At 41.4% G+C, this 72089-nt stretch overlaps 1 long non-coding RNA gene across 1 annotated transcript; it reads right to left on the bottom strand.

Moving 5' to 3' along the window:
- Nucleotides 1–40198: 40198 nt before the first annotated feature.
- On the bottom strand, nt 40199–55969 carry LOC104232825 (uncharacterized). The gene is made up of 3 exons (XR_712450.2): nt 55835–55969; nt 55664–55729; nt 40199–40254 (listed from the first exon to the last, which is right to left on the bottom strand). It is a non-coding gene; the product is annotated as an uncharacterized lncRNA (long non-coding RNA).
- Nucleotides 55970–72089: the final 16120 nt, after the last annotated feature.

Here is a 72089-nt window from a genome sequence, read left to right on the forward strand (position 1 = left end):
GGCAAAGTTTCACTTGGGCCTAACACATTTACCTTTGACCTTATGGTTAAAAATAAATTGGTGTGTATAGGATGGTGATAGTTGTGACCTTGACACTCTTGTGTTGATTAAACAATCATCAAGTGGTTTCTCGGAACCATTTGTGTTGCTCAAATCTTAGCTAAGGTTGTTATGGGCCCCCGACTCTATTTCTTTAGCAATCCTATAGCTTGTGTGGTGAAGTATTCATTTGCAAGTCCAAGTATCGTGCCAATGAGTCTACAACTTGCCCTGAATATTTGTCTAGGCGAAATCCTAAGTGAAGCTCGACTTGAGAAGTGATTATACGCTCTTCTTGATCCTAATTGAAACTTGAAAACATCCATAGCCCACCAATGATGATATACCTAGTCAACCCCGTTGAGCCATAGCCCTTATTCTTTTAAAAATCGTAATACAAGCCTTTATCCGTTCTAAAATGGTCCTCTCTTGGCACCCGATCTTTCCTTAGCACAAGGCAAAAGCATAAGTTTGGGGGGAGAGACGAGGAATGCAAAAGTGATAAAAGGTACAAAATAAAGAAAAGGAAAGGCAAAAAGGAAAATAAAGAAAAGCCAAAAAGTCAAAAAGAAAAGTGAACAATGCACAAAAAATGGAGGGATTCAATAAAAGCAAAAGATGAAAGGAATGGAAAGATTAGAAAGGAGAAAAAGGATTGAAATGAACAAGAAAGAGTGACAATGTGTCTCTCTAGCCCTAAGGAAGAAGTAAATGACTCAAAGAGTCAAGAAAATGTGTGCCAAAATGAAGAAAATGGAGTGCTTAAGGAAATATGAAACTTTCTCAGACAAATATATCCTACCCTGAACCAAAAGCCTTCATTACATGCCCGCAAAAGCCGTATATAATCTTGAGTTGAGTGAGCTTACATTAGTGGTGACTCACATAAGGGGCAAGCTTATGGTACTTAGAGCCGAACTTGTGACCTTCCTTTGAGAGAGGTGAGTGTGTTTTCCAAAATCCTCGTTCTAAGTGCTACAATCTAAAAGTGAGGTTTGCTTATGGAGAGTTGAGGAGTATGAGTTTCCTTGATGAGTTGAGTCAACTCTTGATGCTTTTGTATCGCACCATAGCAATGGTGCTAAAAAGGTTATGTATTGTTAATAATGCATTTGAGTTGAGGGTAATTGTTAGTCCCAATTAATTCTTGATGAGGTACTTTAGGACAACTGAAACTTTCCTTTCTTTTATCTTGAGGAGGTGGGAATTACTTTGTTTGCATGAGGACAAGCAAAAGCTTAAGTTTGGGGGAGTTGATAACTAGGGATTCTAGTCTATTTTATGCTCCTTTTTGCTTAAGTTTTGGATTAAAAGTGTGTACAAGTAATCCCAAAAGCTAACTTATTGTGCTTGTTTCAAGTGTTTGGTCAAAAAAGAGACAAGAAAGTCAAAACCTGCTCAAAAAGGAGTGAAACCTGCACAAGGCAAAGCTGAGTCAAATGAGCGCTGATAGCAAAAAATCAACTGCGGACGTGGAGGGTCCCCTGCTAAGGCAGTCTTGATCTCACGGTCTGCGGTGGTAAAGATCAGAGAGCTGTAATTATGGGCTTAACAAGTCACTGTTGCCCACGGTGAAACTGCGTGGCAGCGGTAGCTTTAGCGCGGTCGCGATGCATTTACCTCCCTCAGCGGAAGTCAGATTCAGAGAACCAAGTATGGAGCTAAAAGTTGAAGACCACGGTCCGAGCATGATTTTGTGCAGTTGCGGTAGTCTCAGCGCTGCAACAGTCTATTTTTCGCTGTCAGCGGTACCTCCGTAGGGGCATTTTTGTACGAAAAATTTAGCTATGTATAACTACTTGTTTTCCAGATTTTTGGGTCATTTATTGCTTAGCTGAGCACGTGAACCGCCTCTTTTTACCTTTTTGAGTAATTTTAGAGCTTGTTTAACAATTAATGTTAGATTTTTATCTTGTAATTACTTTTTATGGCTTCTATTTTATCTCAATCTATGATTTCTTCAATTTTTATGAGTAGCTAAACTCATTAGATAGGGTTGTGGCTCAACCCTAGTGTGGGTATTTAATGGGTCTTTAATTTTAGGGCTTAAATGTTTATGGGTGAATGATATTTGGCGTGATTCATGCTTTAAATGTTGAATTGGTGGTTGCAAACACTTATTATGCCTTTTTCACTTAGGCTCTTCTTGAGAAAGAGATATTAAGTCTAGGAAATTCAGTCCAACAAGGTATTGGGGTGCATTCAAGAGATTGATAGCTCCAATTAAAGGATTAAACCTAGAGATAGTAATATCCGACTTGAGCTAATTTTGCTTGCATTGTTTGAATACCCAATTGGGCTTGAGAAAGCTAATTAGCGCAACGTCACTCAAACTACCGAGAGGTATAGAGTGAGTAGTTATGTGCAATGGCCATATCATGATCCCAACTATAACAACTTTGCTCTAAGTTTTAGATCTCGTTAGATACCCACCTAGGGGCAAGTCACTTCCCTAGTGCCTTTAGACCAATTAAGAAAACCTTGCAAAAACATCGTACTTAGCTTATTTTCCTACACCATTAGTCTTAAAGTAGAATATTGAACAAACAAAGAATGGTTGGAAGAGTAATCAAGAACACTGCACATTGCTAGATTAGATAGGAATCCAACTCCAAACATATCTTAGCTCCCTGTGGATTCGATCCCGACCTTTTTGGGTAAAGGATGCATCGACTGCTCTTGCCACTCTATAGTGGTGTAGGGTTGGAACCAATCAACGGGTCCGGTGGCTTTAGCCCACACGAAAGGCGGGGGCTATAGCACATGAAACTATGGAAATCGGACGTAATTCCTGTTTTATGATTCTAGAATGCTAAAAGATAAGGAACGGTCATGGCGCAACAGTGACTAATTTTCCTTATGTCATTTTTGATGGCCCCAAAAATTTTTAGGCATTCCGTGTCGGGGCGCCTGGGCCCTCGTGAAAGGCATATGCTATAGCATAAAAATTTTTAAGAATCGAGTGTACTTCCAATTTATGGTCCTAAAATGCTAAAAATGAGGAACGGTCATGGATGGGCGGTGACTAATGTTCCTTCCACAGTTTTTGATAGTCTACAAAATGCCAAAATAAGAGGAACAATCATGGCGGGGCGGTGACTAATAATACTTAGGTTATTTTTTATGGTCCGGAAAAATATTAGGTGGGTTGGGTCCAGTGACCCGGACCCACGCGGATGGCACGTGTTATAGCACACGAAAATTTGAGAATCGGGCATAATTCAAGTTGTGGCCCTATAACGCCAAAAAAGAGCAACAATGATGGCGGAGCGGTGACTAATGTTCCAAAGGTCATTTTTGATGGTCCGAAAAAATTTTAGGCATTCCAGGTCCAAGCGCCTGGGCCTACGCGGAAGGCATGCCTTAAAGCACGCAAAAATAAGGGAATTGGACCGAATTCTTGTTTATGGCCCTAAAACGCCAAAAAATGAGAAACGCTCATGGAGAGTAGTGACTATTGTTCCTTAAGGTGTTTTTTTCATCTGGAAAAATTTAAAGTGGTCCATGTCTAGGATTCCGGGCCCACGCGGACGGCGTGGGTTATAGCACAAGAAAACCTCGGAATCGAGCGTAACTCTAGTTTTATGGCCCTAAAACGCCCAAACATGAAGAACTGTCATGGTGGGGTAGTGACTAATGTTCTCTAGGTCATTTGTGATGGTCCGGAAAAATATTAGGTGGTCCGGGTGCCCACGCCAACGCGAAAGGCTTGTGTTATAACGAAAATATGAGAATTAGGCCAAATTATCATTTTATGGCCATAAAATGCTAAAAAACAAGGAACAGTCATAGAGGACGGTGACTAATGTCCCTTAGATTATTTTTGATGGTCCAGAAAAATTTTAGGCGGTCCGGATTTGGGATAATGGGCCCACGTGGAAGGCATGGGTTATAACACACGAAAATATAGGAATCGGGTGGAATTCACATTTGCAAGGCCATAAAATGCCAAAAAACGAGGAACGACCATGACGAGATAGTGATCATTGTTCTTTTGTTAGTTTTTGATGGCCCGAAAAAATATTTGGTGGTCTGCGTTCGATGGCTTGGACCCACGCGGATGGCATTGGTTATAACATACTAATATCCAAAAATCGGGCGTAATTCTAGTTTTATGGCCCCAAAACACCAAAAAACGAGGAATAGTAATGGCGAGGCAGTGACTAATTTTCCTTAAGTCATTTTTTATGGTCCAAAAAAATAGGCGATCAAGGTCGGGCGCCCGGGCCGATGCGAAAGGCATGTGCTATAGCACACAAAATAAGGCAATTTGTTCGAATTCTCGTTTATAGAGTTAAGACGCCAAAAAATGAGGAACATTCATGGCAGAGTGGTGACTATTGTTTTTTAGGTTGATTTTTATGGTCCAAAAAAAATTTAGGTAGTCCGGATCTGGGCACATGGGCCCATGTGGAAGGCATGAGCTATATCACACAAAAATATGAGAATCAGGTGGAATTCTCATTTGCAAGGCCATAAAATGCCAAAAAAAAGAGGAACGGTCATGGCGAAGCAGTAACAATTGTTCCTTAGTTCATTTTTTATGGTCCGGAAAATTTTTATACAATCCGAGTCTGGTGGTTCGGGCCCAGGTAGGAGACGTGGGATGTACACAAAAATTAGGGAATCGGGCAGAATTCTAGTTTTATGGCTCTAAAATGCCAAATAATGAGGAACGGTCATGGCAAGGCGGTGACTATTATTCCTTAGAATGTTTTTGATAATTCGGAATAGGCGAACCGGGTTCGGTGGCCCGAGTCCATGTATAAGGCGTGGGCTATAGTACACGAAAATCTGGGAATATGGCAGAATTCTTGTTTAATGGCCCTAAAATGCCAAAAATGTAAGGAACAGCGATGGAGAGGTGGTGACTATTGTTCCTTAGGTTGTTTTATACTGTTTGGAAAACTTTTAGGCGATCCGAGTCTAGTATCCGATCTCATGCAGAAGGTGTGGGTTATAGCACACGTAAATTAGGGAATTAGATGGAATTCTAGTTTTATGTCCCTAAAACGCCAAATAACGATGAATTGTCATGGTGAAGCAGTAACTATTGTTCCTTAGGTTGTATTTGATGGTCCGCCAAAATTTTAGGCGATCTGGATCTGATGGCTTGGGCCCTTACAGCAGGCATGGACGATATCACATGAAAATCTGGGAATCGGGCAAATTTAAGTTTTATGACCCTAAAACGCTAGAAAATGAGGAACGTCAAAACGAGGCAATGGCTATTGTTCCTTAAGTTGTTTTTTATGGTCTGGATAAATTTTATACGATCGAGTTCTGTTGGCCTGGGCCCATGCAAGAGGTGTGGATATAGCACACGAAAATTTGGGAATTGATCGAAATTCCTTTTTTAGGGCCCTAAAATGCCAAAAAACAAGGAACGGTCATGGGGAGGCAGTGACTATTGTTCCTAGGTCGTTTTTTATGGTTCTAAAAAATTTTAGATGATTTGGGTGTGGTGGATCGGGCCAATGTAGGAGGAGTGGGAAATAGAACATGAAAGTGTGGGAATCGAGTGGGATTCCAGTATTATGGTCCTAAAATGCAAAAAATGAGAAACGGTCATGGCTAGGAAGTGACTATTATTCCTTAGGAATATTTTGATAGTCAGGTAAAATGTTAGGCAATTCGAGTCCGATGGCCTACGCCCATGTAGGAGGCATGGGCAATTACATGAAAATCTAAGAATCGAACGGAAGTCCAGTTTTATGGCCCTAAAACGCCATATAATGAGGAACGACAATGGCGAGGTGGTGAATATTGTTCCTTAAGTCATTTCTAATAGTCTGCCAAATTTTAGGCGCTCAGGGACCTGTGGCCCGGTCTGATGCCAGAGGCGTGGGATAAGTAGAGGAAATTCTAAAATCGGGCGGAATTCCAATTTTATGGCCCTAAAATGCCAGAAACGAGGAATGATCATGACGAGATAGTAACTATTGTTCCTTAGGTTATTTCTTATGGATCGGAAAAATTTTAGGTAATCGGGGTTCGGTGGCCCGGACCCATACAAAAGATGTGGGATATAGCACACGAAAATATGGAAATCGGGCGGAATTCAAATTTTATGAACTTAAAACACCGGAAAATGAGGAACGGTCAAGAAGAGGCGATGACTATTCTTCCTCATGTCATGTTTTATGATTTGGAAAAACTTTAGGTGATCAGGGTCCGTTGGCCATGGCCCATGAAAGAGACATGGCTTTAGCACATGAAAATCTGAGAATCCGGCAGAATTCCTGTTTTATAGCCTTAAAACACCAAAAAATAAGGAACGGCCATGGAGAGGCAGTGACTATTATTACTATGTCATTTCTTATTGTGTAGAATTTTTTGGATGATCGGGTTCGATGGACTAGGACAATGTAGGAGGGGTGGGCTATAGAAAATGAAAATTTGAGAATCAGGCGAAATTCTAGTTTTACGGTCCTAAAATGCAAAAATAATAAGGAACGGTCATGGTTAGGCATTAACTATTATTCCTTAGATTGTTTTTCATAGTCCGGCAAAATTTTAGGTGATCCTGGTCTGGTGGCCTGGACCTATGCATGAGGCATGGGCAATAGCACACGAAGACATGGGAATCGGGCGGGATTACCATTTTATGACCGTAAAATTCAAAAAAATGAGCAACGGTCATGGCGAGGCGGTAAATATTGTTCCTTCGATCATTTTTTATGGTCTGGAAAAATTTTAGGCACTCAGGGACCTGTGGCCCAAGGCCATGCAGTAGACGTGAGCTATAGCAAACGAAAATAAGGGAATAGGACCGAATTCTAGTTTGTGACCCTAAAATGCTAAAAAATGAGAAACATTCCTGGCGGGGCGATGACTATTGTTCCTTAGGTCTTTTTTATTGGTCCAAAAAAATTTAAAGCGGACCAGGTCTTGGAGCCCAGGCCCACGCGGACGGCATGGGCTATAACATAAGAAAATCTCGAAATCTGTTTGAATTATAGTTTAGTGGACCTAAAACGCCAAGAAACGAAGAACGAACATGGCAGAGCGGTGATATTATTCCTTAGGTCATTTTTTATTGTTCAGGAAAAGTTTAGGCAGTCCGGGACCAGTGGCCCGGACCCACGTGGATGGCATGGGTAGAACAGGAAAATTTAGGAATCGATCGTAATTCAAGGTTTATGGCCCTAAAATTCCCAAAAATGAGGAACAGTCATGGCGGGACAGTGACTAATATTACTTAGGTCATTTCTGATGGTCCAGAAATATTTTAGGCGGTTCAGGTCTGGGTGCTCGGGCCCACGTAAAACGTTTATTCTATAGAACACGAAAATATGGAAATTGGGCCAAATTCTCTTTTTATGATCATAAAACGCCAAAAGGTGAGGGACAGACATGGCGGGACAGTGACTACTATACCCTAGGTCATTTTTTATGGTCCAGAAAAATTTTAGGCAGTGCAGATCTGGGTGCATGGGTCCACGCAGAAGGAATGGGTTATATCACACGAAAATATGGGAATCGGGTGGAGTTCTCATTAGCAAGGCCAAAAAATTCCAAAAAACAAGGAATGGTCATAGCGATACAGTAGCTATTGTTCCTTAGTTACATTTTTATGGCCCGAAAAAATATTAGGCGCTCTGGGTCCGATGACCTGGACCCACGCGGATAGCGTAGATTGTAGCATTCTAAAGTTCGTTAATCGCCCAAAAAACGAGGAATAATCATGCAGGATAGTGACTAATATTCTTTAGGTCATTTTTGATGGTCTAGAAAAATTTTAGGCAGCCCAGGTCCGGGTGCCCGGGCCCACGTCAAAGGTTTATGCTATACCATAAAAAATATGGGAATTGGGCAAAATTATCATTTTATGGCCATAAAGTGCCAAAAAATGAGGAACAGTCATGGAGCGATGATGACTAATGTTCCTTAGATCATTTTTTATGGTCCAGAACAATTTTAGGCAGTCCGGATCTAGGTGCATGGGCCCACGCGGAAGGCATGAGCTTTATCACACGAAAATATGGGAATGAGGTGGAATTCTCATTTGCAAGGCCATAAAATGCCAAAAAACGAGGAACGGTCATGGCGAGATAGTGACTATTGTTCCTTAGTTAGTTTTTGATAGCCCGAAAAAATATTACGTTCTCTAGGTCCGATGACCCGGACCCACGTGGATAGCGTAGGTTATAGCATACAAAAATCTGGGAATCGGGCATAATTCTAGTTTTATGGCCCTAAAACGCCAAAAAGCCAGGAACGATCAAGGCGGGGTAGTGACTAATGTACCTTAGGTTGTTTTTGATAGTCCGATTAAAAACTAGGCGGTTCAGGTCTGATGGCCCGGACCCATAGCATATGAAAATTTGGGAATCGGGCATAATTCTAGTTTATGGCCCTAAAATGCCAAAATATGAGGAACGGTCATGGCGGGGCGGTGACTAATATTCTTTATGTCGATTTTGATGGTCCAAAAAATTTTTAGGCGATCCAGGTTGGGCGGCCGGGCCCACACGAAAACACGAAATAAGGGTATTTGACTGAATTCTCATTTTTGGATATAAAACGCCAAAACATGAGGAACATTCATGGCGAAGCAGTGACTATTATTTCTTAGGTCGATTTTTATGGTCTGAAAAAATATTAGGTGGTCTGGGTGTGGTAGACTGAGCCCATTGGGAAAGCGTTGGCTAAAATACGCAAAAATCTTAGAATCGGGCAGAATTCCAGTTTTATGGCCCAAAAATGCCAAAAAATGAGGAACGGTCATGGCGAGGTGGTAACAATTATCCCTTAGTTCGTTTTTTGTGGTCCAAAAATTTTTAGGCCCTAAAACGCTAGAAAATGAGAAACGTCAAGGCGAGGTGGTGGCTATTATTCCTTAAGTCATTTTTTATGGTCCGGCAAAATTTTAGACAATCGGGCTCCATTGGCCTAGGCCCATTCAAGAGGCGTGGAGATAGCACACGAAACATTGGGAATCGATTGAAATTCCTGTTTTATGGCACTAAAATTTCCAAAATACAAGGAACGGTCATGAAGAGGAGGTGACTATTGTTCCTAGGCCGTCTTTTATGGTGCTGAAAACTTTTATATGATCGGGGTATGGTGGACCGAGCCAATACAAGAGGAGTGCGCTATAGAACACGAAAGTCTTGGAATCGGGTAAGATTCCAGTATTATGGTCCTAAAACGCCAAAAAATGAGAAACAGTCATTGCTAGGCAGTGAGTATAATTCCTTAGGTTATTTTGATGGTCAAGCAAAATTTTAGGTGATTCGGGTCCGGTGGCCTATGCCCATGGAGGAGGCATGGGCTACACACGAAAATCTAGGAATCGAGCAGAAGTCCAGTTTTATGGCCCTAAAACACCAAATAATGACGAACGGTCATGGCGAGGTGGTGAATATTGTTCCTTAAGTCATTTTTGATGGTCCAGCAAATTTTAGGCGCTCAAAGACTTGTGGCTCGTTCCCATGTAGGAGGCGTGAGCTATTGCATAGGAAAATCTGAGAATTGAGTGGATTCAATTTTATGGCCCTAAAATGCCAGAAATGAGGAACGATCATGGTGAGGTAGTAACTATTGTTCCTCAGGTTATTTCTTATGGTCCGAAAAAATTTTAGGCAATCGGGGTACGGTGGTGAGGACCCATGCAGGAGACGTGGGCTATAGCACACGAAAATCTGAGAATCGGGTGGCAAATTTTATGGACTTAAAATGCTATAAAATGAGGAACGGTCAAGGTGTTGCGGTGACTATTGTTCCTTATGTCATGTTTTATGGTTCGTCAAAATTTTAGGCGATTAGAGTCCACTGGCCTTGGCCCATGCAAGAGGCGTGGTTTTAGCACACGAAAATCAAGGAATCAGGTAGAATTCATGTTTCATAGCCTTAAAACACCAAAAAACAAGGAACGATCATGGAGAGGCGGTGACTATTATTCCTCGGTCATTTTTGATGGTGTGAAATAATTTTATATGATCATGGTCCGATGGACCGGGCCCATGCAAGAGGCGTGGGCTATTGCACAGAAAAATCTGGAAATCGGGCGGGATTCTAGTTTTATGGACCTTAATTATCAGAAATGAGGAACGATCATGATGAGGCAGTAACTATTGTTCCATAGGTCGTTTTTCATAGTCTAGCAAAATTTTAGGTGATCCGGGTCCGGTGGCCTAGGCCTATGCATGAGCGTGGGCTATAGCACACGAAAATTTGGCAATCAGACGCAATTCAAGTTTTATGGACCTAAAATGCCAGAAAATAAGGAATGTTCAAGGAGAGGCGGTGATTAATGTTCCTTAGATCGTGTTTTATGGATCGTAAAAATTTTGGGCAATTGGGATCCTTTGGTCTGGGCCCGTGCAAGAGGCGAGGCTATAACACACAAAAATCTGGGAATCGGGCTAAATTCAAGTTTTATGGTCCCAAAATGCCAAAAGAATGAGAAATGGTCAAGGAAAGGCGATGATAATTGTTTATTAGATCATTTTTATGATCTTACAAATATTAGGAGATCGGGGTCCGATGGCCCGGGTCCATGCAAGAGGTGTGGGCTATAGCAAACGAAAATTTGGGAATCAGGCGGAATTCTAATTTTCTGGCCCTAAAATGCCAAAAATGAGAACAGACATGGCAAGGCGTTGGCTATTATTTCTTAGGTCATTTTTTATGGTCTCGTAAAATTTTAGTCGATCCAGGTCCGGTGGCCCGGACCCATGCAGAAGGCATGGGCAGTAGCACACAAAAATCTAGGAATCAGTCGAAATTCCAATTTTATGGCCCTAAAATGCCAAAAAATGAGGAACGGTCATAGAGAGGCAGTGACTATTACTTCTTAGGTCGTTTGTTATGATCTTGCAAAATTTTACACGATCCAGGTCCGATGACCCGGGCCCATGGACGAAGCGCGTGCTATAAGACACGAAAAATTAAGAATCGGACAAAATTCCTAATTTATGGCCCTAAAATGCCAAAAAAAATGCTCATGTCGAGCCAGTGACTAATTTTCCTTGGGTTATTTTTGATGGTCCGACAAAATTATTTGCGATCGGGGTCCAGTGGCTCAACCCATGCAGGAAGCGTGGGCTATAGCACACAAAAATATGAAAATTAGGCGAAATTCCAGTTGTATGGCCATAAAATGCCAAAATACTAGGAATGGTCATTGCGAGGGGGAAACGATTAATCCTTAGGTCGATTTTTATGGTCTGGCAAATTTTAGGTGATCCGGGTTCATTGGCCCGTGCCCATGCAGAAGGCATGGGCAATAACACATGAAAATCAGGGAATCTAGCAGAATTCTAGTTTTGTGGCATATAACGCCAAAAAAAAGGAACGGTCATGGCGAGGTGGTTATGAACTTTTCTTAGGTCGTTTTTGTATGTCCGACAAAATTTTAGGCTATCCGGGACTGGTGGCCTTGGCCCATGCAGGAGGCGTGTGTTATAGCACACGAAAAATTAGGAATCGGGTAGAATTCCAGTTTTATAGCTCTAAAATGCCAAAAAAATAAAAAAAACACTCATGTTGAGGTAGTGATTATTGTTCCTTAGGTAATGTTTGATGGTCCGCCAAAATTTTAGACGATCGAGGTCGGGTGGTCCGGGCCCATGCAAGAGGCGTGGGCTATATATAGGACACAAAAATCTGGAAATCGGGCGGAATTCTAATTTTATGGCCCTAAAACTCCAAAAAATGAGGAACGGTCATGGCGAGGTAGTGACTATTGTTTCTTAGGTCATTTTTTATGGTCCGGCATAATTTTAGAGAATCCGGGTCTGGTGGCCTGGTCACATGCATGAAGCGTGGGCTATAGCCCATGCATGGTGAGGCAGTAACTATTTTTCTTTAGGTCGTTTTTGATGGTCAGGAAAAATTTTAGACAAACCATGCATGAGATATGGGCTATTGCACACGAAAATCTTAGAATCTGGCAGAATTCCAGTTTTATGGCCCTAAAACGCCAAAAAATGAGGAACGGTAATGGAGAGACGATGACTATTAATTATTAGGTCATTTTTTATGGTCTGGAAAATGTTTAGATGATTCGGGTCTTGTGGCCCGGGCCCATGCCATAGGCATGGGTTATAGCACATGAAACACTAGGAATCAAGCGATATTCCAGTTTTATGATCCTAAAACACCAAAAAACTAGGAACGATCATAGCGAGGAATGGAAAATAATTCCTTAGGTCATTTTTCATGTTCCGGCAAAATTTGAGGCAATCCAGGTTCAATGGCCCGGGCACATGCAGAAGGCGTAGGCAATAGCACATGAAAATCTGGGAATCGGGCGAAATTCCTATTTTATCGCCCTAAAATGCCGAAATATGAGGAACGATCTTAGCCAAGTGCTGACTATTGTTTTTTAATAGCTTTTGATGTTCTGGAAAAATTTATGCGATCTGATTCCGGTGTCCAAGGCCCATGAAGGAGGTGTGGGCTATAGCATACGAAAAAACTAGGAGCCGGGTAGAATTCTAGTTTTATAGCCCTAAAATGCCCTGAAATGAGGAACAGACATGTCCAGGTGGTGATTATTGTTCCTTAGGCTATTTTTTATGGTCTGGCAAAAAATTTAGGCGATCCAGGTCCGGTGAAACGGACCCATGTAGGAGGCACGTAGCACATGAAAATCTAGGAATTTGGCTAAATTCTAGTTTTATGGCCCTAAGATCCAAAAATGAGGAACAATCACAGCAATGTGGTGACTATTGTTTTTAGGTCATTTTTATGGTCCAGCAAAATTTAGGCGATCTGGGTCTGGTGACTCGGGCCCACGTATGAAGCATGGGCTATAGCACATGAAAATTTTAGAATCAGGCAAAATTCTAGTTTTATGGCCTTTAAATGCCAAAAATGAGGATTGGTCATGTCGAGAGTCACTATTGTTCCTTTGTTCGTTTTTAGTGGTCCGAAAAATTTTTAGATGATCCAGGTCCGGTGGCCCGGGCCTATATAAGAGGCGTGGGCTATAGTATACGAAAATCTAGGAATCTGGCGGAATTCTACTTTTTTGGCCCTAAAATGCCAAAAAATGAGGAACTGTCATCGCGACACTACGATATTGTTCCTTAGATCGTTTGTTATGGTTCGACAAAATATTAGGCGATCGGGGTCCGGTGACCTAGGCCTATGCAAGAGGTGTGGGCAATAAGAATTGAAAATTCGAGAATCGGGTGGAATTCAAGTTTTATGGCCCTAAAACGCAAAAAAATGAGCAACGGTCAAGTAGAGGCGGTGACTATTATTTTTTAGGGCAAAATTTAAACAATTCGAGTCTGGTGGCCCGCGGCCATGCAGGAGATGTGGACTATAGCACATGAAACGGTAGGAATCGGGCGGAATTCCAATTTTATGGTTCTAAAACGCCAAAAAATAAGGAGCGGTCATGGCAAGGCGGTGACTATTATTTCATAGATCATTTTTTATGGGATGAAATTTTTTTAGGCGATCGGGGTCCAGTGCCCAGGCCCATGCAAGAGGCTTGGTCTATAGCAAACAAAAATTTGGGAATCGAGCGGAATTCTAGTTTAATAGCCCTAAAACGCCAAAAATGAGTAACGGACATGACAAAATGGTGACTATTGTTCCATAGGTCATTTTTTATGGTCCGGAAAAATTTTAGGCGATCTATGTCTGCTGGCCTGGGTCCATGTATGAAACAAGGGCAATAGCACATGAAAATTTGGGAATCGAGCAAAAGTCCAGTTTCATGACCCTAAATCCCGAAAAATTGAGGAATGGTCATGGCGAGGCGTTGACTATTTTTTCTTAGTTCGTTTTTTATGGTTTGAAAAATTTTAGACGATTCGGGTCCGATGGCCCGATCCTATGCATGAGGCATGGGCTATAGCTTATGAAAATCTTGGAATCGGGCGGATTTCCTATTTTATGGCCCCAAAACGCCAAATAACGAGGAACGGTCATGGCGAGGTGGTGACTATTATTTATTAGGTGGTTTTTGATGGTACAACAAAATTTTAGGCGATCCGAGTCTGGTGGCCCGGGATCATAGAGGAGGCATGGGCTATATAGCACACGAAAATTTGCTAATCGGGCAGAATTCCGGTTCTTATGGCCTAATATACGAGAAAAATATGGAAGGATCATGGAGCAGTGGTGATTATTGTTCCTTAGGTCATTTTTGATGGTCCGACAAAATTTAAAACGATCCAAGTCTGGTGGCCCAAGCCCATGTATGAGGCGTGGGTTATAGCACACGAAATCTTGAAATCGGACGGAATTCCAGTTTTAGGGCCCTAAAATGCTGAATAATGAGGAACGATCATGGAGAGGTAGTGACAATTGCTCCCCTGGTCATTTTTCGATGGACCTCCAGAATTTTAGGCGATCCATGTACGGTTGCCTTGGCCCATGCAGGAGGCGTGGGCTATAGCACATTAGGAATCGGGCGGAACTCTAGTCTTTTTGCCATAAAATGCCAAAAAACAAGGAATCGTCATGGTCTAGTGGCTCGGGCCCATGCATGAGGTGTGGGTTATAGCACACAAAAATTGGGATTCGGGGAAAATTCCAGTTTTATGTCCATAAAATGCCAAAAACGAGGAACGATCATGAATAGGCGATCATTATTTTTCCTTAGGATGTTTTTTATGGTTCGGCAAAATTTTAGACGATCGGGCCCATACAGGAGGTGTAGGCTATAGCACAAGAAAATCTGAGAAATAGACGAAATTCCAATTCTATGACCGTATAAAGCCGAAAACGAGGAACGGTCATCATGAGGCGATGACTATTGTTCTTTAGATCGTTTTTATGGTCTGGAAAATCTTAGGCAATATGGGTCCGGTGACCCGGGCCCATGGAAGAGGCGTGGGCAGTAGCACACGAAAATCTTAGAATCCAACAAAATTCTAGTTTTATGACTCTAAAATGCTAAAAATTTAGAAACGGTCATGGAGAGGTAGTGACAATTATTTCTTAGGTCATATTTTATGGTTCAATAAAGTTTTAGGTGATCCGGGTCTGATGGCCTAGGCCAATGCAGGAGGTGTGGGCTATAACACACAAAAATTTGGGAATCGAGCGGAATACCAATTTTATTGATCTAAAATGCCAAAAAATGAGGAACGATCATGGCGTAATGGTGAATATTATTTCCTAAGTCTTTATTTATGAACCAGAAAAATTTTAAGTGATCCGGGTCCGGTGGCTTGGGTCCATACATGATGTGTGGGCTATAGCATCCGAAAATTTGGAAATCGGGCGAAATTCCAGTTTATGGCCCTAAAACGCCCAAAAGTGAGGTACAGTCATGGCGAGGTGGTGACTATTGTTCCTCAGTTTATTTTTTATTGTCCGGTAAAATTATAGGCAGTCGGTATCCGGCGGCTCGATCCATGCAGGAGGCATAGGTTATAGCCTACGAAAATCTGGGAATCAGGCAAAATTCTAGTTGTATGGCCATAAACGCCAAAAAACAAGGAATAGTTATAGCGAGGTGAGGACTATTGTTCCCAAGGTTGTTTTTGATGGTCTGGCAAAATTTTAGGTGATTCGGGTCTGGTGGCCCGGTGTTATGCATGAAGTGTGGGCTATAGCACATGAAAATCTGGGAATCTGGCGGAATTCCAGTTTCATTCCTGTAAAATGTCATAAAAAAAGGAACGGTCATGGAGACGCGGTGATTATTTTTTCTTAGGTCATTCTTTGAAGGTACAGAAATATTTTGGGTGATCCGGGTCCGGTGGCCCGGTCCCATGCATGAAGTGTGGGCTATAGCACACAAAAATCTGGGAATTAGACGGAATTCTAGTTCTATTGCCCTAAAATGCCGAAAAATGAGGAACGGTCATGTCGAGGTTGTGACTATTGCTCCTTGGGTTATTTTTTATGGTCTGGCAAAATTTTATGTGCTACAAGTTCGGTGGCCCGCGTCCATGCAGGAGGCATGGGTAATAGCACACGAAAATCTGAAAATCTGGCGGAATTCCAGTTTTATGGCCCAAAAAGGCAAAAAATGAGGAATAGTGATGCAGAGGTGGTGACTATTATTTCTTGGGTTGTTTTCAATGGTCTAGAAAAATTTTAGGCGATTCGGGTGCAGTGGCCTGGGCCCAAGCATAAAGCGTGGGCTATAGCTAAGAAAATTTGGGAATCGCACAAAATTATAGTTTTATGGCCATAAAATGCCAAAGAATAAGGAACGGCCATTGCGAGGTGGTGACTATTGTTCCTCAAATCGTTTTTGATGGTCCTAAAAACGTTTAGAAGATCTAGGTTTGGTGGCTTAGTCCCATTGAGGAGGTGTAGCCTATAGCACATGAAAACCTAGGAATCCGATGGAATTCTAATTTCTGCCCTAAAACGCCGAAAAACAAGGAACGGTCATGGCGAGGCGGTGTCTATTGTTTCTTACATCGTTTTTATGGTCATAAAAAAATTTGGCGATCAAGTCCCAATGACTCGGTCCCATACAGGAGGTGTGGGCTATAGCAAATGAAATTCTGAAAATCAAGCAGAGTTCTAGTTTTATGAAACTAAAATGCCAAATAATAAGGAACGGTCATGGAGAGGTGGCGACTATTGTTCCTTAGGTCATTTTTTATGGTTCGGAATATTTAAGGCAATCAAGTCCGGTGGCCCAGGCCATGCAGGAAGCATCGGGCACACAAAAATCTGGGAAACGGGTAGAATTCCAGTTTTATGGCCCTAAAATGCCAAAAATGAGGAACGGTCATGGCGAGGTAATGACTATTGTTCCTAAGGTCGTTTTTTAAGGTCCAAAAAAATTTTAGGCATTCGGGGTTCGGTGGTCAGGGCCCATGCATAAGGGTGGGTTATAGTACAAGAAAATTTGGGAATTCAGCAAAACTCTATTTTTATGGCCCTAAAATGCTAAAAAGGAGGAACGGTCATGGCGAGGCAGTGACTATTATTCATTGGTCAATTTTTATGGTCCAACAAAATTTTAGCCGATCCGAGTTCGGTGGCCCGGGCCCATGTAGGAGGCGTGGGCTATAGCATACGAAAATCTGAAAATGGGGCGGAGTTCCTATTTTATGGACATAAAATGCCAAAAAAAAACTAAGAAAGGTCATGGCGAGACAATGACTATGCAAGAGGCGTGGGCTATAAATAGCACACAAAAATATGGGGATCGGGCGGAATTCTAGTTTTATTGCCCTAAAATACCAAAAAAAGAGAATCAGACATGGTGAGGCGGTGACTATTGTTTCTTAGGTCATTTTTTATGGTCCGGAAAATTTTAGGCGATCTGGGTCTGGTGGCCTGGGCCCATCAGGAGGCGTGGGCTATAGCACATGAAAATCCGAATAATCGAGCAGAATTCCCTTTTTATGGACCTAAATGCCCAAAAAATAGGAACAGTCATGGAGAGGCGGTGACTATTGTTCCTTTGGTAATTTTTATGGTTCGAAAAAATTTTAGGCTATGCGAGTCCCGTGCAGAAGGCGTGGGTTATAGCACTCAAAAATCTAGAAATCTGGCGAATTTCCAGTTTATGGCCCTAAAATGCCAAAAAATGAGAAACAGTCATGGCAAGGTGGTGACTATTGTTCGTTCGGTCGTATTGATGGACCGACAAAATTTTGGGCGATCTAGGTCTGGTGGCTCGGCCCCATGGAAAAGGTGTGTGCTATGGCACACGAAAATCTCATAATCGAGTGGAATTCCAATTTTAAGGCCATAAAACGCCAAAATATAAAGAACGGTCATGGCGATGATATGACTATTGTTCTTTAGGTTGTTTTTTATGGTCTAGAAAAATTTAGGTGATCCTGCTCTGGTGTCTCGAGCCCATGCAATAGGCATGGGCTATAGCATGCGAAAATCTGGAATCGGGCAGAATTCCAGTTTTATGGTCCTAAAGAGCCAAAAAAAGAGTAACGGTCATGGCGAAGTGGTGACTATTGTTCCTTAGGTCATTTTTGAAGGTCTGGCAAAATTTTAGGCGATCAGGGTCTGGTGGATTGGGCCCATGTAAGAGGCATGAGCTATAGCACACAAAAAACTAGGAATCGGGCGGAATTCCAGTTTTATGGCCATAAAATGCCAAAAATGATGAATGGCCATGTCGAGGCAGTGACTATTGTTCCTTAAAATGCCAAAAAATGAGGAACGGTCAAGGCGAGGTCGTGACTATTGTTCTTTAGTTCATTTTTATGGTCCAGCAAAATTTTAGGCGTTCCAGGTCCGGTGGCCCGGGCCCATGCAAGAGGCGTATAATTGGGGATCGGGCGGTATTCCAGTTTTATGTCCCTAAAAGTAAAAAAGAAAAGGAAGGGTCATGGAGAGGTGATGGATATTGTTCCTTAGGTCATGTTTGATGGTCCAGCAAATTTTAGATGATTGGGATCCAGTGGCCCAGGCCCATGCATGAGGCATGGGCTATAACAAATAAAAACATGGGGATTGGGCAAAATTCCAGTTTTATGGCCTTAGAACGACAAAAATGAGTAACAGATATGGTGAGGTGGTGACTATTATTCCTTAGGTCATTTTTTATGGTCCGGCAAAATTTTAGGCGATCTGGCTCCGGTGCCCCGGGTCAATGCATAAAGTGTGTGCTATAGCACACAAAAATTTGGGAATCGGGCGGAATTCCATTTTTATTGCTCTAAAATGCCAAAAAATGCGGAACACCATGGCATTGAAGTGACTATTGTTCTATTTTGATGGTCTGTCAAAATTTTCGACGATTCAGGTCAAGTTTCTTGGGCCCATGCAAGACTCATGGGCTATATAGCGTAACAAATCTAGGAATCGGGCGAATTTTTAATGTTATGGCTCTAAAATCCCCAAAAAACAAGAAACGATCATGAAAAGGCGGTGACTATTGCTCCTTAAATCTTTTTTGATGATCAGACAAAGTTTTAGGTGATAGGGGTCCGGTGGCCCAGGCCCATACAAGAGGTATGAATTATATAACATACGCAAATCTAGGAATTGGGCGAAATTCCAGTTTTTTTGCCATAAAATGCCAAAAACGAGGAATCGTCATGGCGAGACTGTGACTATTGTCCCTTAGGCGTTTGAAATTTTCCGACAAAATTGTAGGCGATCCATCTAGTGGCCTAGGACCATGCAAGAGGCGTAGGAAATATCACACGAATATCTAGGAATCAGGTGGAATTCCATTTTTATGCCCCTAAATGCCAAATAACGAGCAACGATCATGGAGACGTGGTAACTATTGTTCCTTAGGTCATTTTGATAGTCTGCCAAAATTTTAGCCGATCTGGTAGTAGTGGCCCGGCCCATGCAGGAGGCATGGGTTATAGCACAAAAACATCCAGAAATTAGGTAGAATTCCAGTTTAATGGTCCTAAAATACAAATGAGAAATAGCCATGGCGAGGCGATGACTATTGTTCCTTAAGTCATTATTGATGGTCTGATAAAATTTTAGGCGATCAAGGTCCATTGGCCCGGACCCATGCAGGAGGCGTGACTATAACACACGAAAATCTAGGAAACGAGTGGAATTCAAATTATATTGCCATAAAATGCCAAAAAATGAGGAACGGTCATGGCGAGGCAGAGACTATTGTTCTAAAGGTCATTTTTGTTTGTCCGGAAAAATTTTAGGTGATCAACGTCTAGTGTCTCCGTCCCATGTAGGAGGCGTGGGCTATAACACGATAATCCAAGAATTAAGCGGAATTCCAGTTTTATGGGCTAAAACGCCAAAAACATGGAACGGTCATGGAGAGGCGATGACGATTGTTCCTTAGATCATTTTTTATGGTCCAGCAAAATTTTAGGCAATCCGAGTCTAGTGGCCTGGGCCATGCAGGAGGCGTAGGCTAAAGCATACGAAAATCTGGAAATCGGGTAGAATTCCAATTTTATGGCCCTAAAATGCCAAACAATGAGTAACAGTCATGGCAAGGTGGTGACTATTATTCCTTAGGTCGTTATTGATGGTCCGACAAAATTTTAGGTGATCAGGGTCCGATGTCCTGGGCCCATTCAATAGGTGTGGGCTATAGCACGAGATAATTTGGGAATCGGCGGAATTCCAGTTTTATATCTTTAAAAAAACAAAAAACGAGGAACGGTCGTGGCAAGATGATGACTTTTGTTCCTTAGGTCTTTTTTGATGGTCCAACAAAATTTTACACGATCGAGGTCTGATGGCCCCGGCCCATGCAGGAGGCGTGGGATATAGCACACAAAAATATGGAAATCGTGCGAAATTCCAATGTTATGGCTTTAAAATACCAAAAAATGAGGAACGGTCATGACGAGGCGGTGACTATTGTTCCTTAGGTCATTATTGATGGTCCAGCAAAATTTTAGGCAATCAGGGTCCGGTGGCCCGGGCCTATGCAGGAGGCGTGGGCTAAGCACACGAAAATATGGGAAATGAGCAGAATTCCTGTTTTATTGCCCTAAAACGCCAAAAAATGAGAAACATCCATGGCGAGGCGATAACTATTGTTCCTTAGGTCATTTTTGATGGTCCAAAAAATTTTTAGGCGGTTGGGGATTGATGGTTTGGCCGCATGCAGGAGGATTGGGTTATCGCACATGAAAATCTGAGAATGAAGCAGAATTCTAGTTTTATGGCCCTAAAACGTTAAAACAATGAGGGGCGTTCTTGGCAAGATGATGAATATTATTCCTTAGGTCGTTTTTAATGGTCCAACAAATATTTTTGCAATTCGGGTCTGATGGTCAGGGCCCATGTAGGAGGCGTGGGCTATAGCACACGAAAATATGCGAATCGAACGCAATTCTAGTTTTATGGCGCTAAAATGCCAAAAAACATGAAACAGTCATGGAGAGGTGGTGACTATTATGCCTTAGGTCATTTTATATGGTACAAAAAAATTTAGGCGATCGAGGTCCAGTGGACCGGGCCCATGCAGGAGGCGTGGGTTATAGCACACGAAAATTTGGGATCAGGCGTAATTCAAATTTTATGGCCCAAAAATACCAAAACATCATGAACGGTCATGGAGAGGCGATAACTATTCTTCCTTAGGTCATTTTTAATAGTCCGATAAAATTTTAGGAAATCGGGATCTGGTGGCCCGGCCCATGCGGGAGGCGTGGCTTATAGCACAATAAAATTTGAGATCAGGCAAAATTCAAATTTTAGTCCCCCTGAAACACTAAAAAGGAAGAACGGTCATGGAGAGGTGGTGACTATTGTTCCTTAGGTTGTTTTATGATGGTCTGGAAAAATTTAGGCGATCGAGGTGCGGTAGGCCGGGCCCATGCATGAGGCGTGGTCATAGCTTACGAAAATTCAAAAATCGGGCAGAATTCCAGCTTTATGGCCCTTAAACGCCCAAAAATGAGGAACGGGAATGGAGAGGCGGTGACTATTATTCCTTAGGTTATTTTTTATGGTCACGAAAAATAAATTACGATCAAGATCCGATGGCACGGGCCTATACAGGAGGCGTGGGCAATATATATCACACTAAAATCTAGGAATCGGGCAAAATTCCATTTTTATGTCCCTAAAATGCTGAAAAACGAGGAAAGATCGTGGCGAGGCGGTGAATATTGTTCCTTATGTAGTTATTGATGGTCGGACAAAATTTTAGACAATCAGGATCCGATGGTCTAGGCCCATGTAGGAGACGTGGGCTATAGCACATGAAAATTTAGAAAACGGGCGTAATTCCAGTTTTATAGCCCTAAAACGCCAAAAAATAAGGAACGGTCATGACGAGGTGGTGACTATTATTCCTTAGCTCATATTTGATGGTACGATAAATAATAGGCGCTCGGGTTCGGTGGCTAGGCCCAATGCAGGAGGCGTGGGCTATAACATATGAAAAACAAAAAATCGGACAAAATTCTAGTTTTATGGCCCAAAAGCACCAAAATACTAGGAACGGTCATTGCAAGGCAGTGAAAATTATTTCATAGGTTATTTCTTATGGTCCAAAAAACTTTTATATGATCAGGGTCCGGTGGCTTGGGTCCATGCAGGAGACGTAAGCCATAGCACACGAAAGTTTTGGAATCGGGCACAATTCTAGTTTTATGGTCATAAAATGCAAAAAATGAGGAACAGTCATGGATAGGCGGTGAATATTGTTTCTTAGGTCATTTTTATGGTTCGACAAAATGTTAGGTGATCCAGGATCGGTGGCTCGGGCCCATGCAGGAGGCGTTGGCTATAGCATACGAAAATTTGAAAATCAAGCAAAATTCCAATTTTATGGCCCTAAAACGCCAAAAACAAGGAACATCCATGGAGAGGCGGTGAATATTGTTCCTTAGGTCATTTTTATGGTCCGAAAAAATTTAACACAATTAGGGTCCGGTGACCCAGGCCCATGCAGGAGGCGTGGGCTATATATAGCATACAAAAATCTGGAAATCGGGCGGAATTCCAGTTTTATGGCTCTAAAATGCCAAAAAACGAGGAATGGTCAAGGCGAGGCGGTAACTATTGTTCTTTAGGTCGTTCTTGATGATCCGACAAAATTTTAGGTGATCCAAGTCTGGTGGCCCGGGCCCATGTAGGAGGCATGGGCTATAGCATACGAAAAACTGAGAAACGGGCGGAATTCAAGTTTTATGGCCCTAAAATGCTAAAGAATGAGGAACTGTCATGACGAGGCGGTGAATATTGTTCCTTAGGTTATTTTTTATGGTCCCACAAATTTTAGGCAACTGGGGTTCGATGGATCGGCTCCATGCAGGAGGCGTGTGCTATAGCACACAAAAATCTGAGAATCAGGCAGAATTCTAGTTTTGTGGCCCTAAAATATCAAAAACGAGGAAGGTCATGGAGAGGCAGTGACTATTGTTCCTTATGTCATTTTTAATTGTCCAGGAAACTTTCAGGTGATTCAGGTCTGATGGCTCGGGCCCATCAGGAGTCGTTGGCTATAGCGCACAAAAATATGAGAACCTAACACAATTCCAGATTTATGGCCCTAAAATGCTAAACAACTTGGAACGGTCATGGCAAAGCAGTGACTATTGTTCCATAGGTCGTTTTTGATAGTCCAAAAAAATTTTAATCGATCTAAATCTAGTGGCCCGAATCTATGTAGGAGGTGTGGGCTATAGCACACGAAAATCTGGGAATCGAACGGAAATCTAGTTATTTGGCCCTAAAAGGCGATGGAGAGTCAGTGACTATTGTTCCTTAGGTCATTTTTATGGTCCGGAAAAATATAAGGCAATCGGGTTCCGGTGGCACGGGCCTATTCAAGAGGTGTGGGCTATAACAAACGAAAATATGTGAACCGGGCGGAGTTCTAGTTTTATGGCCCAAAACCGCCAAACAATGAGTAACAGACATGGTAATGCAGTGACTATTGTTCCTTAGGTTATTTTTTATGGTCCAAAAAAATTCTAGGCACCCGTGGTCAGGTGGCCCGAGCCCACGTAGGAGGCATAGGTTATAACACATGAAAATCTGGAAATCGGGCAGAATTCTAGTGTTAAGGCCCTAAATTTTAAAAAATGAGGAGATGTCATGGCGAGGCGGTGACTGTTGTTCTTTAGTTTGTTTTTTATGGTTTGGAAATATTTTGGATGATCTAGGTCCGGTGGCCCAGGCTCATGCTGGAGGCATGGGCAATAGCACACAAAAATTTAGGAATCGGGGGTAATTCTAGTTTTATGGACCAAAAATGCCAAAAGAATGAGTAACGGTCATGGCGAGTCGATGAATATTGTTCCCTAGGTAGTTTTTGATGGTCCGGAAAAATTGTAAACGATCCGAGCCCGGTGACTCGGGCCCAGGAAGGAGGCGTAGGTTGTAGCACATGAAAACTTAGGAATCAGGCGAAATTCTAGTTTTATGGCCCTAAAACGGCAAATAATGAGGAACATTCATGGCGAGGCAGTGATTATTATTTCTTGGGTCATTTTTGATATGATGGAAAATTTTTAGGTGATCGGGGTCCGGTGGTCCGAGTCCATACATGAGGCGTGGGCTATAGAATACAAAAATCAAGGAATCGGTTGGAATTTTTGTTTTATTGCCCGAAAACGCAAAAAACATGGAATGGTCATGGCTAGGCGGTGACTATAATTTCTTAGTTCATTTTTTATGGTCCGAAAAAATATAGGCGACCGGAGACAGATGGTCGGGCCCATGCAGGAGGTGTGGGCTATAGCACACGAAAATGTGCGAAGCAAACGGAATTCAAGTTTTATGGCCCTAAAATGCCAAAAAATGAGGAACGCTCATGGCGAAGAGGTAAATACTGTTCCTTAGGCATTTTTGATGGTCTGAAAAAATTTTAGGCTATCGGGGTCTGATGGCCCAGGCCCATGCCGGAAGCTTGGGCCATAGCACATAAGTATTTGTGTATCAGGCGAAATTCAGTTTTATGAACCTAAAACGCCAAAAAATGAATAACGGACATGGAGAGTTCGTAATTATTGTTCCTTAGGTCATTTTTTATGGTCCGACAAAATTTCGGAGATCCAGTTCCGGTGGCCCGGGACCATGCAGGAGGTGTGGGCTATAGCACACGACAATCTAGCAATCAGAGGGAAATCCAGTTTTATGGCCCTAAAAGGCGATGGAGAGTCTGTGACTATTGTTCCTTAGGTAATTTTTTATCGTCCGGAAAAATGTTAGGTGATCGGGTTCCAGTGACTCAGGCCTATGCTGGAGGCGTGGGCTATATAACAAATGAAAATATGTGAATTGGGCGGAATTCTAGTTTTATGGCCCTAAACTGCCAAAACATGTAACGGACATGGAAATGCAGTGAATATTGTTTCTTAGGTCGTTTTGATGGTTTGAAAATTTTTTAAGCGATCGTGGTTCGGTGGACCAGGCCCACATAGAAGGCGTGGGTAATAACACACGAAAATCTAGGAATTGGATGGAATTCTAGTGTTATGGCCCTAAAATTCCAAAAGAAGAGGAGATGTCATGGGGAAATGGTGACTATTGTTCGTTAGTTCATCTTTTATGGTCCGGCAATATTTTGGATGATCCAGGTCCGGTGGCCTAGGCCCATGCAAAAGGACGGGGAATTCTACTTTTATGGCTCTAAAATGCCAAAATATGAGTAACGGTCATGGTGAGTTGATGACTATTGTTCCCTAGGTAATTTTTTAGGGTTTGTCAAAATTGTAGGCAATCTGGGCCAGGTGTCTCGGGCCCATGCAGAAGGCATGGGTTGTAGCACATGAAAACTTAGGAATCGGGCAAAATTCTAGTTTTATGGCCCTAAAACGCAAATACTGAGTAGCAGTCATGGTGAGGTGGTGACTATTATTCCTTAGTTCATTTTTGATGGTCAGGAAAAATTTTAGGCGATCGGGGTCCGATGGCCTGGGTCCATACAGGAGGTGTGGGCTATGGAACACGAAAATCAAGGAATCGGTTGGAATTTCTATTTTATGGCCTGAAAATGGAAAAACTAGGAATGGTCTTTGCAAGGTGGTGACTATTGTTTCTTAGGTCATTTTTATAGTCCGTAAAAATTTAGGCAAGCGGGGACCGGTGGCCCAGGCCCATGCAGGAGGCGTGGGCTAAAGCACACGACAATGTGGGAAACGGCGGAATTAAGCTTTTATGGCCATAAAACGCTAAAAAATGAGAAACAGTCATGGAAAAGAGGTGATTATTGTTCCTTAGGCATTTTTGATGGTTCAGAAAAATTTTATCCTATTCGGGTTTGATGGCCCAGGACCATGTCGGAAGCAGGGGCCATAGCACACGAGTATCTAGGAGTCAAGCGGAATTTAAATTGTTTGACCCTAAAATGCTAAAAATGAGTGATGGTCATGGCGAGTTGATAACTATTGTTCCTTAGGTCATTTTTTATGGTTCGATAAAATTTTAGGCCGCCAGGTCTGATGGCACGGGCCCATGCAGGAGGCATGGGCTATAGCACACGAAAATCTGGGAATCGAACGGAAATCCAGTTTTGTGGCCCTAAAAGGCGATGGAGAGCCGGTGACTATTGTTCTCTAGGTCATTTTATATGGTCCATCAAAATTTTAGGCGATCGGGTACCGGCGGCCCGGGCCTATACAAGAGGCGTGGGCTATAACAAACGAAAATATGTTAATCGGGCGGAATTCCAGTTTTATGGCCTAAACCGCCAAAAAATGTGTAACAGACATGGCAATGTGAGGACTATTATTCCTTAGGTCGTATTTTATGGTCCAAAAAAATTTTAGGCGATCATGATCCGGTGGCCTAGGCCCATGTAGGACGCATGGGTTATAACACATGAAAATCTTGGAATCGGGCGGAATTCTAGTATTATGCCCTAAAATTCCAAAAATGAAAAGATGTCATGACGAGGCAGTGACTATTGTTCCTTAGTTTGTTTTTTATGGTCCGAAAATATTTTGGATGATCCGAGTCCAGTAGTATATGGGAATCGGGTGGAATTTCAGTCTTATGACCCTAAAACGCCAAAAAAAGAGTAAAGGTCATGGCAAAGTCATAATTATTGTTCCTTAGGTCATTTGTTATGGTCCGATAAAATTTTAGGCGATCCAGGTCCAGTGGCCCTGGTCCATTCAGGAGGCGTGGGCTATATAGCACACGAAAATCTCGGAATGGGACGGAAATCCAGTTTTATGGCCCTAAAAGACGATGGAGAGTCGGTGACTATCGTTCCTTAGATCATTTTTTTATGGTCCGACAAAATGTTAGGCGAGGTGGTTGGAATTTCTATTTTATGGCTGGAAAACATAAAGCCAGGAATGGTCTTGGCAAGGCGGTGACTATTGTTTTTATGTCATTTTTTATGGTCCGTTAAAATTTAGGCGACCTGTGACCCGTGGCCTGGGCCCTTGCAAGAGGCGTGGGCTATAGCATACGAAAATCTAGGAATCGGTCAAAATTCCAATTTTATCACCCTAAAATGCCAAAAACGAGGAACGGTCATGTCGAGACAGTGACAATTATTTCTTAGGTCGTTGTTTATGTTCGGAGCAAATTTAGGAGATCGGGGTCCGCTATCCCGGGCCAATGCAGGAGGCATGGGCTATAGCCTATAAATATCTGTGAATCGGTTGGAATTCTAGTTTTATAGTCATAAAAAGCCAAAAAACGAGGAACGGTCATGGAGAGGTAGTGACTATTGTTCCTTAGGTCATATTTGACGGTGCGGTAAACTTTTAGGCGATTCCGATCTGGTGGCTCGGGCCTATGCAGGAGGCGATGGCTATAGCGAACTAAAATCTGGAAATTGGGGAGATTTTCAGTTTTAATGCCCTAAAAAGCCATAAAACGAGTAACGGACAAGGACAGGTGATGACTATTGTTCCTTAGGTCATTTTTTATGGTCCAAAAATTTTTTAGGCGACCTGGTTCCTGTGGCCCGAGCCCATGCATGAAGCGTGTACTATAGCATACGAAAATTTGGGAATCGAGCGGAATTCCAGTTTTATGTCCCTAAAACAACAAAAAATGAGAAACGGTCATGTTGAAGCGGTGACTATTGTTCCTTACTTCGGTTTTCTGGTCCTTCAAAATTTAAGACTATCCAGGTCCGGTGGCCTGGGCCCATGCAAGAGGCATGGGCTATATAGCTCACAAAAATTTTGAATCGGACAAAATTCTAGTTTTATGCCCTTAAAACACCAAATAACGAGGAACAGTCATGAAGAGGTAGTGACAATTGTTCCATATGTCATTTTTATGGTCCGACAAATTTAAGGGGATCCAGGTTCGATGTCCCAGGCCCATGCAGGAGGTATGGGTTGTAGCACACAAAAATTTGAGAATTAGGTGGAATTCCTTTTTTATGGCCCTAAATGCCCAAAAAAGAGGAACGGTCATGCAAAGGCGGTGACTATTGTTCCTTAGGTCATTATTTTATGGTTCGACAAAATTTTAGGTGATCCGTGTCTGGTTTCCCAGGCCCATGCACGAGGCATGAGTTATAGCAAACAAAAACCTAGAAATCAGGCGGCATGTCAGTTTTATGGCCCTAGAATGCCAAAAAATGAGAAACGGTCATGGAGAGGTCTATTGTTCCTTAGGCCATTATTGATGGTTCAAAAAAAGTTTAGACGATTGGAGTCTGGTGGCTCGACCCCATACAGGAGGCATGGGCGTACACGAAAATCTCAGAATCGGGCGAAATTTCAATTTTATGGCCCTAAAACGTCCAAAAAAAGAGGAAAGATCATGGAGAGATGGTGACTATTGTTCCTTAGGTCATTTTTTATGGTTTAGAAAAATCTAGGCTATCCGGTTCCGGTGGCTCGGGCCCATGCAGGAGGCGTGGGCTATAGAACACAAAAATCTAGGAATCGGGCGGAATTCCAGTTTTATGGCCCTAAAAACCAAAAAAGAGTAACGGTCATGAGGAGGTGGTGACAATTGTTCCTTAGGTCATTTTTGAAGGTCCAGTAAAATTTTAGGCGATAAGGGTCTGGTGTCTCGGGCCTATGCAGGAGGAATGGGCTATTATAGCACACAAAAAAATGGGAATCAGGTGGAATTTCAGTTTTATGGCTCTAACATGCCAAAAAATGAGGAACGGTTTTGTCAAAGCAGTGGCTATTCCTTAGGTTGTTTTTGATGGCCCGGCAATGTTTAGGCGATCGGGGCCGAGTGGCTCGGCCCCATGTAGGAGTCGTGGACACACAAAAATATGAGAATCGAGCGGAATTATAGCATTATGGCCTTAAAATGCCAGAAAATGAGGAATGGTCATTGAGAGGCAGTGACTATTGTTCCTTAGTTAGTTTGTGAAGGTCCAGAAAAATTTTAGGCTATCCAGGTCTGGTGGCCCGGGCCCATGCAGGAGGCGTGGGCTATAGCACACGAAAATCTTGGAATCAGGAGAAATTCCAGTTTTATGTCCCTAAAAGAAAAAAAAAGAAGGAACGGTCATGGAGAGGTGATTATTGTTCCTTAGGTCATGTTTGATGGTCCAGAAAAATTTTAGGCTACCGGGATCTAGTGGCCCAGGCCCATGCATGAGGCGTGGGCAGAATTTCAATTTTATGGCCCTAAAATGCAATAAATGAGTAACGGACATGGGGAGGTGGTGACTATTGTTCCTTAGATCATTTTTGATGGTCCGGAAAAATTTTAGGTGATCTGGCTCTGATGGACGGTGCCCATGCATAAAGCGTGTGCTATAGCACACGAAAATTTTGGAATCAGACGGAATTATAGTTTTCTGGCCCTAAAATGACAAAAATTGAGAAACGATCATCACGATGCGGTGACTATTGTTCCATAGCTCGATTTTGATGGTCCTCAAAATTTTAGAGGATCCAGGTCTAGTTGCCCGGGCCCATGAAGGAGGCGTGGGCTATATAGCTTTAAAAAATATAGGAATCATGCGAAATTCTAGTTTTATGGCTCTAAAACGTCCAAAAACGAGGAATGGTCATGGTGAGGCGATGACTACTACTCCTTAGGTCCTTTTTGATGATCCGACAAAATTTTAGGCGATCGGGGTCCGGTGGCCTAGGCCCATGTAAGAGGCATGGGCTAGCATATGAAAATCTTTGAACCGGGCAAAATTCTAGGTTTTTGGCCCTAAAATGCCAAAAAAATGAGTAATCATCATGGCGAGACTGTGACTATTGTTAGTTAGGTCATTTGAATTGGTCTTACAAAATTTTAGGCGATCGGTCCGGTGGCCCAGGCCCGTGCAAGAGGCGTGAGAAATAGCACACGAAAATCTGGGAATCAGACAGAATTCCCGTCTAATGCCAAATATCGAGCAACAGTCATGGAGATGCGGTGACTATTGTTCCTTAGGTCATTTCTTATGGCCCACCTAAATTTTAGCCGATATGGGTGCAGTGGTCGGTCCCTTGTAGAAGGAGTGGGTTATAGCACACAAACATTTGGAAATCGGGCGGAGTTTCCGTTTAGTAGCCCTCAAAAGCCAAAAATCGAGGAACGATCATGGAGAGGTGGTGACTATTGTTACTTAGGTCATTTTTTATGGTCTGGTCAAATTTTAGGCGATTGGAATCTAGTGGCTCGGTCTTATGCAGAAGGCGTGGGCTATAGTTGGAATCGGGCGGAATTTCAATTTTTGGCCCTAAAAAGCCATAAAATGAGTAACGGACATGGCGGCCCGGACCCATGCATGAAGCATGTGCTATATAGCATAGGAAAATTTGGGAATTGGGCTGAATGTCAGTTTTATTGCCCTAAAACGCCAAAAACCAAGGAACGGTCATGGCGAGGCAGTGACTGTCATTCCTTAGTTCAATTTTGATAGTCCATCAAAATTTAAGACTATCTATGTTTGGTAGCCCGGGCTCATGCAGAAAGCATGGGCTATACAGCATACGAAAATCTTGGAATCGGGCCAAATTATAGTTTTATGGCCCTAAAACACCAAATAACAAGGAGTGGTTATTGAGAGGCACTGAATATTGTTCCTTAGGTCATTTTTTATGGTCCGACAAAATTTAAAGGGGATGCGGGTTCGGTGTCTCGGGCCCATGCAGGAGGCAGGGCTATAGCACACAAAAATCTGAGAATCAGGCGAAATTTTTTTTATGGCCCTAAAAAAGAGGAAGGGTCATGGAGAGGTGGTGACTATTGTTCCTTAGGTCATTTTTAATGGTTCGACAAAATTTTAGGCAACCCAGGTCCGGTGGCCCTGGAGCATGCAGGAGGCATGGGTTATAGCACACAAAAATTTAGAAATCGGGCGGAATTCTAATTTTATGGCCCTAAAATTTCAAAATACGAGAAACGGTCATGGATAATTGGTGACTATTTTTCCTTAGATATTTATTGATGGTCCGGCAAAATTTTAGATGATCGGGGTCCGGTGGCTCGGCCCCATGTAGGAGCGTGGGCTATAAGTCATGCCTATTGCATGCGCCAAGGCCACCGGATCCTGATCGCCTAAAAATTTTCTGGACCAGAAAAATGACTTAAGGAACAATAGTCACCGTCTCGCCATCACCGTTTCTTATTTTTTTTAGTATTGTAGGGCTATAAAACAAGAATTCCGCCTAACTCCCAGATTTTCGTGTGTTATAGCTCACGCCTCCTGCATGGGCCCCAGCCACCATATCCTAATCACCTAAAATTTTGCTAGACCATAAAAAATGACCTAAGGAACAATAATCACCATCTCTCCAAGACTGTTTATCATTTTTTGGTATTTTAGGATCATAAAATTAGAACTCCGCCCGATTCCCAAATTTTCGTGTGATATTGCCCACGCCTCCTGCATGGGCCCTGGCCACCGGACCCCGATCGCCTAAAATTTTGCCGTACCATAAAAATGATGTAAGGAACAATAGTTATCGCATCGCCATGACCGTTTCATATTTTTGACATTTTAGGGCCATAAATCTGGAAATGCGTTCGATTCCCATATTTATCATTTTCTATAGCTCACGCCTCCTACATGGGCCCGAGCCATCAGACCCCGATCACCTAAAATTTTGCTGGACCATCAAAAACAACCTAATGAACAATAGTCATCACATCGCCATGATCGTTCCTCATTTTTTAATGTTTTAAGACCATAAAACTAGAATTCCACCCGATTCTCAGATTTTCGTGTGCTATAGCCCATGACTCCTGCATGGGGCCAATCCACCGGTCCTCGATTGCCTAAATTTTTCCGGATCATAAAAAATGACCTAAGGAACAATAGTCACCGCCTCGCAATGACTGTTTTTTATTTTATTTTTGTGCGGTTTAGGTCCATAAAACCGAAATTCCACCTGTTTCCCATATTTTCATAGGCTAGCCCACGCCTCCTGCATGGGCCAGGGCCACCAGACCCTTATTGCCTAAAATTTTGTCATACCATCAATAACAACCTAAGAAACAATCATCATCGCCTCTTCATGACCCTTCACTTTTTTGGCATTTTAGGACTATAAAACTGGAATTCCGCGCTATTCCCATATTTTGGTGTATTATAGCCCACGCCTCCTGCATGGGCCTAGGACATCGGACCCCAATCGTGTTAAATTTTCTATACCATAAAATGCGACCTAAGGAACAATAGTCACCATCTCGCCAAGACCGCTCCTCGTTTTTTGGTTTTTAAGTCTATAAAACTAGAAGTCTGCCGATTCCAAGATTATCGTGTGCCATAGCCCACGCCACCTGCATGGGCCGGGCCACCGGACCCTGATAATATCACCACCTCGCCATGACTGTTACTCGTTTTTTTGGCATTTTAGGGCGATAAAATTAGAATTCTGCCCGATTCCAGATTTTGGTATGCCATAGCCCTCACCTCATGTATGGGCCCGATCCACCAGACCTGGATCACCTCAAATTTTGCTAGACCATCAAAAACTAACTAAGGAACAATAGTAACCACCTCTCCATGACCATTCCTCATTTTCTAGTGTCTTAAGGCCATAATACTGGAATTCCGCCCGATTCTCAGATTTTGTGTGTTATAGCCAACGGCTCCTACATGGGGCCAAGCCATTGGACCCCGATCGCCTAAAGTTTTTTGGACTATCAAAAACAACATTAGGAACAATAGTCACCGCCTCGACATAACCTTTCCTCATGTTTTGACATTTTATGGCCAAAAATCTGGAATTCCGCCTGATTTCCAATTTTTCGTATGATATAGCCCACGCCTATTGCATGAGCTCGAGCCACTAGACCCTCATCGCCTAAAATTTTACCAGACCTTCAAAAATGACCTAAGGAACAATAGTCCTCAATTCAAGAACCGTTAATCTTTTTTTGGCACTTTAAGGCCATAAAACTTGAATTCCGCCTTATTCCCAAATTTTCGCGTGCTATAGCTCATGCCTCCTGCGTGGGCCCGAACCACTGGTGCTGGATCGCCTAAATTTTTCTGGACCATCATAAATGACCTAAGGAAAAATAGTCACCCCTTCGCCATGACTGTTCCTCATATTTTGACATTTTAGAGCTATAAAATTAGAATTTTGAATCGGGCAAAATTCTAGTTTTATTATCCTAAAATTCCAAAAAGGAGAAACGGTCATGGAGAGGTGGTGACTATTGTTCCTTAGGTCGTTTAGGATGGTCCGGTAAAATTTTCGGCAATCGGAGTCCGGTGGTCCTGGCCCATGCATGAGGTGTGGGTTGTAGCTCATGAAAATTCGAGAATCGGACGAAATTCCAGTTTATTGCCCTCAAATGCCAAAAAATGAGTAACGGTCATGGAAAGGTGGTAACTATTTTTCCTTAGGTCATTTTTAATGGTCCAGCAAAATGTTAGGTGATCTGAGTCCGATGTCCCGAGCCCATACAGGAGGCGTGGACTATAGCATACGAAAATCTAAAAATCGGACGAAATTTTAGATTTATGGCCCTAAAACGCCAAAATTTAAGGAAATTTTATGGAAAAACGATGATTATTGTTCATTAGATCATTTTTATGGGCCCACAAAATATATGGAGATTGGAGGTCGGTCACTCGAATTCATGCAGATGGCGTGGGCGCACACAAAAATCTAAGAATCGTCCTAAACTCTTTTTTATAGCCCTAAAATAGCAAATTACAAGGAACGGACACGGCAAAGCAATGACAATTGTTCATTAGTTCGTTTTTTATTTCCCCACAAAAATTAAGGAGATTCAGGTTGGTCGCCCGAATTCATGCAGATGGTATGGACTAAAGCACACGAAAATCTGGGAATCATCGTGACTTCCTTTTTTATGGCCCTAAAACTCCATGAAACAAGGAACAATCATGGCGAAGCGATGACTATTGTTCATTAGGTCATTTTTATGGGTCCGCAAACTTTTAGAAGATTCGGGGCCGGTTGCCCGAATTCATGCATATAGCGTGGACTGTAGCACACGAAAATCTAGGAATCGTCCTGAATTCCTGTATTATGGTCCTAAAATTCCAAAAAATGAGGAAAGGTCATGGAAAAGTGATGGCGATTGTTCATTAGATGGTTATTTATGGGCCCCTAAGATTTTAGGAGATTCGGGTCCAGTCGCCTGAATTCATGTATATATGACGTGGACTATAGCACAAGAAAAGCTAAAAATAGTCCTAAGTTCCTGTTTTATGGCCCTAAAATGCTAAAAGGGAGGAATGGTTATGGCAAAGCGATGACTATTTTTCATTAGGTCATTTTTTGGACCCGTAAATTTACAGGAGATTCGGAGTCGATCTCCCGAATTTATGTAGATGGTGTGGACTATAACACACAAAATCTGAGAATCATCCTAAATTCCTATTTTATTGTCCTAAAACGCCAAAAAATGAGGAACGGTCATAGCAAAGTGATGATTATTGTTTATTCGGTAGTTTTTTGTGGGCCCCAAAAATTTTAGGAGAATAGGGGTTGTTTATTAGGTAGTTTTTTCTAAGATCCTATTTTATGGCCCTAAAACGCTAAAAACGAGGAACGGTCTTGGCAAAGTGATGACTATAGCACACATAAATCTTGGAATTGTCCTGAATTTCTATTCTATGACCCTAAACACCAAAAAACATAGAACAATTATGGCGAAGCGATGACTATTGTTCATTAGGTTATTTTTTATGGGGACACAAAAATCTTTAGAGATTCGAGGTCGGTCGCCCGAATTCATATAGATGACGTGGACTATAGTACACAGAAATCTGGGAATCTTTCTAAATTCCTATTTTATGATCCTAAAATGGCAAAAAAAAATAGAAACGGTCATGGCGAAGCGATGACTATAGTTCATCTGGTTGTTTTTTATAGGCCCACATAATTTTAGGAGATCCGAGGCTAATCGCCTGAATTCATGCAGATGGCGTGGACTACAGCACATGAAAATTTGGAAATTATCCTGAATTCCGAGTTCATTGCCTTAAAACGCTAAAAGCGAGGAACAGTCATGGCGACATGATGGCTATTGTTCATTAGGTCATTTTTTATGGGCTCGCAAAATTTGAGGAGCTTCAGGGCTGGTCGCCCGAATTCATGCAGATGACACGGATTATAGCACAATAAAATCGGGGAATCGTCCTAATTTCTAGTTTTATAGCCCTAAAGCATGATGGTGTGGATTATAGCACAAAAAAATCAGGAAATCATCCTAATTTCTAGTTTTATAGCCCTAAAACACAAAAAATAAAGAATGATCATGGCAAAGTGATGATTATTGTTGTTTAGGTTATTTATTATGGGCCCACAAAATTTTGGGAAATTAGGGGACGGTCGCCCGAATTCGGAGCCGCATAAACCTAAAATTCATGAAAACTAATGAATATTGATTACTAGGCCGTTTCTTCTTGGATCTATGAAAGAATCTGTTAAAAAAATTACAAAATCAGTATGTACTAATATACACGAAAAAGTAAATATAGTCATAAATTCATGTTGCATGATCCCAAAATATCATAAAATTAACTGGAAAGTTATAGCGAAACAATATGTATAAGCCACTAGGCCATTTCCTATGGACCTGCGAAATATCAGGCTAATCGGAGTTGCCAAATTTTCTTTTACAAAATCAACACATACTAATAAACACAATTGAATATAATCACAAATTCGTGTTGCATCACCACGAAACCCTATAAAATGAACCTGAAAGTCATGGTGAAGCAATGAGCATTGTTCACTAGGTTGTTTCCTATGGACGTACGAAATTTCAATCTAATCGGAGTCCGTAAAAAAAATACAAAATTAGCATGTACCACGTTTCCTATGGACCTACGAAATTTCAGTCTAATTGGGATCCGCAAAAAATTAATTAGCATGTACTAATACATGCGAAAAAGTTGATATAACCATAAATTCGTGTTGCATGACCACGAAACGCCATAAAATGTACCCAAAAGTCATGGCGGATGTGAGTATTGGTTACAAGGCCGTTTCCTATGGACATACTATATTTCGGGTCAATTGAAGTCCGTCGAAAAAAATTTACAAAATCAGCATGTACTAATACAACGAAAGTGAATGTAATCACAAATCCGTGTTGGTCACTACGCCGCTTCTTATGGACCTACGAAATTTCAGGCCAATCAGAGTCTATCAAAAAAATTCTACAAAATCAGCATGTAATGCACACGAAAAAATTGATATAATCACAAATTCGTGTTGCATGACCATGAAACACCATAGAATAAATATGAAAGTCATGGCAAAGCAATGAATAATGGTCACTACACGATTTTGTATGGACCTATAAAATTTCATGCTAATCAGAGTCTGTCAAAAAAATTATAAAATCAGTATGTAATAATACACACAAAAAAGTAGATATAATAACAAACTTGTATTGCATAGCTCCAAAAACACCAAAAAAATAGACCCCAAGTCATGGCGAAGCGATGAGTACTGGTCATTAAGCCTTTCTAATAGACCTAAGAAATTTCAAGTAAATCGGAGTCCGTCAAAAAAAATTACAAAATCAACATATACTAATACACATGAAAAAGCGGATATATCACAAATTCGTATTGCATGACCACGAAATCTCATAAAATGAATATGAAAGTCATTGCGAAGTAATGAGTATAAGTCATTAGGCCGTTTCCGTGGCATTTGCATATATACCTATTTTTGGAGCCACCATTGAATTTATACGCGCATTGCACAAAACTTTACAGTGTACCCGCTCAGAAGTAGTTCAATCTCTTCAATGCAACTTTAGAAATCAAATCGAAAGTTCTCATATCTTACAATTGCAACTTCAGAAATTATAATCTTAAGTAGTTTAATTTTTCTATACAACTTCATATTCAAAATCTGAAATCTTAATTAGTTCAATTTTCAATACAACTTCATATTCAAAATCTGAAATTCTGAAACATAAACTTGTTTTTCGAATTTCAACAATCCAACACACTAATTAATATCAATCATCAAATTATTAAAATAATAACAAATTTAACAAACTCATTTTGCAAGAAGAAGACGAGGAGAAAAATGTATGTATTTGAAGTTACTAAAAAAATGGGTATCAGTTGAAATAGCAATAGCCGTTACTTCTGTCTGCGACTTCAGGGTTGGAACATTAGAGCGGAAACGGGCATAGAATCTGTGAGTGTTTGAATTGAATCCTTTGGGACTTGAAATTGGATCTTAGTCTTCAGGAATTAAGACTGGTTTGTAGCTTTCCTACCTTATCTTACCTTATCTGAAGTTGAATGGGATTCCTAAGTCGAATGACTGATCTCCGGACTCTTTACGGCTCTCAATCTCAATACTAGCTGGGGTTCAAATAGCCTTGACTCCGAAGGAGAAGATTCACTAGTCTGTTTTTCCGGTGCAGAATATAGGGCATTTGAATAGAATCCCTACCTTTGATTACCCAGATGGGATTGCAACTACGTCATATAAATAAGAATCCTCGAAAACAGAGGAATCCACGGCTCTTCTCAACTCTCTCACTAAGGGCTTTTATTCCAATAAGCCTACTTATACGTTTTATCTGAGCCTAGCTTCCAAAGCCAACTCATTCTCAGGGACGAGATAATAAGAAAGGATGGGAAAGAATAAAGAGTGCTTGCAAGTCGGAGAGCAGAGAATACTTAGATGCGTTCAATCAATCGCTTGTCGAATCACCAGTCATCGAGGACGGGCTAACTCTCATATCGCTAGTTCATCCCGATAGAACGGAAGTGAGTAACCTGGAAAGCAAAACAGTCAAGCAAGTGAAATGATCCGTAAGGGGGGTTAGCCTTTTCTTTATGATCATAAACTCCTCTGATCTACTCCATGGCAAAGCTTATGTTCGCTCTAAGATACTTTTAGCCCCTCTCTATAAAAAAAGTTATTTCCTCTTTTCATATATTTATTATAATAAAAAAATAGTAAAGGCATGCTTCAGCCTCGGTCGATCGCTATTGTTCCCATGACCATCAACTGGATCTTTCGCTATATCAATTTGGCCTTCAACTTGCTTTAATGGACAGTTATCATCCTTAAGGCCATATTTGCCTTTGCCACAATTAAAAGAGATCATATGAAGGCTCTCATACTCAATTTCCACACAGTGCGATTTAAACTTAGATAAAATAAAAGAGGCTTAGTAAGATCAACTTCTGCACACAATAAAATAGAACGATCGCCCTCAGCATCAAAGGTGGTATAATCAATCTTAAGCATCTTTCCAATTTCTTTCCCTTTAGCCGCCGAACATGATATCTGTTTTTTTCTTTTTGGTGGCCCTTAAAGTTTTATTTTTCTCCTTTATTCGGTCATCAAAGACATACTCTGCAAGCATCTTTCCCTTGTCATGTCAGCATGAAAAAAAAGTATTATCAAATTGGGGACCCTTCATCCCCCCCACCCCCGGTATCGAATTCTTTTAGTATCCAGCATGCTCCCTTTGTTCAGTCGGAAGACTTTTCTTTTGAGAAAGACTTTTTAGTCCCGTCCAACAAGAGAGGTAAAGCGTTTCTATTCAAATGAGACGCACTCCCATTGTCTCGCTAAGGTCAGCAGCAGGACATAGAGCAGGGATTGAGCAGTCTTGGGAGGCGGACTTATATTTTCCGGTTACAAATTGACGACATTTTCACTACTCAAACTTGAAAATGTCTTTTATACCTTCGGGGAAGCATACCGAAAGACCCAACTTTCGCTTAAAATCCCAGTTTGGATGAGCAAAGTTAGGCTCGATTTCGATTCATACTGAAAAATAGGTGAATAGTTGATAGCAGATGGGGTCAAGCTAAAGGTAGAGCTTGAATTGGATTTTCCAGTTGGAAATCCATTAGAAAAGTTGTACCTTGACAAGTCCCACGATGCTTCTGGCAGCCATCATCGCAGGGACGAAGAGATTCCCAAGACCATAACTATAGGCTCATTCTGCACCAGCCCATTAGCAAAACAAAAGGCAAGGAACTTCTTTGACTAGCATAGTATCGGGAACATGCCTAGAAGAGGATTTCAGAATTCTAGAGGCGCGCAAATAAAGCCATGCTTACTTCCTCTTCACTTCATGCTTATACACCAGCTGGACTATCTATCCTTCCTTGCTTTTGATTAGATTCTGACATCAGGAGATGAAAGCAGTCAAGCAGGCAAAACTTTTATTTTTAGATGGATACAAATTCAATCGGTGACACAAAACTAGGTCCAACATGAAAATTTTACGTCGTTTCCCATGGACCTACGAAATTTTAGGCCTGGAGTCCGTCAAAAATATTCGATAAAAATAATATGTACTAATACACAAAAGAATGGATATAATCATAAATTCGTGTTGCATGACTGTTAGGGAACTATCTTAGTACTTCAAATAGCATCATAAACGTTTTTCTTCTGATGGAACCTTTTGGATTTAAACAAAGGTGGAGGCGATTGAAAATCTTGGTAGGGACGCATTCATCTCCGTTGATTCTCTATTCAACTTGTGCTGCAATTTACATGCCCTTTGGCCACTCAGCTAGCTGATATGACCCTTATATGTAGTAGTTATATTCACAGTGCTTTCTAGTTCCCAATTAAAGATGTGAAATAAACCGATTGCACTAAATTTTTACCGGTTCAAAGCAAATTGAAACGATAAACATGTCAAATCATAACCAACACAATATTTTCTCAGGTCAAAAGAGTGGGTGAATTCGGAATTTTGGACTAAACATAGTGCTCGTTATATCAACATCTCTTCTTTCAATTAAAAATGATTATCCACAATACCAACTCTATGGATCATTTGGTTCAAGGGATTAGTTGTGTCATCTCGATATAAATTTTGGGGTAAAATTTATTCCGTATTTGGTTAAAAGTATTAGTTAAAATCGATATTATTTGTTATATTGAATCTTGATACAACTTGTCTCATATAAAAGGTGGAATAAGCAATTCAAGTTATAGTTTGATTTTAATCCCAAGATTATAATCTGGAATATCCCGGTTTTGAAGAAAACGATACCTAAAAGGTTGACTCCAATCATTCTATTTTTTGGAGTCTAAGTTCATAGGAGCCTGTGGACTCCAAGCAAGTTGAAAGGGCCCATTCTGGAAATCCATGTGTACTTGCGTCCAATCTTATATAGCTGGCCAGGTCTATCCAATTGGCCCCAATCTGGATTAACAGCAGTAAATTCTGATTGAGCTCGGCATTTACGGCAAATCAACATATCTTCATAATTGATGGACGCCCATCACTTAATGCTGTTTTACTCAGATCTAACAAAGCAGATCATTTTGTAGTCAGATCTATGACGCCGTCTTTAAACTGGATGGTGAATTACTACTGAACCACCAAAAAATCACAACACTACCTAAAAGCTCTCAGCACAAAATTGAAAAGCGACATGTCAAATCTGATGACCCCAAGCATCAGGTGACAAGTGAAACAGTTTAATCGTCGTGTCTTATTTTATCAGCAGACATCAAATCCAACATATGCTCTCTTTCAATGATGTGCCTTAGCTTCAGCCTTCTTTTGAGACTTGGCCTTTGCCTAGCAAAAAGATCAAGAGAAAACAAGTGTCACAATTACTGTGATCAAATTTGGCAAATCAGCTAGAGTTAAATAGATTGCAAACATATCTGTCGAAATAAAAAAATAGTATAACAGTTGATACAAGGATAAGAACAGAAACTCTCTATACAAGAGTCGATGTATTTCGTTTATTTGTTGACACGGACAAAATCATGGAAAGCCTCTGAACTTATTTCAATATTGAACCTGGACATATAAGAGAGTTCCTATGGAAAAGCTATTCTTGCGAGCTACTACTTTTGTGAATTTCTAGTGGCATTAACAACAAATTATCCGGTTGAGATTTGGGAACAACAAACCCCAAATACAGCACCACATCCAATATGAAGAGGGAGAGTGGAGCTAACCAAACCCAAATAGATCCATTACAATGAAGAATGTGACAAGCATACATCGTAAGAAAATCAGAGAGAAAATTAAGATTAGTTCTTGAAGCAACTAATACGCAGGGTCTATGAGCCATATGCTTGGAGAGTTAGAACTTAGCTAGTGATAGGGGTGTGCATTCGAATCGGTTTATCGATATATCGAATCAATTATTTGTTATCGGTTTATCGATATCGGTTTATCGATTTATTGATTTTGATTTTGATTCCGAAATTTTCCTTATCGAGTTATCGATTTCGATTTTGTCCTCTTCGATTATCGGTTTATCGATAAACCGATAAGATATACTAAAAAAAAAATAATAATAATAATAATAAAAAAATTTACCCTTATTCTATAATACCCTTTCCTTTACCCTAAGTCCCTAACCCTATTATTTCATCTACCACATTTAAGGAATGATCATATTTAGAGCTCAAGGGAATGAAGTTCAAATTAATGGAAAATAGAATTAGCCGTGAAGATGTATTTTTATTTTTTTATACCGTTGGAGTGTTGGTGGCATACATTTGATCCCTTATTTAGTTTCGTTGCATGTACTTGTTGACATAATTTTTATGTTATAAACGGTATTCGTCTTATTTTAGCTTCTTTTTGTCCATATTAGTTAGGCGTGTTTATAGCGATATACTTTCCGTGGAATCCCGCAAATTTTCTTATTGGTGTAATCGATAACCGAATCGATAAGCCCCAAAAATCGATAAATCGAAATCGAAAAAATCGAAACCTTATTGAAACGATAAGGATAAGCATATGTACAAATCGATAATCGATAAGTAATTATCGATAAGGGTCAAAATCGAATCAATAAATCGAATGCACATCCCTAGCTAGTGATGAATCCTTATCAAATGTGGAGATTCTAGCCTAAAACACATAATTTAGGCCCATAAATGGACTCTCCTAGCTTTGGAGAGGAAAAGAGGTGGTATTAAGGAGCACAGGTGGCATTTGAAACAATCCTGGTGTCTATATTCATTTCATACCCGGGCAACTTCATTCAATTTCTTTAAGTTTCAGTTGCCGACAAAGAAAATAAACATTATGAATAGAAAAGATGGCGAATATGCATAACCTCATATCTTGTTTACTACTGGTTTTCAGCAAATATTTTGTTTTTTTAATAACTGTGGTGCCTGGGCAAGAATGCGCGCACCTCGACTAATTCTACCCGGTACCCTCCATCTCCCACCAGCAACAAGTATAAGATTTAACGAAGCGGTGTCACGCAACACCGCTTCGTCAGAAAATTTTACTAAAAATATGTATTAATATTGTACTGAAATGGATAAGTAGAAAACAATGACCCCGCTTGACATAAATTGTGTCTTGGCGTGTTGGCCATGTGCTTGATTTTGCTCTAAGAGGTCAAAGGTTCAAACCTCAACTAACACATTTTTCTTTTGCAAATATTTGAGAGAGCCTTTGTGGTTAAAATTGTGAAGAAGTAGAATTGAACCCAGCAACTTTCTAACTTAAGACTCAACAAAACCAATAAACTAAAGCTATTTCTTGTCTAAAAGTATGATAATCAAATTTATATTCCAATTCTTCTATAAATTTCGATACCGCTTTCAAAAATTCCTGCGTACACCCCTGATCCTAGCCTACCAATTATCCTCATTTTGCAAATACAAATATAGGATGCTGGAATCTCGGATTGCATCGAGATTGCATAATTGAAACTCTGCTTAAGCTTAGTTGGAAAAGGCCAAATGTTTCCTTAATTAAGGGAAGGGGGAGAGAGACGTGCCTTGTTAAAATACAGAAAGAGAAGAGACAAGAGGATACTATTCAGGAAATGGAATGATTCTATTGGAAGTGCAGATGATTGCTTCATCAATCTTGTCTCTGAAAGTCTGAGTTCTGAAGCTTCGAACAAGATTGGGGAAAGAAGCCATTTCCAGTTAAAGTTTTTTTTCCCCTTAAATACTATAGCATTTACGTTTAGCATTAACGCGAGTTGTGTTTCTCTAGTTGCTGAACCCATTTATAGGCTGACAATTTTTTACATGAGCCCCGTAAATCAAAGAATTACATGGGACACTTGTATTGATCAACTACGTAACACTTGATTGGATAGTTGGAGGATCATTTTGGCAAAAATGCTTCTCAGCAAAGCCAAAGTCGAAAGGCTAGCATACTACAGCAGCTGAGGAAAGAGATTCTGAGGTGGAGGGAGAGACTGGAGGAGTAAACAAACACAAAAACACACTGTTGAACCAGTGCTTATTACAAAATCAGAAACCCTTAAACACGATAAGTTTAATGGGTTCTGTTTATTGGGCAAGAGTCATGGATAAATAGGTTGTGAATGGTAAGCCAATCTTTAGCCGAACTATGTTGTCAGTGGTTGATTGAAGTACATCAGTGATTAACCTTCGACCTGCAAATAGTTATCCATATTCCCGGTCATAGATTTCAAAATCTAACAAGCAACAATATCTTAGCAGGGTGCAATACCTGCACTGGAGTTCGCATAACATAATTCAGGACTTCTACACCATACCAAAAGAAATGATTGTATAGGTCCAAAGTTGGCGAGCATGGTAACGGATAAGCAGGACAAAAAAAGGGGTCGATCACGATATAACAGCTAAAGACCGTTCTCACAAAAGTTGATGCCAAAGGCGAGCAACTGAGATAGGATAGTAACAGTAACTTAGGTTCAGAAGGGTTTTTGGAGAATGTCCCTTATAAATAGGAAGAGATATGGAACAAAGGGGGGATCTGCCTTTCTGAACTGGAACATATTGTAAAAGTTGAAAGAAGAATATACGAAAGGGTTGTCTTATTTATTTATTCAAGCACACGTTGTTCAATCTTTATTCATAAATCTCAAGATCTCATATACATTTTGACCTCTCGCTTTTCCACGTCGCCGTCAGAGAAAAGGAACATCCCAATCATATAATCATTGGGTGATAGTTCCTTTCCCATTAGAGTCCTTGTCATTACTTACATTTATTATACATTTATGCTATCACATTTATTGTCAATCATAGCATATTAAGTGTTTGAGCAAATAAATGCTAAATCAATTAATGATAAGTTAGAGGGCGAATCTTAGTTGAACTTAATAAATTCTAGACCGGATAAAATAAAGCTCTTATATAACGAGTAGAGCTCGGGAGCATTAAACAGCGAACTTAATATGTTATGATTGACAATAAATGTGATAGCATAGATGTATAATAAATGTAAGTAATGACAAGGACTATAATGGGAAAGGAACTATCACCCAATTATGTATAATTGGGATGTTCCTTCTGACGGCGACATGGAAAAGCGAGAGGTCAAAATGTATATGGGATCTTGAGATTTATGGATAAAGATTGAACGTATGCTCGAATAAATAAATAAGACAACTCTTTCGTATATTCTTCTTTCAACTTTTACAATATGTTCCAGTTCAGAAAGGCAGATCCCCTCTTTGTTCCCTATCTCTTCCTATGTATAAGGGACATTCCCCCAAAACCCTAAAAAGTAGGGCATAAAGAATATCCAAAGCAATATTCTTTATGTCCACTTCTGAACCTAAGTTATCCTATCTCAGTTACCCCCCTTTGGCATCAACCTTTGTGAGAGCGGTCTTCAGCTGTTATATCGTGGTCGATCTCATCCTTTATCCTGCTTATCCGTTACCGTGCTCGCCAAATTTGGACCTATACAGTTAGTCCCTGCGCTTGTTGAGGTCGTAGTCCTGCACGTCCTCGATAGTGGACATCATTTGCTTTCACCTCGGGAGAATTTGGCTATTGAATCAAGCCGGGTCGACCAGGGTCGAGAGAATGACACAACTAACGTAGTCATGATTGATGTGGTTACCACGGGGTGACGTCACAGCCACGCGCATCATTACTACGCATCTTCCCGAGATAGCGTCTGCGTGCCTGTCGCTTTGGTTTTAGTGACATCGATAATCCTTTGCTTCGATTCTCGCACCATCCAGCCCTATAAATTGATGAGGGTTTCGTTTTTTCAGAAGTTTTTGCCATTTCCCTCTTTGCATGAACGAAATTGGTTTTAGTGCCATCGATAATCCTTTGCTTCGATTCTCGCACCATCCAGCCCTATAAACTGATGAGGGTTTCGTTCCTCTTTGCATGAACACCATTTTCCTTCGATCTTCTTTGCCAGTTCTCGTTGTTTTGTTTATACAATTCCGTTCCTCCTTCTTACCTAATCATCATCTCTTTCTTAAGGTTTGGTGGCACACCTTTCATCGTCAAGATGTCTCAAGCCCTTCACAATCATGACGAAGTTTCGGACGCCACTCTGTTATCGATGGCTCCTCCTTCTAGTGGTGAGGACCTCGTGGCTGAAAAGGGTGACAGTTTTCCTACCGTAGAGGAGATAGTTCCCAGAAGCCCCTTGTCCAAAAGCGATTTCCACAAGGAACCCGCTCCTTCTCCCGTTCCGATGATCTCTGAGACCGAGTCGTCTCATATAGTTGAACTCCGATCTACCTATCGTATCCCTCCTCATGTCGAGATGGTGTGGCGACATCATGGAGGTCCATAGACCTGGGTACTGTGCTTTTTACGTTTATCCTTTCTTGATTGTTTATACTCTCCCTCTTCTTCCGCTGGCGGAGGAGTTCTGCCGGTTTTACAATGTCTGCCCGGCATAGTTGTCTCCGTATTTGTATAAAGTTTTTCTGATGCTGACAAAGTACGCGGAGTTGGTTGATTGTGAGGTCGTCATTTGTCACCTGTTACATTTGTTTTCACCAAGTTTCTACAGAGGCACCATGATACACCTGCAACATCGCAGGACCAATGGATGATAGGACGAACCGGAAGTTTTGGCACAAGTTCCTTTTTATCAAAACGAAGCACTTGGTGTCGGACCCTGTTGGATTTCCTGAGCATTTCCTGAGCAGTGGAATCATAATCGTACGTGTTGATGACATGCGCCTGTTATCTTCTTTCATCCCTTTTGATTTTTATTCATTTGTGATTTCTCTGTGTTGTTTTTTTTTAGCTGAGAGGCGTGCACCCTTTCACGTCGTGGGCATTAAGGACTGGGTGGCTCGCATGTTACCTCACATGGTGGGAATCCGAGACTAGGCGGTTTTCTACAAACGTTTTAGACCGAAGGTTCCGCCTAGTAAGTGTTACTTTTGTTTCGGCCTTCTGCTGCTTGCCGTCATTTATTGATACGACCTCTTGGTGGTGAGAGGTCGACGGGCTTCCAAAAAGAAAACTCCAGTGCCGACATTTCGCCAGGGCAGGGATGCAATTTACTTTGGTTGAGTCCGCCCGCGGAGATCGTACTCTAACTTTGTCAACAAGGGGTCCTCTCCTCGGGATGTCGCTGTATGGGACGAGATCTCTTCCTGGCCCGTCTACCACCTTATAGATGTGTCCTCTAACGGGGAGGAGTCGTCGTCGAGAAAGAGAAGGATGGAGCTCGAGATGGTCGTCGCCACCAGCGTTGAAAAGAAAAAGGTCGTGGAGTCCTCGCCTATGCTAGACGCAAGGGCTATTTTTATGGCGGATGCCATTACGGCAAGGAGGTCCCCTAGGGCCGAGGGGATATGCCAAGGCGGGAAACCTACACGGGTTGCTGAAGGTGGCGCGTCGTTGGCGACCAGAGGGGATGGGGCGGTGCTCGCAGAGGACGATGGTTCAGGCTCGGACATCGATCCCGAAGAGATGCAAGCCTTTTGGGAGAGAAATACCCGTGTGGAAGAGGACGAAGGGTCCTAACCGACACGTAATCATTCCCGTGGGTTACAATCTTTTGGCGAACTCTGAGCAGGCAGTGTCGTCCTTCCCCCTTGTGCGCTGCTTCTAAAAACACGGTGCTTCAGGCGATGAGTGATGCATAGCTATCGCAGAGTATTTCTAGCATGGCTTTGCGAGTAAATGTTTTTTCTTTTCCTGTTAGGATTTGTTTCGCATGCGTAATCTGCTTATGCTGATTTTCTTTCTTCTGCATGTCAGACTCTGATTATGGAGATCGAGCGCGATCGAAGGGATGAACGGAGGACGGTCGTTTTTAAGAAGGTGGCCTCCAAGTGCAAAGAGTATCGCACCAAGCACCGTGCGTCGGCCGACGTCTTCACTCAAGATAGCGATTTTCAGCTATTTCGCGATGGGCTTAAACAGAAAGAGGAAGAGTTGGCGCAGAAAATCGAAGAGCTAAAGGAGCAGGATGATGAGCTGATGAAGACCGTAGGTCGATGCAGTGAACTTGAGGCGGCTCTTAAGGCCAAGGATGATGAGCTCGAGGTAAGCAAGGGGGTGTTGGCCGAGAATGCCGATCTTTAGGCGCGGGTGGCCTCTTTAACTGCTCAGCTTGGGCGAAGAGAAGCGGAGGCTGTTAATATGAAGGGTGAGTTGAGCGTTAAAGTCGATGAATTGGCTCGTGCCGAAAAAGGCAAGGTGGCTGCCATATCCGAAGCAGCAGCCCTGGATGATGCCCTCCGCGTTTGTAGGTCTTAGCGGGCTAATGAGGTGGAGACATCGACGCTCAAGGTAGCGGATCCAAGATCTGGAGGCGGAATTGTCCGGATTGAATGAACAAGTTGTTGCTTTGAAGGTAGAGGAAGTGTGACGGTAGTCGCAGTCGTCCACATCTCATACTTTAGTTGATCCCGTCGTGCCGCGGGAGTTGTATAAGATGTGGGTTCATGCCGAGGCTCAGCTTGACGTGTACAAGTCCCTGAAGGCCAACGGAAGGTTTCTGAGGCAGAACTCGAGGGTGTTCATGTTAAAGCACGTGCAACCCGTGAAGCCTGTGGTTATGATCCCGGTACGCCTAGCGGGGATGATGTCGATGATGATGCAAACAGATTCACCTCCGATTCTTGGTATAATGAGGAGTATGTCGCGGGGTTGACGCGGCGTAAGGCCGTTGTATTTATTTTGTTTTGCCTTGCTATTTTTGTGATGGCGTCTTCGAGGTTTTGTAGCATAACAGTTGCAATGGAATAGTTACTTTTTTGTTGTGTATCTCCGAATTGTTATTTTTGTTTGCTGTGAGGTGAAGTCCCTGGCTTTTCGGCCGCTTGTGTGTAATGTTTTGGCGTAGTCGGTCGCAGATCTTAAAGTAACTCGGACGAGGCCGAGTGTTAAGTAACTCGGGCTAGGCCGAGTGTTAAGTAACTCGGGCTAGGCCGAGTGTTAAGTAACTCGAGCGAGGCCGAATGTTAAGTAACTCGAGCGAGGCCGAATGTTAAGTAACTCGAGCGAGGACGAGTGTTAAGTAACTCGAGCGAGGCCGAGTGTTAAGTAATTCGAGCGAGGCCGAGTGTTAAGTAACTCGAGCGAGGTTGAATGTTAGATGTGAAAAACGATGGAGAGTAAAATGTTGTTTTTTTCACTCATTGGAGAGTATCTTAGTGGAGAGTACAAATGTTGTTATATTTCATTCATTGGAGAATACTATATATGTCTGTTTCACACATATATTGAAGAAGTTTCCATGTATTTAGTCCCTTCATCGTTCGGCCCGGAGATGCAGTCGGCAGGCGGGGCGATGAATCATACTTTAAACTTCGAGACGTCCCTTTCATCGCTTCTTTAAAAACCTCCTCGAGAAAAACCCAATTGGGACAAAACCCAGGTGAGGGAAAAAGAGTACGACTTGAGGGGCGTCCTTTTTCAGAAGTTGAAGTATTTGAGGTGGGCGATATTCTAATTGTTTTGTAGTAGTTTTCCTTCCATTGTTTCTAGTTGGAATGCTCATTTGCTTGTTGCTGTTTTGATTTTGTATGGCCCGTCCCAATTGATTCCTAATTTGCCTTCTTTTGGGTCTTTGCTCGCTTGTGTTTTGGCCTTGGGAACATAGTCTCCGACTTTGAGTGGTCGTATTTTGGCGTATTTGTTGTAGTATCTTTCTGCTTGTTGTTTTTGGGCTACCATTCTTACGTAAGTCATGTCTCTTCGTTCTTCTGTCTCGTCGAGGTCTTGTTTTCCGTTCTCGTCGTTGTTTTGTCTGCTTTCATTGGAGTATCTCAGGCTAGGCTCTCCGACCTCAACAGGTATCATGGCGTCAGTCTCGTAGACTAGTGAATATGGCGTTTCGCCTATGCTCGTTTTCGGCGTGGTGCGGTAGGCCCATAGTACCTCTGGTAGCAACTCCAGCCATAACCATTTGCGTCCTCGAGCTTTTTCTTTAAGATATTCAATATTGTTTTGTTGGAGGATTCGGCTTGACCGTTGCCGGCAGGATGATATGGCGTGGAAAGTATTCGCTTAATGCGCCATTTTTCGAAGGTGGTCTTTTTCCCGATGAATTGGGGCCCATTATCGCAACTGATTTCTTTGGGGATGCCGAACCGGCATATGATGTTCCTCCATATGAATGTGATGACTTCCTGTTCGCGTATTTGGGTGAACGCATCTGCTTCCACCCATTTGGAAAAGTAGTCAGTTAAAACAAAAAGAAAACGTATCTTACCACACCCCGCCCTGCTGGAAGGGGTTCCACGATGTTCATTCCCCATTTGATGAACGGCCATGGCGAAGTGACAGAGTGGAGGTTGTCGCCCGCTTGATGTATCATAGGCGCGTACTTTGGCACTGCTCGCACCTCTTGACGTAATCTGTGGCTTCCTTCACCACAATGACCTTCGTGCACTTCTTCGAGCACGCACCTTGTTTGATTCGGCCCTAAGCATTTTGCCAAGGGGCCCCCGAACGTTCTCTTGTACAGGTCGTGATTTATGATGTTGTACCTGGCAGCCTGCATTCGAAGCTTTTTGGCTTCTTTTTTGTCTTGTGGGAGCACTCCCTCCTACAAATATGTCATGATGCGGTTGCGCCAGTCCCAAGTCAAATTTATGGAATGTACCTCGAGTTGGTCTATTGACGAGTGGAGAAGGGTTACCACGTTTTCTTTAGTGATATTTTTGGGGGCTGCTGCTAGTTTGGCGAGGCTATCCGCCTCGATGTTTTGAGCTCGAGGTATCTGGTCGAGTCGACATTCATCGAATTCTGGCAGTAGTTTGTGAATTTCTGCTTGGTATTTTTGTAGCCTTTGCTTTTTGATTTGGAAAGTCCCTATAACTTGGTTGACGACGAGTTGTGAGTCGCATCTGAGGATGACTCGCCATGCTCTATATTTGAGAGCTAGCTTTAACCCTACAATTACGGCCTCATACTCGGCCTCATTGTTAGTCATATCGGGGCAACGTATGGACTGGCGGATAACTTCACCTGTTCGGACCTCGAGTACGAGTCCCAGTCCAGATCCCGACGCGCTGGATGCGCCGTCGGTGTAAAGGACCCAAAGATCGGGTTGCCCAAGGGAGGTATGAGAAGCTTCCTGCTCGACCTTAGGCATTATTTTAGCACTGAAATCGGCGACGAAGTCGGTGAGTACCTGCGATTTTATCGCTGTCCGCGGCTAATATGTTATATCGTGCTAGCTCAATTCTATGGCCCACTTGGCCAGTCTTGCCGACAATTCGGGTTTATGTAGGATGCTCCGCAGAGGGAAAGTCGTCACCACCGATATGGGGTGGCACTGAAAATAGGGTCTAAACTTTCGTGAAGCTATAACCAATGCTAAGGCTAGCTTCTCGAGGGAAAGTCGTCACCACCGATATGGGGTGGCACTGAAAAATAGGGTCTAAGCTTTCGTGAAGCTATAACCAATGCTAAGTCCAACTTCTCGAAGTCGGGATACCTCGTTTTGGTGTCGACCAAGGTTTGGCTAATATTATAAATTGGAGATTGCGTACCTTTGTTCTCGCGGACCAGCACCGTACTTACCGCGACTTCTGAGACGGCCAAATATACTAGGAGGCGTTCGCCAGGCTCTGCTTTGGCAAGTAGTGGGGGCGAGGACAAGTATGCTTTTAGTTCTCTTAAGGCATCGATGCATTCTGAATTCCACTGGAGCCCGTTGTCTTTTTTCAGTATGTTGAAGAATTTGTGGCATCTGTCGGATGACCGCAAGATGAATCTTGACAGGGCGGCTATACGGCCAGTCAGTTTTTGCACCTGTTTCTTGCTGGTTAACACTTCAGGTATCCCTTCAATGGCTTTGATTTGATCTGGATTGACTTCGATGCCTTTTTGTGATACCAAGAAACCGAGAAATTTGCCCGAGGTTATGCCGAAGGCATATTTTTCGGGGTTTAGTTTCATGTCGTACCGCCTCAATATACCGAAGGCTTCTTTCAGATGATCGATGTAGTCTTCTTTCCTTTTTGATTTGACTAACATGTCGTCGATGTAAACTTCCATTGTTCTGTCGAGTTGATCTTTGAACATCTTAGTGACCAACCTTTGGTACGTCCCCCCCCATTCTTCAAGCCGAATGGTATAACTCTGTAGAAGTACGTTCTCTGATGGGTGATGAAAGTAGTTTTCTCTTGGTCCTCCTCCTCCATGAGGATTTGGTTGTAACCTGAGTAAGCGTCCAAGAAGCTTAGCAATTTGTGTCCTGTTGTTGCGTCGATGAGCTGGTCGATGTGAGGCAAGGGAAAGGAATCTTTAGGGCATGCCTTGTTTAGGTCTGTGAAATCTACGCACATCCGCCATTTCCCGTTTTTCTTTTTTACCATGACCACATTGGCGACCCATTGGGGGTATTTTGATTCCCGGATGGAACCGTTGGTGAGGAGCTTATCCACCTCATCGCTTATGGCCTCATTGATTGCGGCATTGAATTTCCTTCTTATTTGCCGCACTGGTGGATAGAGTGGGTCGACGTTCAACTTGTGTATGGCAACGTCTTTCGGGATACCCGGCATATCTGCATGGGAGAAAGCGAACAAATCGGCATTGTCAATTAAAAACTTGTGAAATTTACCTGGTTCTGAGTCCGATGTAAGCCTTTTTGTTGTTATCGTTGTTGTTTAGTTGGACGGGATCGAGATCTTCTACCGTTGACTCAGCGGCTTCCACGATGTCGGGGTCCCTGATGACGTCTGTTTGTACGTCGAATCTGGTCCTCAACTTTGGTAATTACTATGCCTCTGCGTCTGTTCCCTTCAGCTGTTGGGTGTACGTGCAATCTTGGGCGATACGATAGCATTCTTAGACGGTGCGTTGTTCGCCCGGATACTGAATATTCCCCATGGAGTAGGGAACTTGATTACTTGATAGAGGCTTGACGGGATGGCCCTCATAGCGTGTATCCATGGCCGCCCTATGATCACATTGTAGGTTGTGTCTTGGTTCATGACATGGAATGTTGTTTCTAGGGTGACGCCCCCGCTAGAACAAGTAGCGTTATCTTCCCAAAGATTCGCTCAACTGCATTGTTAAAACCTGTTAGTGTTATGCAACGCGGTACTATCTTGTCTTTGAGTCTCATTTGTGCAAGGACTCGAGGGTGAATAATACACGCACCACTTCCGTCGTCTACCATTATTCTTTTTACATCAATATCTGAGATACGTAAAGTAATAACAAGAGCATCGAAATGAGGGAAAGTCAAATCGTCGGTATCCGACTTATCGAAGATGATACTGTCTCTGAGGTCGTCGTACCGTTCGTGAGTGATCGGCCGTTTCAGTTTATGTGTAGTGGTGAACTTCACATGGTTGATCGTTGCTTCATCGCCTCCACTAATGATCATTTGGATGGTGCGGGCGGGGGAGGGTGGCTTTGGAGGTCCTTGGTGTTGTTAACGTCCGCGGGCAAAGTTGGTTCGTCCACGATTGCTCATCGGTTCCCTCAGGTGCCCTTGGTTCAGCATGTTTACTACTTCTTGCCGTAGAGCTATGCAGTCCTCAGTCTTGTGACCCCGCTCCTAGTGAAATTCACAGAGGACGTTCGACTTCCGAGTACTTGGGTCGGACTTCATCCTTTGTGGCCATTTCACCTTTGTGCCAAGCTTATCTAGTGCGTACACTACTTTTGAAGGGGAAACACAAAAATTGTGAGCAAATAAGAGGGGAGTCATACCTCTTTCGTTTCGCCGAGTCCCTGTGTGCGGCCTGGCCGGCCCTTCCGTATGTCGAGGAGACAGTGGGACGGCTGTTCTAACGTAGGGCTGATGTCTTTCTCGATTAAGACGGGGCCCGACTGATCTCTTCGACCGTTGTTACGACGATCCTTCCTCGATTCTGCTTGAACTAACGTCAACCGTTGGGTCGGGCCATTAAGGTCGTCCTCGTTGGCTCTCACCTCGGCGCAATAGGCAATGTGGATTTCTTCTCAAGTGGTAGGAGGGTATTTCATGAGCCTGCTTAATAGTTTTCTGGTTGCTCTCGACCCATTCCTGCACAAACCGTTCTGGAAGGCTGCTACGGCCATCCTTTGTGATACATTTGGTAGGCTTATTCTCACCCTGTTGAAACGGGCGAGAAAGTCCCTGAGTCCCTCTCCAGGCGATTGTCTGACGGCGAAATGTCATTCACCCTGGCCTCCGCCTTTTTAGCCCATGCATGGGCAGTGACGAACTTGTTAGCCATATCTTCGAGCGTTGCTATTGACCGCGCCGGCAGTTGTGAATACCAGGTTAAGGCTTCCCTCGTTAAGGTTTCGCCGAATTTTTTAAGTAACACTGATGGTACTTGCTCCTTCGAAAGGTCGTTGCCCTTTACCGCTGTGACATAATGGATGATGTGATCTTCAGGGTCTGTAGTACCATCGTATATCTTCAGGTACAGTGGCATTTTGAAGGTTTTAGGTATGGCATATGGAGTCGCTTCCTCATTGTACGATTGTTCGACGAACCGACCAACGTCTCGTTTCGATAGCATCTTTGGGGCGCCTCGTATATTATCGACCCTTTCTTGATGCTCCCTTGTCTGGTCGCCGAGAGCCTTGTTTTCGTTTTTCATTTTCTTTAGAATGGCTGTGAGTGCATCATTACCTGCATCAATCATGACTACATTAGTTGTGTTGTTCTCTCGACCCTGGTCGACCCGGCTTGATTCAATAGCCAAAATCTCCCGAAGCGAAAGTAAATGATGTCCGCTTATCGAGGACATGCAGGACTACGACCTCAACAAGTGGAGGGACTAACTGCATAGGTCCAAATTTGGCGAGCACGGTAACAAATAAGCAGGACAAAGGACGGGGTCGACCACAATAGAGCAACTGAAGACTGTTCTCACAAAGGCCGATGCCAAAGGAGGGCAGCTGAGATAGGATAGTAACGGTAACTTAGGTTCAGAAGTGGACATAAAGATATTCCTCTGGATATTCTTTATACTGTACTTTTTAGGGTTTGGGGGAATGTCCCTTATAAATATGAAAGGATAGGGAACAAAAAGGGGATCTACCTTTCTGAACTGGAACATATTGTAAAAGTTGAAAGAAGAATATACGAAACAGTTGTCTTATTTATTTATTCAAGCACACGTTGTTCAATCTTTATCCATAAATCTCAAGATCTCATATACATTTTGACCTCTCGCTTTCCATGCCGCCGTCAGAGAGAAGGAACATCCCAATCATATAATCATTGGGTGATAATTCCTTTCCCGTTATAGTCTTTGTCATTACTTACATTTATTATACATTTATGCTATCACATTTATTGTCAATCATAGCATATTAAGTTCGATGTTTAATGCTCCTGAGCTCTACTCCTTATACAAGAGCTTTATTTTATTCGGTCTAGAATTTTTAAGTTCAACTAAGATTCGCCCTCTAACTTATCATTAATTGGTTTAGCATTTATCTGCTCAAACAATGATGTCAATTAGCGACCATTTAACTTCACAGTAACTCTTCTCCAAATTCCAGTTTATCATAACTGGAAATAGCTCAAACAATAACTTTGACATCACCAGCCACCAAGAAGTGATTAGTGTTTTCATAAAGAAATCCACTTAGCATACAGAAAAAGGTTACAATGGCTCGATTTCAGTCTACGTCCTCATTACATGCGTCTTGAACTCAGGCAGAGAATCCCTAGTTCTCCACTAGGTCCTTGAATACACTTATTCCATCTGAAACAACTCAGGTCCTAGGGAGACATTCAGTTTCTCCGTTCTCATATATAATTTTTACATTAGAAAATTAGAAAGTTAACCTCACCTTTCTATTCACCTCATTCACAATAATATCTAGGATGTATCTGGGTCGAAAGGAATAATAGATGTTTTGATGGATTATCAACTTCAATAGGTTGCTCAAAGGCTAGATGTTTGGTTAATTTGTTTCACTGGGCTAACCTTACAACCTGATGTTTTTTTGGACTTTGTCAACTCTTTAGTTTTGTAGCACTTAATTGTAAATGAGCTGTCAAACTCACTTGTTTTGTAACTTTTGCATCTTCCTGATGCTTTTTATGATATATTCTACTTACTTCATCAAAAAAAAATTCACAATAATATCTAGGAATTGGTCCACTCATCTACTTGGGCATTCTTTTATCAGATTACATTTAAAATGCAAATCATGTTAAGAATACCTTCGCAAATGGAGCTTGTTATCATATCTGGACATATACAACATAACATCATATCCAAGAAAAGAAAAAGACTAGAACAGTCCAGGTTGAAACTTTCAAAATATTCAATTAACCAACTATGACTCACTCCAGACTGGTTGAGTTGGCTATACGAATCTTATATATCTGTTCTGCGCTATTCATAAGCCTTTTCATTTTATATTAATCTCTTAAAAGCCAGGTTGACACTTTAAAAGTCTATCAAACAACCAACTTCACCTCAATCCTAAACTATCTAAGTTGGCCATATGAATCTTCTCTATCTTTCCGCATTATTCCAAGCTAATTTTATTTTGTAAGGAACCCTAAATGTCTGGTACTTCAATTTACAGCCAATTATAACAATCCACAATTTAAGGAACTTGAAGTAACAGATCGAATGAACACCGTGCAAAATCTGTTTTAATCAATTTATGGTAGGCAAGTTTTTTAATCAGAAAAAAAAAATCAAAATCGATGAATCAGCAGCTTCTATATCGCAAAATAGAAAAAGTCAGCTACATAAGTATAAAGTAGTCTATGTGAATCCGGCTTTATTCAGTCCAATTTCATTTCAGTATACTAAGTATTTATCCAAAATAAAAAAGATTAAAGGGGAGGAAAATACCCTGAGATACTTGAGCTTAATGTTTCCATAAGCAAGTCCACACGTGAATGCCGATGCACGCGCTACCTGCCGCCGATCAAATCCACCGACAACCAAAATATTTCAAAAGTTAAAAAAAATTAAACAAACGAGAAGTTTATTCAGAAGTGCAATTAAGATTAGATGATTTACCAGAGCAAGAGTGCTAGTTCCGGAGTAAGGTGCTGATACTTGATAGTGCAAAATGGAGGAAAATTGGAATTTTGAGAAAAGAAGCTTCTAGAGCTCTTTTTATAATCCCTAGAATTCGCAAACCCTGAGCTTGGGAATATCGGTTTGGGAGCAGTGTGGACCCGGCTATTAGGAACCGTAACCTAAATACTCCGCACCCGGATAATTGCACCAATATATTACAACTAGTAAATTTTGCCCGCGCTTGCGCGGTACATTAATAAATATAGAATTTGTACTCTACATTCGGCTAAAATTAAATTTAATTGACGGCACCAAGGACATCGATAGAAGCCATAATGATGTTAAAATTACTGCATAAACTTTATTGAAATAGATGATGACAAATCAAATTAAAGTTTGAGCTTGATTTCTTTATTCAGGGGCTAAAAGTAGATTTTTAAATATCACTATTCATGTACTAATAGCCATTTGTCATCTAGTGACAGCTTCTCTATGGTTGTATAGTCTAGCCTTGATGGCAATTCTATTGTAGAAAAATTAATTGAAAGTGTGCGTAATCAAAGAAATTTCATACTATATATTGGGAATATATCATATGCATTCAGAACAAAGAGTAGTCGAAAAAACTAATATGTTGAATTTATCAATTAATTAATATATAGAAGGCATCTTGAACCACAACCAAGAACAAAATCATCTTAATCTTACAGTGTAAACAGAGGGAAATAAGAAGACTGACTAACAACTATCTAATCAACAGTGTACTGTTTAGCAATTAGTGAAAGATCGTCTAATGTCCATTGCCCTTATAAGAGAGAAAAATTACATGCAAAAAAGAAATATTAAAATAAAAAACCAAAGATATATAAGCATACCTGCTAACAAAGTACACGGAATTTCATGTCAATTTCTCTGCAAACTTTGGATCAAATAGATACAAAGGACTTTCTTCCCACTCAATTACTCTAAGTTTAGAACGGGCTCATCAAGAAAATCCATTTCCTCATTATAGCGTCCCTTTATAGCCAAATTGAGGTTTCATGTCAGTTAAGCTTTTTTATTTACAAAGATGCTTAATGTTCAATTAATATTATATTAGTGCATTGGATCAGTTACAGACCCCTAGGCTTTTTCAATAAAATAAATGGTGATTTTTGTTATTCAGGTGATATATTTGCGGAAGTGAGTGACCAGTACGTTAGAAACTTTTGAGTTTCTTCAGTTATAACTTCCATACAAATGGATAAAATGAGTTATACTCATCATCAGAAGTGTAAAGAGGTTTTGGTAAAAAAGAAACGTGGGAAGAAATAAATGACATTAAAATGTAATGATATAAATATGATACACTATACTTAATTTTCTTCAAATTATGAAATAAGGGATAAAAGCCAAAATAAAATGAGAAAAAAAGATGGACTTCCTTGAGCTTTGAGATGTGTCACGTCACCTTTTCTATTCATATATATATATTATACTTGAGTGATTTAATAAGGTCAGAAGGCATATAATTAATTATGGTTAAATGTAGAGGCGGAGCTAGCTTATTGGGTGCGCTTTTAGTTGAACTCAATTACTTTTACTTAAATATTATGTTTGTAACAATTTTTTTATCAAATATATAAAAGTATTTAATTGCAAACTCAATAATTAAGACGAGCTATGAGTTTTGTAACAAATTCAGAACCCAAAAACTTCAAATCTTATTTCCGCTAGTTAAATATTTGAAGTCCATATGCATAAAATATATCATGCATCTATTGATTTAGTATAAACACCGAGTACATATTTTTAATTCTTTTTAAATAACTTTTAATTATTACTAATAATTTTAATTTATACTAGACTACTAGTACATTTTTCCTAATTTCTTATGATGTATTTTAAAATTTTAAAACGATAACATGTTGACGCTTAATTGAGATCGAAATTAGAAGATTTGATCATTGGCACGCAGTATTAAATCCTTCATCTATAACTATTTATCTATCTATCTATATCTATATCTATATATATATACATTATATTAAAAGCACGAAGGTCCTAAGCGAAATGTTGTTCGTCTTTTTTATCCTTTAATAGTAGAGTTTACACTGGACAAAGTAGTCATTTTGTTATTTTCCTAATATTTAAAAATTTGAAATAGAATAAAATTTTGGTTATAATATATTTCCTTATTTAAACTAAAGTCTTATATTTAGGACTTTTAAATAAGCGAAATGTCATTCGCCTTTTTTATCCTTTAATAGTAGAGTTTACACTGGACAAAATGATCATTTAGTTATATTCTTAATATTTAAGACTTTGAAATAGAATAAAATTTTGGTTATAATATATTTCCTTATTTAAACTAAAGTCTTATATTTAGGACTTTTAAATCAATTAAGATTTTAAAATCTATAAATCCTTTCCTTAATTATTAACATAACTGTAAGAAAAAGAATATGGCAATCATACGCTTCTTAATTATGGAAAAATTTAACTTTTTCTTAATTATGTTTACAATATAATATTGTAGAAACTTGCATATAGTATAAATGTCATGATCCGGATTTTTTCACCCTCGGGAGTTGTGATGGCGCCTACTAGTGGAAGCTAGGCATGCCGACCATTTGCACAAATTACTTATTTCCCATTTTACTTCTTTAACAAGTGTGAATCAACAGTTATAAGCGAAAATTTAAAGCAAGCGGAAGAAATGATAAACCAGTTGAATATATATATATATATATAATACAACGTCTTAAGCAAAAATCTACCCAGAATTGGTGTCACGATTCACAAACAGTCTAGAATCACTACAAACAAGGTCTGAAAAATAAATAATGCATTGTTTCGGAAATATGTAAATGAAATAGGATGAAGGGATAGAGGGAGACGCCAGGGCCTGCGGACGCCTGCAGGACTACCTCGGAGTCTCCGACTGGACTAAAGGCACACCCGAGCTAAGGTCCGAATGTTGCTGCTCCCGGATCTGCACACAGTGCAGAATGTAGTATCAGCACAACCAACCCCACGTGCTGGTAAGTGTCTGGCCTAACCCCGGCGAAGTAGTGACGAGGCTAGGACCAGACTACCATATAAACCCGTGCAGTTATATCATATACAGCGGAAAATAAAACAGAAATATACAATTAAGGATGGGAAGGGGGCATGTTGCGGAGAATATCATTTACCAACAATAACTCAGAAGAAAAGCATAAAAAATAATCTAAAATTTGCGGCAGAAAGAATAAGGAAACTCTAACCAATCAATAACCACTTTTATCATTTATTGTTGCGGCGCGCAACCCGATCCAAATCATAAAAATATTGTTGCGGCGTGCAACCCAATCCAAATATAATATTGTTGCGGCATGCAACCCGATCCAATTATAATATTGTTGTGGCGTGCAACCCGATCCAAATATAATATTATTGCGGCGTGCAACCCAATCCAAATATAATATTATTGCGGCGTGCAACCCGATCCAAATATAATATTGTTGCGGCGTGCAACCCGATCCAAATATACAATTCAATACCAATCACAAGAAAAGAGTCCCGGCAAGGGAAGAATAAGGAAAACAACACTATCCCGGCAAGGGAATCGACAATTTAAGTAAATACGTCCCGGCAAGGGAGTCAGCTAAAACCAAACTTGTTCCAACATTTAACTTCACAAGAGAAACCTCATCTAGCACCAATACCCAAGCATAAGCAACTTCCACGAGAATAATCATAATTCTTTCCCGACATAGAAAAACAACAACTTAGGCATTCGTAGTACTTATTAAGAACACAAGGATTTCAATTTGAGACTCACGGGCATGCTTGACACCAACGTATAGATACTCGTCACCATGCCTATACGCCGTACTCAACAAATAACACATAACAAATAGGACACAACTCCTAATCCCTCAAGCTAAGGTTAGACCAAACACTTACCTCGATGCCACAAACACAATTCAAGTCTCAACTATCGTTTTACCTCTTGATTCCACCACCAATTCGCTCGTATCTAGCCACAAGTTACTTAATTACATCAATTAATGCTAAATGAATCAATTCTAATGCATGAAAATAAGTTTTCTAATGTTTTTCCCAAAAAGTCAAAAATCGCCCTCGGGCCCACATGGTCAAAACCTAAGGTTTGAACCAAAACCCGGTTACACATTCCCCCATGAACCAAAATATATAATTTGTTTTGAAATCGGACCTCAAATCGAGGTCTAAATCCCCAAAATTTGAAAAATCTAGGTTCTACCCAAAATACTCAATTTCCTCCATGAAAATCATTGATTTTGAATTGAAATCATGTGAAAAGATGTTAAAGATTCAAGAAAACTAGTTAGAAACGACTTACAATCGATTTGGAAGAGAAATTGTCTTTGAAAAATCGTCCAAGAGTGTTTTGGTTTTGAAAGAGTATGAAAAATGGTTGAAATGCGTCTAAGTTATGAATTTACAGGTTGCAGGTATCGCAATTGCGATGCGAACCCAGAAGTCTGCTACTCTCGCATTTACGAAGTCGCTTTTGCGATAAAACTGTCGCATTTGTGACACTGGGGAAATCCAGGCCACATCGCAAATATGATGGCCCTTTCGCATTTGCGACCCCAAGGAAGACCAGGTCCTTTCGCATTTGCGGCGGTTTTTCTCGCATTTGCGAAGCCTGCAGACCTAATCATACCAGCTGAAAAACCTGCAATTTCCTAAGTCCAAATTCCTCTTCGTGGCCTATCCAAAACTCATCCGAGCCCTCGGGGCTCCAAACCAAACATGCATACCAACCTAAAAACATCATACAGACTTGCTCGTGCATTCAAATCACCAAAATAACATCAACAACTATGAATTTAGCATCAAAATCATGAAATCACTTAAAAACATCAAATTTTTCAATTTTCTCAAATAAGGTCCGATTCACGTCATTTCAAGTCCGTTTCTTACCCAATTTCACAGACTCAACTTAAATCGCATATAAGACCCGTACCGGACTTCGGAACCAGAATACGGGCCCGATACCACCAAGTTTTAACCACATTTCATTTCCAAAACTCATAAGTAATTCCAAAAAACAATTTTCTTTAAAAATTCATTTCTCGGGCTTGGGACCTCGAAATTCGATTTCGGGCATACGCCCAAGTCCCATATTTTCCTACGGACCCTCCAGGACCGTTAAATCACGGGTCCGGGTCTATTTACCTAAAATATTGACCGAAGTCAACTTAAATTTATTTTAAAGGCAAAATTCATCATTTTTCATAGATTTTCACATAATGGCTTTCTGGCTACGCGCCCGGACTGCGCACGCAAAATGAGGTAAGACCGAAAGGGGTTTTAAGGCCTCAGAACACAGAATTTATTTTTATTAAAACAAGTGGTGACCTTTTGGGTTATCATATTCTCCACCTCTAAAATAACCGTTCGTCCTCGAACGAACATAAGAAGGAAGTACATGAGTCGGGGAAAAGATGGGGATAACAGCTCCACATATCGGACTCGGACTCCCAGGTCGATGCCTCAGCAGGCTGACCTCTCCACTGACACGAACAGGAGGAAAACTCTTCGACCTTAACTAACGAACCTGCCGGTCTAGAATAGCTACCGGCTCCTCCTCACAGGACAAGTCCTTGTCCATCTGGACAGTGCTGAAATCCAATACGTGGGATAGATCGCTGTGATACTTCCGAAGTATGGACATATGTAACATTGGATGCATGGCGGATAAGCTCGACGGCAACACAAGTCTGTAAGCCACCTCTCCCACTCGATCAAGAATCTCAAACGAGCCAATGAACCTAGGGCTAAGCTTGCCCTTTCTTTCCAAATCTCATCATGCCCTTCATAGGTGACACTCGAAGCAATACTCATTCACCGACCATGAATGCCAAATCATGAACCTTACGATCAACATAACTCTTTTGGCTGGATTGCGTTGTACGGAGCCTATCCTGAATGATCTTGACCTTGTCCAAGGCATCCTGTACTATATCAGTACCCAACAACCGAGCCTCCCCCGGCTCAAACCATCCAACCGGTGACCGACACCGCCTTCCATGCAAAGCCTTATAAGGAGCCATCTAGATACTCGACTGGTAGCTGTTGTTGTAGGAAAACTCTGCTAAAGGTAAAAACTGATTCCACGAGCCTCCAAAGTCAATGACACAAGCTCGGAGCATATCCTCCAAAATATAAATAGTCCGCTCGGATTGTCCGTCCGTCTGAGGATGAAATGATGTGCTCAACTCAACCCGTGTGCCCAACTCTCGCAGAACTGCTTTCCAAAAATGTAAGGTAAACTGCGTACCTCGATCTGAAATGATAGACACGGGCACACCATGAAGACGAACAATCTCCCGAGTATAGATCTCAGCTAACCTATCGGAAGAATAGGAGACTGTTGCAGGAATGAAATGTGCTGACTTAGTCAGCCTATCAACAATAACCCACAGTGCATCGAACTTCCTTTGAGTTCGTGGGAGTCCAACAACGAAGTCCGTAGTGACACGCTTCCACTTCCACTCAGGGATCTCAATCTTCTGGAACAAACCACCGAGCCTCTGATGCTCGTACTTAACCTACTAACAATTCAAACACCGAGCCACATATGCAACAATGTCCTTCTTCATTCTCCGGCACCAATAATGATGTTGCAAATCCTGATATATCTTAGCGGTGCCCGGATGAATAGAGTACCGAGAACTATGGGCCTCCTCTAAAATCAACTCTCGGAGTCCATCTACATTAGGCACACAAACTCGACCCTGCAATCCCAAAAATCCATCATCTACTAAGGTCCTGCTTGGCACCTCCGTGCTGCACCGTGTCTCTAAGGACACACATATGAGGATCATCATACTGCCGATCTCGGATACGCTCCAATAAAGAAGAACGAGCAACTATGCAAGCTAACACACGGCTTGGCTCAGAAACATCCATCCTCACGAACTGATTGGCCAAAACCTGAACATCCAAAGCAAGCGGTCTCTCACCGATCGAAATATAAGCAAGACTGCCCATACTGGCTGACTTCCTACTCAAAGCATCGGCCACCACATTGGCCTTTCCCGGATGATATAATATGGTGACATCATAGTCCTTTAATAGCTCCAACCACCTTCTCTGCCTCAAATTTAGCTCTTTCTGCTTGAACAAGTACTGTAGACTTTTATGATCTGTGAACACCTCACATGCCATGCCATACAGATAATGCCTCCAAATCTTCAACGCGTGAACAATGGCTGCTACTCCAAATCATGAACCGGATAGTTCTTCTCATGAATCTTCAACTACCGTGAAGCATAGGCAATGATCTTGCCATCCTGCATCAACACTGCACCAAGTCCAATACGAGATACATCACAATAAACTGTATATGACCCTGAACCTGTGGGCAAAACCAACACTAGTGCCGTAGTCAGAGCTGTCTTAAGCTTCTGAAAGCTTGCCTCACACTCGTCCGACCACCTGAACTGTGCACCCTTCTGGGTCAACCTGGTCATCGGGGTTGCAATAGACGAAAACCCCTCCATGAACCGACGTAGTAGCCTACCAGTCCCAAGAAACTCTGGATCTCTGTAGCTGATGTTGGTCTAGGCCAGTTCTTGACTGCCTCTATCTTCTTTAGATCAGCCTGAATACCCTCTGCTGACACAACATGACCTAGGAATGCAACTAAACTGATCCAAAATTCAGACTTTGAAAACTTGTCATACAATTGACTGTCCCTCAAAGTTTGAAGAACCACTCTAAGATGTTGCTCGTGCTCCTCCCGGCTGCGGGAATAGATCAAAATATCATCAATGAAGACTATCACGAACCAATCCAAGTAAGGCCTGAACACTGGGTTCATTAAATCCATAAAAGTTGATGGGGCATTTTTCAACCCGAATGACATCACCAAGAACTCATAATGCCCGTACCGAGTGCGGAAAGCTATCTTAGGGACATCGGATGCCTTAATCCGCAACTAATGGTAGCCAGATCTCAAGTCAATCTTCGAAAATACCTTGGCACCCTGAAGCTGATCAAACAAATCATCAATCATCGGCAATTGATACTTATTCTTGATTGTAACCTTGTTCAACTACCGGTAATCTATACACATTCTCATCGATCCGTCCTTCTTCTTAACAAACAACACTGGCACACCCCAAGGCGAGACATTAGGTCTAATAAAGCCTTTTTCAAGCAAGTCTTGCAATTGCTCCTTCAACTCTTTCAACCCATGCGAGGTCATACGATACGACGGAATAGAAATGGGTTAAGTGCCCTGAGACAAATCAATGTAGAAGTCAATATCCTTGTCGGGTGACATATCCGGCAGGTCTGAAGAAAATACCTCAGGAAACTCACGAATAACAGGCACAGAATCAATAGAAGGAATCTCGACAATAGAATCACGAACATAGGCCAAATAGCCAAACACCCTTTCTCGACCATATGCCGAGCCTTTATATATGAGATAACACTATGAGTAGAATGACCAAGAGTCCCTCTCCACTCTAAACGAGGTAAACCCGGCAAGGCTAAGGTCACAGTCTTGGCATGACAGTCCAAGATAGCATGGTAAGGTGATAACTAGTCCATCCCCAATATGACATCAAAATCAACCATGCCTAGAAGTAACAAACCTACACGAGTCTCAAGACCCCCAATCACAACTATACACGAACGATGGACTCGATCTACCACAATAGAATCACCCACCGGGGTAGACACATATACAGGAGCACTCAAAGAATCACTAGACATGACCAAATATGGTGCAAAATAAGATGACACATAGGAGTATGTAGATCCTAGATCAAATAAAACTGAAGCATCTCTACTACAAACCAGAACACTGCCTGTGATAACTGCATCGGAAGCCTCAGCCTCGGGCCTGGTTGGAAGAGCATAACATCGGGGTTGGGCCCCACCACCCTAAACTACATCTCTAGGATGGCCTGCTGCTAGCTGGCCTCCACCTCTAGCTGCCTGACTTCCACCTCTAATACCTCTACCTCCACCTCTAGCACCTCTACCCCCACCCCTAGCTGGTGGAGCGGGTGATGGAGCACCTGGTGTCTGAACCATAGCATAGGAACCTTGCTGCTGCGACTGAGTACCCACCAATCTCGGACAAGCCCTCCGAATATGACCATACTTACTGCACTCAAAGCATTCACCTGAGAGTTGTGGCTGAAGAAATTGAGACTGACTCTAGCGACCTGAACGACCACCCCAAAAACTCTAGAGCGGTGGTGCACTGATAGGAGCTGGTGGTGCACTGTAGGACTGCTGATCAGAATACTACATATGAGAACCACGACCACCAGAAGCACCATGAGAAACCTGAAGTGCTGACCGAAAAGGCCTAGAAGGATGGCCCCTACCATACGAATCCCTGCCTCCAGACGAGGCACCACTGAATCTTCCTAAATGACGAGGCCTCTTGTCAAACCCCTGACCACCCCCTACAATAGAACCATCTCAACTCTCCAGGCCACATTGCCGCCTCCTGAAAAGAAATCTCACTCCCCGTCTCCTTAGCCATCTGAAGTCGAATAGGCTGAATGAGTCCCTCAATGAACCTCCTCACCCTCTCTCTCTCTCTCTCTCTCTCTCTCTCTCTCGATGGGGAGTATGATAAGAGCATGGCGGGCCAAGTCGATGAATCTGGTCTAGTACTGAGTGATAGTCATGGAACCCTACTGGAGACGCTCAAACTGCCTCCAATAGATCTCTCTCTAAGTGATAGGGAGAAACTTCTCCAGAAATAACTGAGTAAACTGCTCCCAAGTCAAAGCTGGTGATCCAGCTGGTCTAGCCAAACAATAATCTCTCCACCAAGTCTTGGCGGATCCAGACAAGCGAAAAGCAGCAAAGTCGACCCCATTGGTCTCCACTATCCCCATGTTCCTAAGAACCTCATGATAGCTGTCTAGATAATCCTGGGGATCCTCAGAAGATGCACCGCTGAAAGTAGTAGTGAAGAGCTTGGTGAACTTATCCAATCTCCACAAAGTATCGGCAGACATAGCTGCTCTATCACCGGTCTGAGCTACCACACCCGAGTGAACTGCTCCAACTGGCTGAGTTGCTGGAGTCTAAAACTGGGGGGCCATCTGCTCCGGAGTGCAAGTAGTAGGAGTCTGGGCTCCTCCTCCAACCTGAGAGACAGTTGGTGCTACAGGAAGCAAGCCTGCCCGGGTGACACTCTCTATAAGGACCACTAGACGGACCAGAGCATCCTAGAGTATTGGGGTAGCAATAAACTCCTCTGGGACCTGAGCTAGGCCCACCGGAACTGCCTGAGCCGGAACCTCATCATCAAAGTCAACCCGAGGCTCTGCAGCTGGTGCTGCTGCTTTGGGCTGAGCTCTGCCCCTACCTCGGCCTTTAGCACAGCCTCGGCTTCACCCTCTGCCCCTTGTGGGAGCTGCGTGGGAGCTACTGCTGGGGGCTTGGGCTGCTGATCGGTGGATGAGAAAGCACGTGTTCTCGCCATCTGCGAAAGAACAAAGTAGAAATTCAATTAGCATTGAGAAACCAAACCGCACGACAAGAAAGAATAGATGTGAAGTTTGTCCTAACTCTATAGCCTCTGGGGGATAAATACAGACGTCTTCGTACCGATCCCTCAGACTCTACTAAGCTTGTATGTGAATTGTGAGACCCATGTAACCTAGAGCTTTGATACCAACTTGTCACGATCCGAATTTTTCCACCCTCGGGAGTCATGATGGCGCCTACTATTGGAAGCTAGGCAAGCCGACCATTTGCACAAATTACTTATTTCCCATTTTACTTCTTTAACAAGTGTGAATCAATAGTTATAAGTGGAAATTTAAAGCAAGCAGAAGAAACGATAAACCATTTGAATATATATCCAATACAACGTCTTAAGCAAAAATCTACCCAGAAATGGTGTCACGCTTCACGGACAATCTAGAATCACTACAAACAAGGTCTGAAAAATAAATAATACACTATTTCGGAAATATGTAAATGAAACAGGATGAAGGGATAGAGGGAGACGCTGTTGATACCCAATATTTCTCTGTATTTTTATATGCAAAATATCTTTCAAAATAGCATGTATATGCATATATAAGTATGTCCCAAGGTCCTATTATTTTTCTGAATTTTTCAAAAAATTTTAAGTCAATTTACTGCTCTCTTTTATCAAGGAAAACCCAATAATTGTCCCCAAAATTATTTTTTGGTGATTTATTTATTGAATTCTCATATTTATATTAAAATATAGCTAAGATATTTTTCACACATTTTTAAAAATTTATTTGGTATTTTAAGGATAAAATGGCGTAATTGCAATATTAGCCATTTTTATGTTTAAATCCGTCTCATGTTTATAAAATGGGATTTTGTATTTTTAAATTGATAATAATATGTTATAAGTCATTTTAGTACTTTTAATTTGTTTTCAGAAATTTGTTTATTATTTTTTATAAATTAAATGGGGGAAAAAGGGGCTATTTAGCTTATAGCCACATTTGGCCTAATTAAACCCAATACCCAACCCAAATTAAACCAACCCAAGACCCAAGCCCAATCCTAAATCTACCCGACCCAACCCGGACTAAATTCTGGTCGTTGATCATTTTTGATCAACGGTCCAGATCCGCCCTTACCAAATTAAACCAAACGACCCCCCAAGACCCCTCTCATTCCTCACTCAACCGACTCTCTCTCTATCTCTCTATCTCTGGTTCTCTCTAGAACCTTCCCCCTTCCCCTCCTCTCCGATGAGTTCCATCCATCTTCTCCGGCCACCTCCTGGCATGAATCCATGGTGGTTTCACCACCCACCAACCTTCTATGGCTCCTCACGCTTGGTTACTGAAGTCTCATGACTTGACCACGAAGAGCTGGGTCCAGACCCTTGTTGATTCAAGTTTCACGTCCATCTCCGACCTTGCTCCGGCAAGCCATGTCTGTTTCAAGCCTGGCCTCGACTTCTCCTACTTAAATCCAAGCCTTTCTCACCTTTTGGGTTTCTCTGAAACCCTAGCTTTTGAGGTTTTTTCTGATCTCTGTAGATCTGTTCCATATCCATGTTTTCCCTAATCTTTTAAACGATTTTCTGATATTTCTTTCAAAAGTTATGCTTTCAAAGCCTTTATTTTCCGATCTAGGGTTTTTAGATGTTTCTCTGATTTTTCTTTTTCTTTTGTGTGCTTCTTCTACTATGTTCTTTGTGTTTCTTCTACTACATTTCTTCTACTGTGTTATCATTAAGTTTCTGCTACCATGTTCTTATCAGTTTCCTCTACTGTGTTTTTAAGTTTCTGCTACTGTGTTCTTAATCAGTTTCTTCTACTATGTTTCTCATTAGCTTCTTCTACTATGTTTCTTTTACTCTGTCTTGTATGTTGTTCTTTTACTATACTTCTCATGAGTTTCTACTACAAAAAGAGCATGTTAAGGGTCTCAGTTCCTTTCTGAAACCTTTGAACCTATTTCGATTAGTATATTTTCCTTGATTGCTTGTCCTCTCACCTCTGCACTCAATTGATGGTAAAAACCTTAGAATTTGGGGGTTCATCTGAGTTTTGAGACCATTGGCTATGTGATTTACTTGTGCTTCATCTCTGAACTTGCCTGATTTCAAAAACCCTAATCTTTTGGACCTATTTGTGTTCCTGGAGTTGTTTCATCTACTGCTTCATTAAGTTTCAAAATCATTGTTTCAATTTTGTTTCTTCATATGATTCTGACTTTTGCTAAAACTCTATAAGACCTTCCACTTGACCCTTTTCGCATGTCTGATACTTGTGTGCTCTTTATATGTGCTGAACTTCCCTCTAAAAGGGCTTTTAATTTTTGATTAATTTCAGACTTCCTTTTGTATAAGTTTGATTGATTTCTTTCCTTGTTTGCTGACTTCCCTGTTACTCGACTTAAGTTAAAAACTTTTCTCAGTTTTCTGACTTGGTTCATTTATGGACCAGTGATTACAAAATCTATGATCCTTGATTTACTGGCTACTAATTGATTTCTCTTACCTTATTTATGCAACCGTGTATTTCAAAGCTCTGCCCCTAAAATAAACTTCTATGTATTTACCCCTAATTGCCTACTTTGTACAAGATGTTTATTTGATTTCTTTCCTTAAATAGTTTTGCCTTTTGAGTCCAAATTCCTTAATTAAAGGAAGTCTTGTGTTGATTGATTCTTAAGTGACATCCAGTTCCTTAATCATTTTCTTACCTTATTTCTGCCTGTTTTTCACACTATAAATAAACGACTCTTTCATTAGCACACCATCACTCATAGTCTTTCTGAACTTACACTTACACACAATAATATTCTCTCTTATTGTCTACACTGTAGCCTATTTACAAGACCTATTGCTTTTCTCTATTTGTTTCTTTGAAACTGGTATGTCCTGATTAAAGCTTTAGCACCATAACAAAGTGTTTATTTACTGCTTTCGTATCTATGTCTACTCACTGTTTCTATATAGTTCAACACTTACTTTAGCATGCTGATTTCTTTCTGCCTGTTCTATTCTAAATCCCAAACCCCTGCCCTCTATGTGTTTGAGCTATGGTTTAAAGCATGGCAATATGCAAATTATTTTCCATGAATTAAATTTGTCCCCTTGGGATTCTAGCCTCTAAATAGTGTATTCTAATATGCTTATGAGTATGCTGGCATTCTCCATTGCTGGGCATGCCCACAACCTGCCCTTGCCTCTTTCAATTTCCCCATTCCCCCTAAACCCCTTATGTGTACTTATCTATAGCTATTTCCCCCTCCTTTCCCCCTTTTAGAATTCTGTTTCTGCACTTGCTCACTCTCCTAGTCTTTAAGTTTTGCCCCTCTCTTGTGAGCTTTGACTTGGGATCCTTTGAGCTCCCTCTGAACTTGGACACTTGAGGGATGGCCCTTCCACACTACACTTGTCCTAATCTGATAATACATTTGGGTGTGAGCATTGCCCGGAGTCCTTTTTGAGGTTCTTAGGGAACTTTGATACACTCGAAAGGGGAGAAAGGCTTTGGATCTTGATTTTATGGAGTTGGTTTACCTCATATTTCAGACATGAAGTCTGAATGAGGCTCTCCTTTGGTTGTATTTTTATTTACATTTTTTTGATGTATTTTACTTTATTCCGGGCTGTAATAATTTGTAATAAACTCTTGGGGATAACTAGTGAAAAAGGCGAGTAACTATGTATGCAAAGGGTAAATACCATGCCTATAGGTCATTCTAAATTCTGCAACTCTCATATAGAAATCATGCCTATAAGTCATCCTGAAATCTGCATGCATGTAGAAATCATTCTTATAGAAATCATGTCCATAAGTATGGAAATCTAAATTCTGCATATACATATAGAAAATATGCCTATAGGTCCTTCTGAATCTTGTATATTCATTTTCATCTAGAAATCATATTCATAGGTTTTAAACAATCAACTGCATATAGATATCATGTTCATGTCTTAAAACAAATTCTGCCAATTAGATATCATGTTTAGAGGTTAAAACTCGTCTTATGCATTTAGGTTTTTGCACTTTTACCATGTTTATAAGGCTTCTGATCAACTACGCATAGAAAGCATGCCTATAGGAATTATTAAGCAAATCTGAATCGCTTCATTCATGTCCAGAGCTAATCAGTAATAACAAGGATCATCATTTGCAGAACTCATGACCTTCGTAAAAACTTGCTTTCTCTAATAATCCAACAACCTTTTTAACTAGTATGTATTCAGTTTATTATTATTGCTTTCTGAATTTAGTAGATACCATGCCTATAGGATCTTTGTCCAACACTTAGGCAAGCCTTAGGGCAAAGTTATAAACTGAATCTGTGCTATTAACTACAACCAGCAGGCAGACCTGATTCGGGATTCTTATCTAAATTATATAATAAATCAGTCTGCCTCAACCTTTAAGTTCTTAATCAGACTATAAACAGTATGTGAAAGTCATGCTAATTATGTTTCTTTGTTCAATGAGGTATATCTGAGCCTTTTCTTGTTATGTGCTTTCCCCCAACTTGCTATACATATTTTTGTATGTCGCCTTAGAATTTTGCCTTTGAAACTACAAATAAGCCTAATATCCCTCCTCTTTAGGATTGGTAGTCCTAAATACCTCTGGGACTGATAGGATTGGGACGGGTAATAGCATGCAATAAGTAAACGAGACCATTCCGCACTTTAATACCTTAACAGGTGGGAAATGGTAGATATGGATGTGATGACCACGCGATAACGTCTCGTGTAGCCCCTCACTGAGGAGTGGTTACCAGATGTTGTGTGGGGTGATCCATATTATTAATAAACCTAGGACCCCCACTTTTTCCCTTTGTTTCTTTGTTTCTTCTATAGATTTCAAACTATTTCTTTTAAGAAAATCAGCTTCCTTTTAATTCTTTCCAATTTTGTTTGTAACCATTATGTGAAAATCCCCTCTTATTTGAAGCTTTTTATTTGCCTACATGTTATTTGCACCTAAATGCACAACAATAGTCTGGCCGGGAACCACACTAGTGGATCCTGAGGGGTGTCTAACACCTTTTCCTTAGGATAATTTCAAGCCCTTACCCAATCTTTGGTTACTCAAATCAAACCTTCTTGGTGTCCTAATGCACCTTAATCATTAGGTGGCGACTCTTTAATTCAAACCCAAAAATTCCCAAAAAAGGGAATGAGTTGTACTCCCAAATGTCAAAAACCCGATTTCGCGAGAAAAAGGGGGCGTGACAGCATGGAGACTCTGCTGGGGATTTTTAGGCTTTTACCATTCAGACTATTATTATTTATGCTTCTTTATGCGCAATTATCTGTTTATTTCTTTCAAGCATTCAATTTTCTTTTCGATTGCAAAACTGACTTGTCTTTTAGTTTCTTTCCTTTATTTCTTTTACTGCTTTCCTTTATTACTGCTTTAAATTATGAAGAATTGTTGTATTTACTGCTTTCTCAATATGCAAATACGTGACAATCTGCTTTAGTTATTGCATAAACATGTTTTCAACATCATATTCCACTTGTGCCAAATAAAATACCATAGCAACGGTTATAATGAGTGGTTGCACTCTTCCAATATTATCACCCACTAAATCCGGCAAAGACATATTTGCGGTAAAACTAGTCGATCAACGGTGTAGTCGACAGTTTCGTGCCTTTTCCTCTTAAGTTGTCCGCTCAAGGGTACCAGTCTAAAACCCCATAGAAACCTTACTCTGTTTAATTGTGCATGCATCATGGTCAAACCTAGCCGAGTCAGTTATGTTGTCCGCA

The sequence above is a fragment of the Nicotiana sylvestris genome, chromosome 12 (genome assembly GCF_000393655.2).
Source record: "Nicotiana sylvestris chromosome 12, ASM39365v2, whole genome shotgun sequence".
In the NCBI taxonomy this organism is placed as follows: Eukaryota; Viridiplantae; Streptophyta; class Magnoliopsida; order Solanales; family Solanaceae; genus Nicotiana; species Nicotiana sylvestris.